Source organism: Eriocheir sinensis, chromosome 54, assembly GCF_024679095.1.
Source record: "Eriocheir sinensis breed Jianghai 21 chromosome 54, ASM2467909v1, whole genome shotgun sequence".
In the NCBI taxonomy this organism is placed as follows: Eukaryota; Metazoa; Arthropoda; class Malacostraca; order Decapoda; family Varunidae; genus Eriocheir; species Eriocheir sinensis.
In genome coordinates, this window is record NC_066562.1 from 1,864,657 (window position 1) to 1,936,745 (window position 72,089).

Consider the following 72,089-nt stretch of genomic DNA (forward strand, 5'->3'; position numbering starts at 1 on the left):
GCTTTACGCAGTAAAAGTATGCTATTTTAGGTATCTGACACCCGCAATATGGCAGGCTGCTGCTGCCTCGGCCACAGATTATTGCCAGATTGTCATACTCAGCCGATTATATTTCCCGACTTCCTGCCCCAAAACTATCTTTTGGGCTCCAAAAACGAAACTAATTAATAGTTATCGTTAAAAGAGTAAGATCCTGATGTTTCTTGGCAATAGTTAGGCGTCAGAAACCGGTAAATAGTGTATTCTGAGTACGACAATCTGGCAACGGTAGCTATACGTATTTTCATATTATTGTTCTGTTGTTTAATGAATGTTGTGTTCAAGAAAAAGAATACTCATAATTTTAGTTAGTTTTTGGTTATAAGGATTCTTTACGAAATACAAGTATAACATTACCTTCTTTAACTTAGGAAACGTCCTGAATCCTGGATCGGCTATGATATTGTTAGGTGCGCCTATTCACCACGGCCTGATCACGAGTTGGACCCGCAATCGCCAGCAAGTACCCTTCCGACATGAGCAACCTCATGCTCATTATAGTCGATCTATGGGTACTGCCAGGACCTCACACACCACACACCCCATCCCCTTTGCTCAAGGGGGGACAGTATAACCACTCCTTGTCAGCGGGAAGATTACGGCCAGAGCGGGGCTCGAACCGCTGCCTGCCAGTCCGTGAAGCCTGGAAACGCAGCTCTCTAACCGATTGAGCAACGGAATGGTGTGTGTGTGTGTGTGTGTGTGTGTGTGTGTGTGTGTGTGTGTATTTAGCGGCCTACTATAATTATTATTATCATTACTATTATTTTTTGAGTCCGTCCGTCTGTACACCCACTCGTGTATCCCTCCCATTAGGCTGCCTGTCACAACTGTTCAAATGAGAATGGCATAGCTACAGCGTCACCTTTCAACAGATATTGACAACTCTCTCGCACTTGTTGTGAATTATATCAACACGGCGAACGAGCTGAACGCTACGCTGAGGGCAGGGGCGTGGAACAGTGTGTGTGTGGGCGTGTCCGTCACCCACGCCACTCACACACAGGAGGAAGACCAGCAGGATTTATGGATATATAAGGTAAATGCTCGTTGTTGTTGTTGCTTTTATTATTATTACTATTAACATCGTGACCAGTGGCGTACCGAGGGGGGGGGTCCATGGGGCCATGCCCCCCCCCTTTTAGCAAAGAAAAAAATAATAATGAATAAATAAATATTACAGGAAAATAATAGGAATATGTACTATATAAGTATTACGATTACGAATGTGTGTGTGTGTGTGTGTGTGTGTGTGTGTGTGGAGTTGAGAGCTCAGTGACACCGACTGACCGAGTTATTTCCCCTTTGGTTATGTTTTGAGTTGATGGTAGGATATAAGGTGTGCTCTGAGTGAAAAAAATAAGGTGTTCAATGATGGGTTCATAAAATTGCGTGTAGAGTGCGATGTCAAGCTGCCAATTGAAAGCGGCGGAGGGATGTTTGTAGCGCGAGCGGGGAGACAGGAAGAAGAGGAATACGAGATTGGAATGGCTTTGGCAGAGAGAGCACGAAAGTCGTAAGTGTGCCTTCTCTCCTTCTTGCCTCTCATATTTACTTGATTTTAGGTGTAAGGTGCTGTCAAAGTGATTGGAGGACTATATAATTATACCATAGAGGCAGCAAGCGAGCTTGTCTGGTGACAGTGGTGAGTATGTAATGTGATTCTGTATTATGACGGGGGGAGTGGCAGGCGACGCAAGACGCGTATGGGACCTGTAAGGTCGACCTTTGCCGCTTTATTACCACCTTTAATGACCGTTTTGTGCTTGACAGTGGACAGTGTAGAGTGGCTGAGTAACTATTGTATGCTCAGCACTTGATCAATGGAGCTGCTGAGTTGAATAAGAGCAGGTGATCTATTTTGAGAAACATTCATTGACGACGTAGGCTCACGTGGCCGTAGCCGATTCCGTGGTCCCGTGGTAGAGTCTCTGCCTTGCGCTTCGGCGGGGTGTTGGAGCGTGGGTTCGAGACCTATCAGTTACCATGGGGGTGGAAAGGTGGACTCTTTCAGACACCTTCAGCCCCGTTGTTGGGCCTCCTCCTTAAAAGAATTGGGAATCTCTCTACCAGCCGTCTGGGGGGTTGCGTGGCATGCACCGCCTTCCTCCAATGGGGTATATCCCCAACGGAAAAAAAAAAAAAAAAAAAAAAAAATTCTGAAAATTATGATTGCTAGACTTAATTTTCTGTTTATGTAGTACTTTTTTCTATAGCGTGTGTCATTTCTTGAATTCACGCAGGCTTGGGATTTGTGCCTTTCCATTCTTTACATATTTCCTCTTTGGTCACAAAACGCCAGAAAACGCTGCACGTACGTACTCTATCTGGTGTAGGAAAGTCACCACTGACTCGGCTGATGGCCCGGATAATTCAGTTAATGAGGTAGGTAAATAATGAAATAATGATTAAGAATAATTACTATAAAACACGTTAGGTCAAGAATCAGCAGCTAAGCCTAATCTAAAGCAATAAGTGACCCAGGTTTTCTCATGAGTTTGGAAGTGCTCGCCTCAGTTCTAAGTGTCACTAAACCCTTGCCAGAAAAGCTGCAGGGGTCACAACAAGAAGTGATGGGTGTTCTTAGAAGTGTAGCTACACAGAGCTGCATAGATGCATTTCAGTCCTATCGTGATGGAAATAAGTTGAACCAACTTTTTGCCCAAGCTGAGGAAAGGTACGGAGATATCATCCAGAAGCCTTGAACAATCAGTGGTCATCAGAAACATAATTAAGGCTAACACTCCAACAGCAACTCCATAGGAGTAGGGGAGAGCGGTGATGATTCGGACAGTGGGATGGTCCAGACATAGCACTTATTGTAAAGTGTATGGGACTGAGTGCCGCGAGATTTTGTGTGAATGTGCAAGTTTTTGCCTTGGCCCACAAAGGGACAACCACGCCCTCGGAGCTGTTATTTTCGAGGCAAGTCCTATTTTGCTTTTTTGCATCTCGTATGTAATATTTTCAGGGTGTATCGTAAGCTCTCGCTTCAAAAACGTGCCAATTAGCGAGATGTAAATTATTTCGGTGACGCAGCGATGCACGACGAAGGTGTTGGGCCTCTAGAAGGCTCCGGGAGAAGCGAGCAGGGGGGTGGGGAGCAAGGCGAGCCGTCCGGGGCGCGGCCAGACGCCAGGCTGGAAGTTTTGCCAACTCGCATATATTTTTGCTACATGTTCTTGTATGATCTAAAATATACTGTAACATTCTAGACTGTACTGTTCTGGATATATATAGGAGAAGAGGGCGAGAGAGACAGTCCTAGTCATAGTAAGCTAGTGGTAAGTGAAGAGTCAGAGTGAAGTGTGCTACTAAGGAAGAATATTAAACTACAGAAGCTGTGTAAAGTGTTTACATATCTCCCTCCCACGGAGTCTCCTGACGGCGACACGGAACCCAAGTAACACGTCCGGCATAACAATATTATGGCGAGTATTATGAGTGTCCGTACCATCCCACCTCCCTGGCCAAACCATCACTACAGGTGGGAATGGTTCAGATAATTAAGAAACTTGTCTTTCACCACCTACATCTGAAAACTGGAAATAGCTACGAGTGTCATATTAGCAGCCTAAAGAGCCAAATGATGGAGGAACATTTTGAGATCAACAAAATTACACTACTTCTTAAACTTCTTTTTCTAAAAATATTTTTCTAAAAAGTCCGAATGATACCGGCTCTCCCCTACTATCGAAGAGCTATTTTTCTCCCATTTTCGGACACTGCTATAGCACAACTCAGGGAAAGGTTTGCATCTAAACACATTAGGAGTTTTTTGTTGGGAAATCTTGTTCCCTCTCTTTCAGTTGATACTGATTTTAGTGAACTGAAGGAGGCAGTTGAATTTTATGGAAAATTTCTTGGTGGAGATGCAGATCTCGTTGAAGCTGAATATCTACGGGGGCAAAGTTATTGGAAGAGTCGTGAATCTCATGAGAGGTCAAAGCAAGTTGTTGAGACATTGGCATGTGCCAAAAAATTGGGCACATATCCAAAATTTTCCACCTTATTGCAATTTTTTCAACCCTACCTGTTAGCACTTCCACCAATGAGCGATCCTTTAGTGCCCTTAAATTGCTTAAAACATACCTTAGGAACGCAATGAGTGAACGTCGTTTAAATGGACTGGTCTTACTTTGTCTATTGTGACATAAATCTTGATCATGAAGTCCTTGATGAATTTGCACGTAAGAACAGACGCCCAAATTTGAGGTAAACCAGTTTCAATGTATTGTTGTTAACAGTAACTAATCTAATTCATCTTGTTAATTTTAATTTTATATTCACAAAATACCTGACCCTGTTTCCATTTATCTTGTACGTAAAAATATGTATTACAGCAGCAGCCTGTATAAAATAAAATTATACATGTTATATGAAGATAACATTTTTTTCCTTGCCAGTATGTTACTTTTTTATTAGAACGTGTAGTTCTTAAGTAAGTACGTAGTGTTGTTTCGAGGATGAATATTTGCAGTCCAAATTACAGAAATGAACAAGATTATAAAAGTAATGTTCGCTCAAGTAACATAAAATTAGTACTTTAAAGATTATTTAAATCTCCCCGATTTATGTTGTACTTATATGCTACCAACAAACTTCTAAAATGTACAATGTATGTATATGTATGTATCAATGCATGTATGTATAAAAAATAATAACTTTACCCTAGCGATCTAACCCGAATCCTCAAGCTGTATGGGATCCTAAACAATAATAATAGAAAAATTATATATATATATATATATATATATATATATATATATATATATATATATATATATATATATATATATATATATATATATATATATATATATATATATATATATATATATATATATATATATATATATTTTTTTTTTTTACGTTGTTGCCTATTGCTGGTAGGCATCTTTCCGGTGGGGCCTGATGGTCGGCCCAAGGCTTCTTCCAGGTGGGGCCTGATGGTCGGCCCAGCCTGTCTGGCGCAGGCGTAGTGTTTATAGTGGCGCCATCTTGCATTGGCTCATGCTGCCCCCGAACTCGTATTTGATTCGCTGGACGACTTCCTCTAGAGTCCGGGTTGATGGGTGGTCTTCACGACAGCATGTGGGTAGTTTTAAGCCACTGGCGGTGACCAAAAATTTGAGTGGTAGCGTGAGGATTCGAACTCGTCGTCCATCACGCGTGAATGTGGGTCCAGTACGCTATCACTTCAGCCACTGCCTATATATATATATATATATATATATATATATATATATATATATATATATATATATATATATATATATATATATATATATATATATATATATATTGGCCCCCTTTTCAATTTTCTGGGTACGCTACTGATCGTGACTATCGTATACAAGGGCACAGGTGATGGGGGGTGAGAGACAGGCGAGTAATGGGTTCCATCTCTCTCCTCAGGTGTGGGTGTCCCTACATGGCCGCCGCCATGACACCACTGCCGGTGGCTTCATGAGTGGGTGGCAGGGGTGGCAGAACGGCATGGTGGTATGTTTCAGTAACAACTTTACCGGCATGGTCACCGGGCTCACCCTGCTGAAGGGGAAGGAGGTGGAGGAGGAAGAGGAAGGTGGAAGGATGCGAATTCCTGCTGACTGTTCTGCTTTAGTGGCTCGGAATGTCCTCACTCACCCCCTGGACGATTCTTGGTTTTTGAAAAACTATTCCCTGACCCTGGAGGAGGAGCTGCCGGAGGACCCCTGTTTGAGGACTCCCCCCCAGACGGTGAGGCTCCAGGGGCCTGGAGGCTACCAGGCATTTCTATGGCTGTGTCGCAGCCTTGGAGGAGACCTTCCGACTAGGGTTGATGATATGATGATGGAGCACAACTGCTCCACAGGGAAGTATTTGACCTGGGCGAGTAGAAGTGTAGAAATGGGTGCTGGCTCCGATGCCCTCTGCCCCGTGCTGCTGGCGGGGGGCGGGGCGGGACAGCTGCCCTGCCTCAATGAGCTGGACTGTGCGTTTTGCCTGGTTCCTGAAGGCCTGACATACACCCTCTTCGGTCAGGCCAAAGGCTTTGACCGCCATTACACCCTCAGGACACTGCTGGATGGGACCTTTGACTTCCAAGGGATGGGGACGAGCGTCATCTACCAGGGGGCGTTGGGGTGGACGCTGGGCTCAAGACACCACAACGAAGAATTCCACCAGAGGTTGTGGGTGATGGGCCGCCGCCGCTGGTACCGCACAGGTTTGGGTCACCTGACAAACGCCCACACATGCACAGACAACTCCAAAAACTCGGATACACACACTGCCTCAAAGCTCCTCACCTTCACAGTCTGTAACGCCCTCTATTTCTCCTCTGACGACGGTGAGTGTCTGTTACGCAGAGAAATGTGTGACCTAGGGACAAACTCCTCAGGTTGGAGTGATCAAAGGAACTGCAAAACCCGAATAATAACTGACGCTGAAGACTACGATACACAATACGGGCCTTTCACCCGGGTGGACCAACAGAGCTTTTCCTACGAGATAAAGGTTCGTAGGATTTTCAAGATAAGCACTGTGGAAGGGAAGGCCACCTTGCAGCTTCATATACTATTTACGTGGCAAGATTTACATCTTAAACACAACAGTTTGGATGAAGCAAGGCTTATCCCGTGTGGGTTCTGAACACCTATCCTTTTCATGTACGCAGGGCGCTTCTCTGGACCATTCATACACCCTCACCGCAATGTCACAGTTTGTTTTCTAGAACCAACTAAGGGCAGGCTGGAGCTGCAACTTGAAGATCCACTGATGGGTGCGTGTGGGTGTGCATGTTGGGTGATGAGGAATAATGGCATACTGATATATACTTATTTCCTTCAATATATTGAGGAAACAGAAAATACCAAGTACTAATGTCATTTTTTTCTTTTCCCAAATTTCACTTTCCCTGTCTCTGTCTTTGAAATCTTTTCCTCTTTCTACCTCTCACTGTCCATTCATGCATTTCCTTTGCAAACAAACAATTATGTGTTGTACCCTTTCATCATCACATTCCTCTTCCCATCTTCACTTCCCTCCAATCTTCTCTTCAATTTCCATGTTCTTTCATTCATTCTTCCTTTCCCTTTACTTTCTACTCCTTTCCACCTCTCCTGTCCCTATCATTTATCTCCTTCCCCTTATAGGCCAGTCAATAGGGGAGGAAAAAAGGCCGAATAAGGAAAAAATTCATGGAAAGCTGGAACAAGCTTCATTATCTTTGTAATAGGGTACTTAATAACATATTAATTTTGCACCCCTCTACCGCCACGGATTTGGCCGCCATCTTGGAAAAATGGCGGCGAAAAACAGTTTTTTGCAAATATCTCGCTTAGGACTGAATTTAGTTGAAAGTTTACTGATACAAAAAATAATCTTCATAAAATTTCCTATAAAATCTCCTTTATTCATTTTTTCTATTTATTGCACCGTTTTGGTGCTAGGAGTACGATAATATTTGAATAGAGTCAAACCCATAGGAGCTGCCATGACAGGAGTAAAAATACGAAATGTTGTATGTCCAGTTGAAAGTGAGATGTTATTTAGAAGAATTTCATTCACCAAGAACTCACATGAACTATTCAAACTTAACTTTGAGTATGAACTAGCTCCATATCCCTTGTCCATCTTTGATGAGATAGGAATGTGCAAAACCAAGAAATCCGTGATGTTTGAACTATTTGCACCTCTTAGTGACACAGGAATTGTTGGAGATACGGTTTTTGTTATTGATGGAGGATTTCTGATGCATCGAGTTGTTTGGCTAAAAGGAGAGATGATTTCAGCCATTCTAAAGAGGTACACTGAATATGTAAAGAACCACTACAAGAGAAATGCCATTGTTATATTTGATGGATATCCAGAAAATCTAGCAGACAAAAGTACAAAATGTGCTGAGCGTGCTCGGCGAATGATTTGTTCTACCACAGACACAATGTTTGATGAAACAATGCCCGTAACAACAAGTCAAACCAGGTTTCTTTCAAATGAGAGAAATAAGAGCCGGCTTATTACAATGCTCACCACTAGACTGATCAATGAGGGTTATACAGTAAAACAGGCTACTGAAGATGCAGACAGATTGATTGTTGCTACTGCTATTGAAGAATCTACCATGGCTGAATCAGTAACAATCGTAGGAGAAGATGTAGACCTCTTAATCATCCTTACAGCCTTGGTTGGATCAAGGACAAATATATACATCTTAAAACCAGGCAGAGGAAATACAGAAAGCAAGCTGTACACACCAACCTCCATGAAATATGGATCAGTCATCAAGGACAACATTCTCTTCTTACATGCATTTAGTGGGTCCGACACTACTTCTGCCTTTTTTAGACAGGGAAAACTTAAGTTCATAAGGCTTATGGAAAAACATGAAGAATTAAAAGATCTTGTTGCTGTCTTTAAAGAACCATCTGCTGAATCTGCAAAGATTGCTGAAGCAGGAAAGAATTTCATTCTTCACTTATATGGGCATAATGAATGTGAATCCCTTTCTGATTTGAGATATGTGTGCTATGCTCAGTCACTCATTAAGAGTAAATTCACTTTGGCTTCTCTGCCTCCTACAGATGCAGCTGCTCGATTTCATTCCTTACGTACATATCACCAAGTGCAGAAGTGGTTGGGAAATGACTTGTCTCCAACAAATTGGGGTTGGAATGCAACTACAAAAGGACTGGTTCCAGTCACTACAGATAAAGACCCAGCTCCACCAGACCTACTCAACATTGTGTCATGCAAATGTGCTAAAGGTTGCATGACTGCCACCTGCAGCTGTAGAAAGGCAGGATTAAAATGCTCTGTGATATGTGTTTCTTGCAAGGGGCTGTCATGTTCAAACTCTGATGTAATTGATGATGAAGAGGACTGTGACGATCCCCTTGATGCCACATTAGAAAACTTCTTGATGTCAGAGAGTGAAGAAACTCATGGAATAGAATAATCAGAATATATTATAGGAGGGCCAGCGACCCACTCCTAATAAAAAGCAAATACAGTTAAAAAAAACAGTGAACAAACCTCCCTGGGGAGGTTGGTTCATGGCCACCCTGCAAGGGATGAAGGTGTCAGACAAGAGATAGATAGATAGATACATGCCAGGCTGTTATCTTATCTTACAGCCATTCTACAAAAGAACCAAACTACTTGTCATTACTTTCCTATGAAGAAAAATGTGGTTCGCTATACTACCCATGACGAGAAAACCAATGCTATCCTGGAAATCAATACTTCTAATTGTGCAGCAAGAACTGGTAAAGCATTGTTTAAATGGATAACTTCATAATTTGGGTGGATGGTTGGGTGCAAGGGTTGTAACTCTGCCAGTGAGCATTCACGGTCTGTCCTAAGCCAGAAACAAAAAGAGGAAATACACCCTTGAAACAAATTTTGGAGATTGGGGGTATAGGCAAAACAAGCCGCAAACTTTTTCATAGGCTTGGCACGAAAACGGTGTGACATATCAAAAATATGCATAGAAGAGTAATTATAGGAAATTTTGCGTAGATTATTTTATGTATTGACATATTTTCTGGTAAAGTGAGTCCCAAGCGAGATATTTGCAAGAAACTATTTTTCGCCACCATTTTTCCAAGATGGCGGCCAAATCCGGGACGGTAGAGGGGTGCAAAATTAATATGTTATTAAGTACCCTATTACAAAGATAATGAAGCTTGTTCCAGCTTTCCATGAATTTTTTCCTTATTCAATCCCCTATTGACTGGCCTATTAAACTATTCCTTCCCTCCAATCTTCCCTTCACAGACATAACAGTCACCAAGCCAAACATCGAACAAAATACGTTACTTGAGGTGGAGTTTCCGTGCTATTTTCGGCTGTCCAGGTACCCATTTGGCAGCTACATGTGTAGCCTAGGCTTTCAAAATACACATGCAACATGGAAAACCCCTGTGGACAGTGATTACCAGGATATCGAGTACCAAAAGGACAAGGACCTCAATGAATTCCGTCTAGAGAAGGTAACAATAGAGAAGGATTTTGCTTGGAAAATCTTAACCCTTCACCTGGTGGCCCAACCTAGTTACCACGTCACAAATAGCTTCTTACCAAGCTCCCTCATGTTTCTGATCTGCTACTTGTCTCTTTTCTTCCCCACCGCGTGTTTCAACGAGCGAATAATGGTTTCCCTGACAGCCCTCCTTGTCCTCGTCACCCTCTTCTCTCAGGCGACGAACACCTATGTCAGAACACCGTACTATAAGTTAATTGACGTGTGGTACGTCGTGTTGATGGTCCTCTGCTTTATTGTTGTGGTTGCTAATGCGGTTGTCAATTCTCTGAGGGTCGCAAAGGTACGCTCACAAACTGACCTCATGAAAAAGGTGTTGGCTGCCAAAAGGTGCAACACTACCTTCCAGGTGTTCCTCGCCGCCTGTTTTGTGGCACTGTTAATGACATTTGTCTTGTTCAGCCAAGACATCCTGTAAGTGTGTGTGTGTGTGTGTGTGTGTGTGTGTGTGTGTGTGTGTGTGTGTGTGTGTGTGTGTGTGTGTGTGTGCCAATGTAGCATTAAGGCCACCAAACTACCACACTGTTAGCATTAAGGCCACCAAACTACCACACTGTTAGAGTTAAGGCCACCAAACTACCACACTGTTAGAGTTAAGGCCACCAAACTACCACACTGTTAGAGTTAAGGCCACCAAACTACCACACTGTTAGAGTTAAGGCCACCAAACTACCACACTGTTAGCATTAAGGCCACCAAACTACCACACTGTTAGCATTAAGGCCACCAAACTACCACACTGTTAGCATTAAGGCCACCAAACTACCACACTGTTAGCATTAAGGCCACCAAACTACCACACTGTTAGCATTAAGGCCACCAAACTACCACACTGTTAGCATTAAGGCCACCAAACTACCACACTGTTAGCATTAAGGCCACCAAACTACCACACTGTTAGCATTAAGGCCACCAAACTACCACACTGTTAGCATTAAGGTCACCAAACTACCACACTACTAGGAGCTTAGTACCAATGCCACAGGGGGACACAGGAGGGACCTAAACACTCCAACATTCTCGTCAGATGAGAACACAAAGGAAGAGTCTGCCATCCACCTTTCCCTGCCTGAATTCAGTGAGCAGGTGAAGGTTCTCCCCGATACCTTGTGCCTCACCTTCCGTGCCCGTCTGTTTACTAGCATGATAATTGTTACGTAAGATCACTATAGTTAGTATGTAGCTGTTGTCTTACTCCCTTTCCTCATGCTGGCTCTACTGCCCTGATGATGTAATATTATCTACGAATAAAGAATTAAGACGTGTTCATCAGGCTGTTCATTATTCCCGTGATGCAGTTAAGTAACACAAGCCTTGCCCTTGGATGCAAGTCCATGAAAATGGTGATGTAGGCAAACAGCAAAAGGCAACTCCCCCCCCCCTCTCTCTCTAGTAAGTTTAACCCCTTGATGCGGATTTCCTACCAGAAGACATCACCAAGCTACAGGAATGAACAAAATGTGGCTGCTACAATTCAATGAAGAAAAATGTAAAGTCCTGCACCTTGGAAGGGGATATCCAGCATACCAATACCACATGGGAAACACTACACTATCCACCACAGAGGCAGAGAAAGACCTGGAAGTGCATGTTATCAAGCTACCAGTGAAAGCCAAATCTGTGCCAATTGCAGCGAACGGGTTAAAGGCGTTGTTTAAGTTAAAATTGTATCGTACGTATACTGTTACGCCACCCCCTCAACCCACCAACAACACCAGGCAGGCAGGCAGCATAGTAACCGCAGGGTAGTGACCCGGAACAGCGGTAGACACTCTCTGACACAGGACGCCACACTTGTGGGCCGTGGACCAAGGAGGGGAGGCAAGAGGCTTGGGCACAAGAGAAACACAGCACAGGGTTCCTCGCTTTAATAGCAGGCTCCAACCACCATACACTAGTCCACTGGGCACAGTACAGTTATCCAAGCGCAAGGGGCACGGCACAGGCAGGCAATACGAGCACACAACGAGCACGTGTCTCCCTCTAGCCCAGTGGTTCTCAACTGGTGGTCGATGGTGACTTTTGAGTGGTCCACAGGATGTCCACTGTATTTGGTAATAAACTGGAAAATGGATGTACTAAATTTCAAATTATATTGAAAGTTCAGTGCGAATGATTTAATCAAGATAAATAATTGACCATTCATTTTATTAAATTATTATTTAAGAAATGTATTGGCAACCTTTAAGTTGTAGCTGCTAACTGCTAAGTAGCACTTCGAGTCACTTTCAGTTTCTAAATTTAATCTATTATAAAACGAATATCCATGACTTCCTGTACGAGTAGAAGTAACGAGCCATCTCGCTGATTCCTTTCAGCTGCCGCGCGGCTACACGTCACACTGTCGCAAAGTGCTGCAGCTAGTAGTCACCAAGCTGCTGAGCTGATTGGCTGTATTATTCGTCCTGTGTCCCAACGCTGACAAGCTTGGCAGTGAGAAGAGAATCCAAAAGTCTGCTTGCAAGGAAAATAATTCATCAAATTTGGAAGGATAGTATTGATTACTTGTATATTCCTCCATAATTTCAAAATCCTGCTTATTATAAATAAATTTCACGTCAAAATGATAGATACAAATGCATAAATTTCCAGGAAATTATGTTTGTAAGAAATATATTTCAGATTAAAATGTTATTTGGCCATTATTTTATATAATTTCTTGAAATTGTTTTGAAGAAATATATTTCAAACTAAAATCATGGTCCACGACATGTCTTTTATTGGGTTGGTGGTCCGTGACCTGAAAAGAGTTGAGAACCACTGCTCTAGCCACTCTGTCTTCCGTGGAGTCTCTCTCCCCTCCGCAACACACACCTGCGCTGCCCTCGCCCCTCAACCCTTCGCTCACAATACTGCGTCCCCCCACATACACACACACACACACACACAATAACACCCCTGGCGTAACAATATTATTTTACACTTAACAGAGTTCAGAGTGACTAGGGGAAATTACGTGAGAAGTCGCCACAGCCCCGAGCACCTCAGCACATTTCTCAAAAAGTTCAGTCAGCTCACAACATCCAGATCTAACCTAAGCATTGTTCCAGCACTGAGCAGCACACTGCCACACACACTGTTATACTTGTGAAGACGTGCCTTCTTGACACTCTAACACGTGGGAAAAAACACCATCATCATCATCATCAGGTTTTTCCATAATCTCTCATGAGGTTAGATGGTCGATGATGCACTTCTAGCTATATCTGTCCATTGCCTCAGCTTCTCCAATGCCCAGTGCCCAATGTGAAGCGAGCCTAAGGGACCATTGTCGGTGTGAGGGCCCTTTAGCCTTTGTGTAATCACCCAGAGGTTCTCACTCATGACAACAGCTGCAGGAGCTTATGGTATTGTAGGGGACCAGTGTCGGTGTGACGGCCCTTTAAGCCTCAGTACACTCGCCCCCAGGTTCCCTCACCCACGACAGCAACTGCAGGAGCTTCTGGGTGTTGCATTTCATGACGTTTTCCATACCATAGCGAAAACAAGTGACCAGTGTTGGTGTGAGGGCCCTTTAACCCAGTAACAGCGACGGGCCAAATTTGTGGCTTTACTGTGTAGCAGAGACGGGCCAAATTTGTGGCTTTACCGTGTAGCAGAGACGGGCCAAATTTGTGGCTTTACCGTGTAGCAGAGACGGGCCAAATTTGTGGCTTTACCGTGTAGCAGAGACGGGCCAAATTTGTGGCTTTACCATGTAGCAGCACGGGCCAAATTTGTGGCTTTACCGTGTAGCAGCGACGGGCCAAATTTGTGGCTTTACCGTGTAGCAGTGATGGGCCAAATTTGTGCCATGATTTAACCCCCCAAAATAGATGATACATAAACTGATCACAAATGCTTTGATATATATTATGAAATGGTTTGTGTGAGTGATGATTTTTTTCTCATTTTTCTCGCTTAGAGAGACCATTAAGAAACATGATCCCCGCTGCTACCGGGTTAAGCCTCTGTACACTCAGCCCCAGGTTCCCTCACCCACGACAGGGACTGCAGGAGCTTATGGTAATTATACTTCACGTCATACTCCATATCGTACCAGAAATTCACCGCTAGGCAACCATGGGACTGCCGCACGTGATGGTACCAAAGCGACGGCAGGTACAGCGCCTCCCCAGCATGGACCCTACAGTGCACCGGTGACGCATGACCATACTGGGGGTAGGTCGCTAGGTCAGGGGTCACGGGGTCGATGCAAACCCAGGGCACCTCCTCGCCGTGGGTTGGCTCGATGGTGAAGGTTCCCGGGTGTGTCTCGCGGTAGGCGGCTGGTGGGTAGAGGCGGTAGGGGACCCAGGGAGCGTCAGAGGGCGGGAGAAGGATGAAGTCTTTGTACCCGGAGATGACGCAGTAGATGTTCTCGTAGTGGTCCTTGTGCACTGTTTGGGGGGAGGGGGGGGGGGGGGAGGAAAGAGAGAAGGAAGAGGAGAGAAGAAAGGGTGGAGAAGGAAGAACGGAGGAAGAGGAAGTGAGGGAAAGAAAGAGACGAGAGGGTGGTAGTGGAGGAGGAGAAGGAAGAAGAGAGGAGAAGGAAGAAGAGAGGAAGAAGGAAATGAAGGAAGAGAGGAAAACAAAGATAAAAGGAAAAAGAGAGAGAAGGAAGAAGGGAAGAAGAGGAGGAAGAGAGAAGGAAGGTGTGGTAGAGGAAGAGGAGGAGGAGGGGGAGGAAGAAAAAGTAAGACAACAAGGAATTATGAGAATGAATATATTGACTGAAAACAAGAGAAGGAAGAAATACAAATGAGAATAAGATGATGGAAAGAACACAGCAACACAATCCACATCACACTCCTTAAATCAGTTTATTTCTACTCATCTCTATTTCTATTTGTTACCCGAGCACCGCCTTCCCGACAGACTGTACTCGCCCTAGTGAACTTTTTCTTTTGGAGGGAGACAGAGAGAAGTTAGTGTGTTAGTGTTAGTGTGTGTGTGTATCTGCTGTTTCGTAAGTGAGCAATGTGAATTTGTGAGGAATATGGAGGAGAATGCCTAACAATCTATCTATATGAGTTTGTGTACATTGTCAAGAGCAGAGAAGGAAACGTAGACCCATAGGTTGGTATTGTCAAATGGTCAACCCCCCCTCACCAACTATTTCCAGAGGCCAAAAAGGAGGTTCATCGAGTTCTAATGAGTGTTCTTTTAGGTTCACGGTACAGAAGAAGGCTCAGACTACCACCAGGGTCATAAAAGTACCCCTGGATATGCCCCAAACTCCCACGAAAGACAAGTAAATTACGTGTTCTCGGGCACAGAAATGTTTAAAAATATGGCCCATGTTCTCCACGTCATGACCTACAAACCAACATCAGATAAGGCTTTGGCAGAGGTTGCATTAGTAGCATTCTTATCTAAGCTCAGGAGAGGGAGGAGAAGAGAAAAGGGAGAAAGAGAAGGGTGAGGAGAAGAGAAGAAAACAGAGGAAGAGGAGCAGGAGGAGAGAAAGGGAGAGGGGATGAGGAGAAGAGGAGAAAATAAGACAGGAAGAAGAGAGGGAGAGGAGAGAAAAGGGAGAAAGAGAAGGGTGAGGAGAAGAGAAGAAAACAGAGGAAGAGGAGCAGGAGGAGAGAAAGGGAGAGGGGAGGAGGAGAAAAGGAGAAAATAAGACAGGAAGAAGAGAGGGAGAGGAGAGAAAAGGGAGAAAGAGAAGGGTGAGGAGAAGAGAAGAAAACAGAGGAAGAGGAGCAGGAGGAGAGAAAGGGAGAGGGGAGGAGGAGAAGAGGAGAAAATAAGACAGGAAGAAGAGAGGGAGAGGAGAAAAGAATGGACAGAGAGGAAAAGGAAGGTGAGGAGAGAAAAAAAAAAGGGGGGGAGGGGAAGGAGAATTGAAAAGTCACAGTTTGAAGTGAAATGTCCAAACCCGGTGCCTCCTGGTCGATAAAAGCATGTCACCCATTGCCCGTAGGTTGTTTACAGGTATAAGGTGCAAAACTGAAGAATAATTGACTATATTTTCATTTACTTTTCATTCCTTTCCTCTCATCTTCTTTCCTTTCCTTCCCTTTCTCTTCGTTTTCCTTCCCTTCCTTTCCTTTCTTCTCCTCTCTCTTCCTTTCTCTTCCTTTCCTTCCCATCCCTTCCCTTTCTGACCAGTGAGTGACGAATGTAAGCAGGTTTGTGGCTGTGTTTTCATTTCTAGTGTCTTCAGCATAATTCAATTTGATGTTAGATGGGTAGTATTTCCGATGGTGTGGTTATTTCGACTTCTGGTCTCATAATAACTGTTTTACATACACGGTGCTATGGTAGGCACCACATACTGTAGAATGTTGGTAAGGAAATGGTAAAGCATCCCCATTGCCTTGGAAATACTGTAATACCTTGGTTAACGAGTGCCTTACTTTACGAGTGTTTTGATTTACGAGCAAAAAAAAATTCAATGAAAATGCCTTCGTTTATGAGCAGTGACTTACTGTATGAGCCTTCTGTTTGTACAGGTCGAAGGCATGAGCGTGGGTTCCTTTTGTTCGCCGCAAAACGATAGCGCTCAGAGTGGAAAACAATGGGGATGGGGTCTCAGTCCACATTATACACTCGCAGAGGTACCACCTGCGCGCTCGTGTCCGCTTACATTTGTGCTCTAGTGTGTGATCTTTGTGCTTCAGTTTTGGTTTACGAGTTTTTTGGTTTGTGAGCGAAATGCTGGAATGAGTTAAGCTCGTTCACCAAGGTATGACTGTACATGCGAGGGGCCTCAAGCAGCGAAGACGTGAACTAATAGCCAATATGGTCTATTCCCTACTTCCTCCCCCTCCCCTCCGCCACTTACTTGAAGTCACCGCCCGGCCGTCGCCCATCCAGAAGTTCACAGCGTCGGGCGTCTTGCCGAGCGCCTCCGAGAACCAGGGAACCTCTGTCGCAGCATCACCGAGGATCTCAGAAAACTCCTCTGTGAAGTTTGAGTTTTGCTTCTGGATGTAGAAAACCTGAAGGGAAGGAGGGAGACAGAGAGAAGTTAGTGTGTTAGTGTTAATGTTAGAACCGAGTCACACATACGCAGTTCAGCGAAACGCTTCATTGCGGATAGCTATCCGCAATGAACCATATATCCATCTGCTATAATCCGCCACTATCCGTAACATTCCGCACGGAACCGTGGAGGGGCTGCAGTTGGTCTGAAATGTTAAAAAATGCCGCAGCATGGCGCCACGGCTGAGCATCCGCAATCGAAATGCAGTGGCGCCGCAAGAGATACGCAATAAATCCGCGTTGTGTGCAATCAATCCGTATTGTACGTAGTCGATCCATATTGAACGTATTTGATCCACAATGATCCACAATGAACCGCAACTAATTTTAAGCTGGGATCACACGTATGCAGTTCAGCGATACAGTTCACCGTGGATAGCTATCCGCAATGAAACATATAGCCATCCGCCATAATCCACCACTATCTGTAGCATTCCGCACGGAACCGCCAAAATTCAACCTGTAGTGAAACGTATCGCTGAACCGCGTATGTGTGACCCGAGCCTTAGTGCTAGTGTGTGTGTGTTTGTGTACCTGCGGTTTCATAAATAAGCAATGTGAATGTACCATATTGGCTGTCAGTTCGCCTCTTCACCGCCAGAGGCCCTTGGCGTGCGATCAGGTCTAAAGAAGAAGAAGCGGCGACGAATGTAAACAAACATTGGGTGGAGGGGCTGTGGAGGCCGTGGCCCCACAGCATAACTGGCCCTCTATAAAACACTTCCAAGGGAAAAAGAATGTCACACACGTGGAAGCATCGCCCACAGCATCTTGCACGTACCTATGGATCATATTTATTCCCAGTATTCGGTCCCAGAACTCAAACTGTACCTTGAGAACAGGGAAGTTCAGGTGACGGCGTACTTAATATACCATACGAGCACACGAAAGACAAGCTTGTATCAAACTGTATTGTCAGATCATACACGAACGATTTACAACCTTTCAAGCAACTATAATTCATCTCATAATAGGTAAATAAACTGACGTCTGGCTCTGTCAGTATTTGTATGCAAGTTTAGATGATTTATTTATAACACGGGTCATATTCACAGCAGCCTATAGGTATAATCACAATCAACAAACAGTATTGGCTATTTCATGTTACTTTGAATACTAATTGTTATTTACATGCAGGAAATTATTAAAATACCCTTGATTTGCACTTGCACAGCCAGATCATTTAATGTACCTGAACTGATATGAATTATAGGCATTTGAGGAGCCATAGATCCTTCGGGTATGATCTGACTACTCTGTTTGACACAAGCTTGTCTTTTGTGTGCTTGTTGTGGTATATTATTATCAGTGCCAAGCGGTTTGTTAGGGATTTTGAAGGATTTTTTTTTTGTCGTGGCCTATTGCACCGTTAGGCTTTTTCACTGGTGGGGCCGGGTTGATCGGTGGTCTTCAATGGTTAATGATACACTTCCCACTGCTCCCTTACCCTGAGATAGATTCCTCCTACTACTACTATTACTACTACTACTACTATTACCACTACTACTACTATGGTCAATATGGTACCCACTGCCCTCTTACCCCAGGCTGGCTTTCGGGATTTTCCATAATGTCGAGGAACTGTCCGAACTTCATCGTGCGCTCTTCGGGCATGACAAAGAATCCATCACATGGCGCATCGGCGTAACCATTGGGGGTGACGGCTACCGAGACCTCCTTGTGGCCGAGTCTGTCCCTGCCGAAGAAGAGGATGATGATGATGATGATTATTGGGGCGCCGCAACTGCAGGGTCATATGGCACCGAACGTAAACTAAATAAACTATAATATAAAACTATTAATAAAAATAATGGTAAATAATTAAAAACATGATCAAGGAGGTCTAAAGAAGAGGAGGAAGAAAAATGTAGCAAAGAGTAAAAGGAATGTAGCAATGAAAGTAAAACGAGAAAAGAGAAGAGAGAAGAAGAATCAGGAAAACTCGATTAGAAAAACACTGAGAAGGAGAAAAGGAGGTGAGAAGGAGGAGGAGGAATAAAAATGAAGCAAAGAAAGTAAAAAGAATGTGACGGTAAAATTAGTAAAAGGAATGAGTGAAAGAAATATAGCATTAAAAGTAAGAGGGGAAAAGAGAAGAGAGAAGGAGAAGCAGGAAAATTTGATTAAGAAAACAGCAAAAAGGAGAAAAAAGAGAATGAAAAACAGGAAAATTCGATTAGGAAAACACTGAAAAGGAGAAAAAAGAGAATGAAAAACAGGAAAATTCAATTAGGAAAACACTGAAAAGGAGAATAAAGAGAATGAAAAACAGGAAAATTTGATTAGGAAAACACTGAGGAGAAAAAAGAGAATGAAAAACAGGAAAATTTGATTAGGAAAACACTGAGGAGAAAAAAGAGAAGGAAAGAGGAAAATTTGATTAGGAAAACACTAACAAGGAGAAAAGAGAAGAGAGAGGAGAAGAAATAGGAAAACTCAACAAGGAAAAAAGGAGGTGAGGAGGAGGAGGAGGAGGAGGAGGAGGAAGAAAAATGCAGAAAAAAAGAGTACAAGGAATGTGACAATGCAGGTAAAAGGAGAAAAATAAAAGAGAGGACGAGGAGGAGGAGGAGGAGGAAGATGAATGCAGGAAAGAGTATAGAACGACAACTATATAGAAGGAAATGATAGAGAAGAGAAATGGGAAGATAAGAAAAAAAAACTGAGAAGGAGGAGAAGGTAGGGAGAAGGAGGAAGAGGAGAGGGAAAGAAAGGAGATGAAAGAGGACAGATGAGGAAATGAGAAGGGGAATGAAAGACTGACTAAGGGAAAGGAGGGATATGAAAGAAGGTGAAGAAATGAGAGACCAGAGAAAATAAAAGGAGCGAATGAAAGAAAATACAGCAATAAAAGGAAGAGTAAGTATCAATAGGTAAACAGGTATATGGTGAAGAACTCAAGATTAATTAACTATATTTTCCTTTACTTTCCTCTCCTCTCCTCTTCTTTCCTTTCCTTCCTCTTCTTTTTCCTTCCCATCCTTTCCTTTCTTCCCCTCTCTTCCTTTCCTTCCCTTTCTTCTCCTCTCCCATCCTTTCCTCTCCTTTCCTCTCCTCTTCTCTCCTTTCCTTCCCATTTCTTTTCCTTCCCTTCCTCTCCCATTCTTTTCTTTCCTTTCCTCTCCTCTTCTCTCCTTTCCTTCCCATTCCTTTTCCTTCCCTTCCTCTCCCATTCTTTCCTTTCCTTTCCTCTCCTCTTCTCTCCTTTCCTTCCCTTTCTCTTCCTTCCCATTCCTTTCTCTTCCTTTTCCTTCCCTTCCTTTCCTATCCTTTCCTCTCCTCTCCCTTCCCATCCTTTCCCTTTCTGTCCCTCTCTTTCTCTTTTCCTTCCCTTCCTTTTCTTTCCTCTCCCTTCCCTCCCTTCCCTTTCCTTTGTCTCCCTTCCCTTCCATTTCATTCCCTTCCCTTTCCTTTCCTTTCCCATCTTATCCCTTATCCTACCCAATCCTATCCCTTCCCTGCCCTTTTCTATCCTTTCCTTCACCTTAGACAGCTATGTGGAAAGAGAGGAGATAATAGAGGAGTTGAGGGAGGGAGAGCAAGTGTATATCAGAGGACAATAGCTCACTACTTTCCTTCCCTTCCCTTCCGTCCCCCTCCCTGTACCTGAGATAGTCGTGTGTCCACCTGGTGAGGGCCGGCCAGCGCTTCGTCACGCCCTGCACCACCACGGGCTTGTTGGCGGCCACCCACTCACGGAAGAAGGGGAGTGGCAAGGGAGCAGCAGCCAGCACGGGGACGCGGCTGTTTAGGTATAACTCTGAGTGAACGGAGAATAATAATGATAGCGACTGTTTTGTCTCGCCCTGAAGTATAGAGAAAAAATACAGAAACATGCAGAAAATTAATGGTATAGAAGGAAAAGAGTGCAAATAAACAGGAGATTGAAGGGAGAAATAAGTGTGGATATTAAAGTAACCTGTCTTCATCATAACATTGCATCTGTAAAGGTAAATAAGTAAATAAAGAAAGAAAGAAAAAAGTAATATATGCAGTTCTTTGGACATCTGAGTGAATTGAAAATGGTGAAGCTTGAGAGTGAAGGTAGGAGGAGGTGAACATAACCCTTTCTTTATCGTGCAACCACCAGTATGTATAAACAGATAAATTGATAGAGTAATATGCAGGTTCAAAGTACTTTATGTAACTCTTGGTCAATGAAAAATAAAGATTAAGAGAAGGCGATGGACGTTATCAATCTGTCTTTGTTGTGAAATTCAGAGATATTCACAGAAAAACAGATAAATAAGTAAACAGAGTAATATAAAAGTTATTTAGGTAGATTTCAGAGTGAATGGAAAATAATAATAATGATAATAACAGTAATAGCTTTTTTCACCCTGAAGTATATAGAAAAAAACACAAAATCACAGAAAATAATAGTAACGATGAGAGGAGGGCAGATATGCAGGAGATTGGAGGCAGGAATAAGGGGAGGACATTAAACTAACCTATAATATATGCAGTTATTTAGATATATTTCTGACTGAGTGGAAAGTACAGCCCAATATTGATAAATAGATAAATAAATAAGTAGGTATAATTGTGAGTGAACAGAGAGTATGGTTTGGGGGATGGAAGGCAGGAGAAGGTGGAGGATATCAACCTGTCTTCTTTTTAACATTGGCCCATAAAATAAAAATAAAAAAACTAGGTCCCCACACTCACCCTGCGCCTCGGTGGACAGCCTGAGCAGCGCCTCCTTCACCCTTCCCTCCGGCATGGGGTTGAGGTGGTCTTGGTCTCCTGCAAACAATATGAATGGCTTAACTTAACGGATTAACTTAACCCTTGACTGCGGATTTCCTACAAGAAGACATCACCAAGCTACAGGAGTGGAACAAAAAGTGGCTGCTACAATTCAATGAAGAAAAATGTAAAGTTATATGCACCTTGGGAGGGGATATCCAGCATACCAATACCACATGAGAAACACTCCACTATCCACCACTGAGGCAGAGAAAAACCTGGGAGAATTTACCAGGGCTACCAGCAAAGGCCAAACCCGTGCCAATTGCAGCGGGCGGATTAATTGACCTCTCTTTTGGTCACTCTTTTGAACTCATTTTTATAGGGGCAGTGTTTAGTGGGCTTTTTTTTCTCATTAATACATTTTTTTTTCCCCTTGAGCTGCTTCCTTTACTGAAAAAAAAAAAAAGGAAATGCTGGGAAATGATGATGTTTGCAGCCATATCTAAGACAGGTCAGCGGATGTCATGTCAAACAACCAGGCCAAGCAAAAAATGTAGCCTTTGTGTAAGTTTTGGATATAAGTCTTTGTTTATTTCATTTAGCATTTATTAATCTATTTTTAGTTTTATTACTGATGGAATGTTAAAATGAAGACAGGTTAATTCAATGTCCCTCACCTTTACCTGCCCTTTAATCTCTCAAGCCTCACCGTTTTTCATTCCCTAAGAGAATTGATTCATTTATTAACTTACTTCTTAATTTTTACTAATGAAATGTTATAATAAAGACAGGGTAACCTTCTTCACCTTCTCTCTGAACTTCAATTTCTTAAGTCTTATTTTCCATTGACTCCAAAAAATAACTAAACAACTTCATATATTACTTTTTGTTCATTAGATATGTATAATATTAAGAACTAATGACTTTGATTGGTATTATAAAAAACCCTTCGGTTCTCACATCACCTATTTCTAAAGGTCAAAGAGGGGTCAGTTGCGTTCTAATGAGTGTTTCTTCAGGTTCATGGTACAGAAGAAGGGTCAGAATACCACCAAGGTCATAAAACTACTCCTGGAAATGCCCACAACTCCTACTAAGGCCTTGTCAAATATGTGTTTCTAGGTTCATGGTACAGAGGAAGGGTCACACTACCACCAGGGTCATAAAACTACTCCTGGAAATGCCCAAAACTCCTACGAAAGCCTTGTCAAATATGTGTTTCTAGGCTCATGGTACAGAAGAAGGGTCACACTACCACCAGGGCCATAAAACTACCCCTGGAAATGCCCAAAACTCCTACTAAAGCCTTGTCAAATATGTGTTTCTAGGCTCATGGTACAGAAGAAGGGTCACACTACCACCAGGGCCATAAAACTACCCCTGGAAATGCCCAAAACTCCTACTAAAGCCTTGTCAAATATGTGTTTCTAGGCTCATGGTACAGAGGAAGGGTCACACTACCACCAGGCCATAAAACTACCCCTGGAAATGCCCACAACTCCTACTAAAGCCTTGTCAAATATGTGTTTCTAGGTTCATGGTACAGAGGAAGGGTCACACTACCACCAGGGTCATAAAACTACCCCTGGAAATGCCCACAACTCCTACTAAAGCCTTGTCAAATATGTGTTTCTAGGTTCATGGTACAGAGGAAGGGTCACACTACCACCAGGGTCATAAAACTACTCCTGCAAATGCCCACAACTACTACTAAAGCCTTGTCAAATATGTGTTTCTAGGTTCATGGTACAGAGGAAAGGTCACACTACCACCAGGGCCATAAAACTACTCTTGGAAATGCCCACAACTACTAAAGCCTTGTCAAATATGTGTTCTTGGGAAATGTCTTGAAATACGACCCTTTGAGATGCACAAGAACCGCTCCAGCAAGGATGATTTTACTAACGTGCTGATATCTTAGTAATTAGACCCACACAGCCACCGAAACCCATATAAATTAAACCCGTAATCTTCCTCGTCCTCCCTTACGTACCTTTACCGCCTGAAGAATCCGCCATCGTGTGAAAAAAGGTGAAAATAAGGAAATTTGTGCGGCCTGAAGAAGGTAAACAAGCCCTCCTCTTCTTCTTCTTGTGACCTTTGAGCCTCTGAGGTGGATTTTTTTTTTAATACAACTACTACTATTACTACTATATACTACTACATAACCTCCTTTGTTGTATATCTGCAACAATAAACTAACTATCAATCAATCAATCCCATAATGTAAACAAAACCACGTGTTGACGCCGCTGCCAGACGGCGAGATGGCGGTCCGTGGCGCAGTGGTTAGCGTCCCTGCTGGTTGGTTATAAGATAATAAGACACTTTCCCTTCGCATATCAGCTATTTCCAGAGGCCAAAATGGAGACCAGTCGAGTTCTAATGTGTGTTCTTTTCGGTTCACGGTACAGAAGGGTCAAACTACCACCAGGGCCATTAACCTATCCCTTGAAATGCGTCAAACTCGATCCTATACTATACGAAAGCCTTGTCAAATATGTGTTTCTAGGTTCATGGTACAGAAGAAGGGTCAAACTACCACCAGGGCCATAAAACTATCCCAAGAAATGCCCCAAACTCCAATACGAAACCTTGTCAAATATTTGTTTCTAGGTTCATGGTACAGAAGAAGGGTCAAACTACCACCAGGACCATAAAACTATCCCTAGAAATGCCCTAAACTCCTATACGAAAGCCTTGTCAAATATGTATTTCTAGGTTCATGGTACAGAAGAAGGGTCAAACAACCACCAGGGCTATCCCAAGAAATGCCCCAAACTCCTATACAAAAGCCTTGTCAAAAGTGTTTCTAGGTTCATGGTACAGAAGAAGGGTTAAACTACCACCAGGGCCATAAGCCTACCCCTAGAAATGCCCCAATTAACTCCTATACGAAAGCCTTGTCATATATGTGTTTCTAGGTTCATGGTACAGAAGAAGGGTCAAACAACCACCAGGGCCATAAAACTATCCCAAGAAATGCCCCAAACTCCTATACGAAAGCCTTGTCAAAAGTGTTTCTAGGTTCATGGTACAGAAGAAGGGTTAAACTACCACCAGGGCCATAAACCTACCCCTAGAAATGCCCCAATTAACTCCTATATGAAAGCCTTGTCATATATGTGTTTCTAGGTTCATGGTACAGAAGAAGGGTCAAACTACCACCAGGGCCATAAACCTACTCGTAGAAATACCCCAATTAACTCCTATACTACGATCAAGCCTTGTCCAATATGTGTTTCTAGGTTCATGGTACAGAAGAAGGGTCAAACTACCACCAGGGCCATAACCCTACCCCTAGAAATGCCCGAATTAACTCCTATACGAAAGCCTTGTCAAATATGTGTTTCTAGGTTCATGGTACAGAAGAAGGGTCAAACTACCACCAGGGCCATAAAACTATCCCTAGAAATGCCCCAAACTCCTATACGAAACCTTGTCAAATATGTATTTCTAGATTCATGGTACAGAAGAAGGGGCATACTACCACCAGGGCCATAAACCTACCCCTAGAAATGCCCGAATTAACTCCTATACGAAAGCCTTGTCAAATATGTGTTTCTAGGTTCATGGTACAGAAGAAGGGTCAAACTACCACCAGGGCCATAAAACTATCCCTAGAAATGCCCCAAACTCCTATACGAAAACCTTGTCAAATATGTGTTTCTAGGTTCATGTTACAGAAGGGTCAAACTACCACCAGGGCCATAAACCTATCCCTAGAAATACCTCAAACTCCTATGAAAGCCTTGTCAAATATGTGTTTCTAGGTTCATGGTACAGAAGAACTAGAAATGCCCCAAACTCCGATACGAAACCTTGTAAAATATGTGTTTCTAGGTTCATGGTACAGAAGAAGGGTCAAACTACCACCAGGGCCATAAAACTATATCCCTAGAAATACCCCAAACTCCTATACGAAAGCCTGGTCAAACATGTGTTCTTGGGAGGCAAAATGTCTTATAATTGACGCCGAATCTGCGAGCACGGGTTCGAATCCTGGCGTGCTTCAATTTTTACTTTACTGTCTCGTGAAGAAAGACGTACGGCACATTATTTATATTATTTTGTGCTCTTCATTACATTACGGTGAAGACAATTAATGAGTTTCTTTTTCTTATAATTTATTGCGTGTTTGAGTTACGAGTTTAATTGCTTTGCTTTGCTCTAGTGATTATTTCTATCTTCATTTATTTGATGTTATTTTTTATTTTAGTTTTGTTCTAGCTTTTCCTTTTTATCTATCTCTTCTTTGTCCACTGAGAGAGAGAGAGAGAGAGAGAGAGAGAGAGAGAGAGAGAGAGAGAGAGAGAGAGAGAGAGAATTTCATGCTATATTTTTTTCTTTCCTTCCTTTTTTTTCCTGCAATTTGTTCAGATTTACATAGAACATCAGACCACACAGACCCCATGGTCCAGACTAGGTGGTCAGTCCTTAAACCTAAGTGATTTTACATTAATCAGATGGCTCCAAAACGTTGCTTTTCTACTCTAGTTAATATTAAGTTCAAGGAAGTGACGGTCGAGCTTGTTTTTAAAGGAGTCAATCGTGTTACACTGGACCACTGATGGTGGGAGCTTATTCCATTCTCGCACTACAATGTTGGTGAAGAAAAATTTGGTGCAGTCTGAATTTACTTGTCTACATTTGAGTTTTGTGCCATTGTTCCTCGTTCGCAAAGTGTCATCGATCATAAACAATTTTGTTCTATCTACATTCGTGCAACCATTAAGTATTTTAAAGCATTTGATCAGTTTTCCTCGGAGGCGACGTTTCTCAAGAGAGAACATGTTAAGGGTGGAAAGCCTTTCTTCGTAGGATTTGTTGCGCAAGGAAGGGATCATTTTTGTTGCTCGACGCTGAACACCTTCTAGTTTAGCAATGTCCTTTGCATGGTGGGGAGACCAAAACTGTACTGCATATTCCAAGTGGGGTCTAACTGAACTATTGTAGAGTGGAAGTATTACATCTTTATTCTTGAATAAAAAGTTTCTTTTAATGAAGCCCAACATTCTGTTCGCTTTATTTGCTGCATCGATGCATTGATGTGAGAATTTGAGGTTTGACACGATTTTAATCCCCAGGTCCTTAACGCATTGAACGCTTTTGAGTTTAACGCCGCGCATTTCGTAATCGAACTTCTTATTTTTTGTTCCAACTTGAAGGACCTGGCACTTGTCTACATTAAAGGGCATCTCCCATTTATCCGACCAAGCTGAAATTTTGTACAAATCCTCTTGGAGGCTTTGCCTGTCTTCGTCAGTGAGAACCGAGTTACCAACCTTTGTGTCGTCTGCAAATTTACTAATGCGGTTATTGAGTCCAACATCCACATCGTTGATGTAAATAATGAAGAGCACTGGGCCAAGAACCGAGCCCTGAGGGACGCCACTAGTGACCGGCGCCCACTCTGAGTTAAATCCGTCAATCACAACTCTTTGTTGTCTGTTGCTCAACCAATTCGCGATCCATTGGTTAACTTGACCGTCAATGCCTATTTGCTTTAATTTATAAAGTAATTTATGATGTGGGACTTTATCAAACGCTTTCTGGAAATCTAGACAGACTACGTCCACTGATTTGGTTACGTCATAAATTGAGAAGAGATCGTTATAAAAGGTCAGTAGGTTTGACAGGCAGGATCTTTTGTTACGGAAGCCATGTTGTGAATCCCCAATTAATGAGTGGCTTTCGAGGTAACTCACAATTTTGTCTCTAATTATGCTCTTGAGTAGCTTACCTACAATTGAAGTTAGACTAATGGGTCGGTAGTTACCTGGTATTTTTTTGTCTCCTTTCTTAAAAATCGGTCACATTAGCCTTTTTCCAATCCGAAGGGACGATGCCTTGAGAGAGAGAGAGAGAGAGAGAGAGAGAGAGAGAGAGAGAGAGAGAGAGAGAGAGAGAGAGAGAGAAAACTAAACCATTAAGTCCCATAAACATAATACATCACAAAATAGATATAGATAGATAGATAAATAGCAAGAGGGAGAATATAGATAACTAAACCTTATTATGTCCCACCAAACACACACACACACACACACACACACACTCAATAATACAGGGTGAAGGAAAAATTACATACACACAATCTTCTGGCATCGATACTTCATTGCAGGTACTGAAGAGGCAAATAGAACGTCATAATCTTTTTTTTTAGTCTTTACAGCTATACAACAGAGGGCGGCCAACGCAGGGCCCGCCGTACTGGTAGTGGTAGTAGTAGTAGTGATAGTGGTAGTAGTAGTAGTCATAGTAGCAGTAGTAGTACAATAATAAGACTTAAAATACACAAGAGCACTGGCTTCAGGTACTCAATCAAGACTGTCACGACTGCCCCTGCGATGTTCCTGGTTGGGCGATGGGTGAAGGGTGTGATGGCCCAGGTTAAGAAGGTGTGTGTGTGGGTGTTATTCCAGCTGATTTCAATGCACCTTCCCATCAGCATTTGCACCAGGGAAATAACTCCTCCCGAAAGCTGAGACGAGGCATGAAAATACTGACAAAATGAAAAGGGAAAGGCCACATTTTTTTACAGTGAAGTTTTAGCTTAATAATGCCTTCCCAAAATAGAGATTAGACCAAAAAATAAAATAAATATGAAAAAGGGACAGGCTATTATTCCTTACAGTGCACTTTTAGCTCAGTAACACCTTCCCAAAATAAAGATTAGCCCCAAAATAAAGTAAAAATGAAAAGGAGAAAGGCAGCCATTCTTAACAGTGAAGTTTTAGCTCAATAACACCTTCCCCCAAAAAAGATTAGGCCCAAAAATAAAGTAAAAATGAAAAAGAGAAAGGCAGCCATTCTTAACAGTGAAGTTTTAGCTCAATAACACCTTCCCCCAAAAAAGATTAGGCCCAAAAATAAAGTAAAAATGAAAAAGAGAAAGGCAGCCATTCTTAACAGTGAAGTTTTAGCTCAATAACACCTTCCCCCAAAAAAGATTAGGCCCAAAAATAAAGTAAAAATGAAAAGGAGAAAGGCAGCCATTCTTAACAGTGAAGTTTTAGCTCAATAACACCTTCCCCCAAAAAAGATTAGGCCCAAAAATAAAGTAAAAATGAAAATGAGAAAGGCAGCCATTCTTAACAGTGAAGTTTTAGCTCAATAACACCTTCCCCCAAAAAAGATTAGGCCCAAAAATAAAGTAAAAATGAAAAAGAGAAAGGCAGCCATTCTTAACAGTGAAGTTTTAGCTCAATAACACCTTCCCAAAATAGAGATTAGGCCCAAAAATAAAGTAAAAATGAAAAAGAGAAAGGCAGCCATTCTTTACTGTGAAGTTTTAGCTCAATAACACCTTCCCAAAATAGAGATTAGGCCCAAAAATAAAGTAAAAATGAAAAAGAGAAAGGCAGCCATTCTTTACAGTGAAGTTTTAGCTCAATAACACCTTCCCCCCAAAAAAATTAGGCCCAAAAATAAAGCAAAAATAAGAGAAAGGCAACTTTTTTTTACAATATTACCTCCCAAAAATTTATTAGACAAATAAACTGACAAAATGAGAAAGTGAACCAGTTATATTTGCATCAGGAAAAATTTGAGATGAGGAAAAAAAATCAACACGCTGAGAACGGTAAATATTATCACTAACATCAGGAAAATATAGGTGTTGCTTCTGCTTACATTAGATAACTTAAACTATGATAAATGAAGACTAAAAGACACTGTACAGGCTTTCTGGGTTTTGGTTCGCCTCCTTCAGTTACGTTTGTACTGTGTTGTATCTGGTTTAAGTAACACTTTTTCAACTTTTACAAGGTTTTCCTGTACCAATTTCTTTCTGTAGTCACTTGTTATCAGCTGTGTATCTCTTCTTTATCTCCATCACTTATGCACTGTGTTTTTTTTGGTTTTCATGAGATAACTTTACGGCTATTTTCAACATTTACCAGATTTTTGTCCTTTCATATAGTTTGTGTATTTACATGATATAGTTGTGTTTACTTTCAATCACTTCACTTGCCACAGTTGAACAAGTATGGCACTAGTCCAAAGATATGTACAGTTCATTTTTTTGCCTTGTCTCAAAAATGTACAGTTCATTTTTTTGCCTTGTCTCAAAAATCCCAGGTCGATCTTTTCCTGATACGAACCTCAACAGATACAGTACAGAGGAATCAGCAGAAACACCCTACACAAGAACATTTCCCATTCTCTCTCCACCCATTACTAAGCCCGAGTTGCAGGATAACGATATCTGTGCCGGGTGGCCTGACTATCATCTTTACTCTCCCTTCCTTTCACTCCTCCATTGCAAAGGAATAGACTATTACTCAACACAAATCAAAAGTGGTGTAGATAATCTTTACACCAATGTTCCAACAGTAGTTTCTTATCCCCAACTGCTTGGAATGGCCGGTGCAGGTCATTCAACATACCCAGACCGCCTCAATACTCAGAGAAGCTAAGAAAGGAAGAGTGGCACTGGGAACACATATTTACAGTGTTTGCATGACGTTGCCGCCCCCGGGACCAACAGACAGCCGGACGTGTGTGGCCGGGCGAAGGGAGGGCATGATGGGGTCTGGGGTCTGGGGTCTGTTATGTACACATGGGGTGGGTTGGTGGGGGTGTAGTGGGGGGTGTTCGCCATTCTGCACACACCGTTCCATTTAGTACGCATGTCTAAGGGAAAAGACCGATGAGTTTGTGATTCTAATTCGTTGATTTTAATAATTTTTGCATTTGAATTAGTACGTGTATTTAGGGAAGAAGTGATGGGTGGTGTTGGTGGTTTTGATGATTTTTTCTCGCCTAGTTGAAGGAGTCCTCTCACTTAGGGGAAAAAATTCATGGGTGGAGTTAGTGATTTTAATGATTTTGAAAGAACGTTTTTAAGAAGTATTCACAGTTAGGGAAGAAAATGAAGGACTGAGTTGGTGATTTTAACAATTTTTGGAAAGCCAACTTTAAAGGGGAAAAAAATGACATGGAGTTAACGATTTTAATTCTTTGAAAGTCTAGATTAAGAAAAAACTGCTGGAAAAAATTGGCGATTTCAACATTTTTTTCTTGCTAGGTAAAAAAAATAAGTAAAAAAATAAATAAATAAATAAAAATAAATAAATAAATTGAAGCAGTTTGTGAGATTTAAACTTCTTTCGTGGATTAGATTAAGGAATCTATGGTGATTTCAACAATTTTATGGAAGGCAAGTTTAAGAAAAAAAATAAAGAAATAAAATAAATGAAATAAACTGAATGATGGAGATTTGAAGTTCTTTAAAGGGATGGCTCAAGGAGATAACTCATATATGGATACTACTTTAATTATGGCTTGATTTATTATATAATCGGACATATCAATTAATTATTCACTGTCTTCTGGGGGCCGGGCAGGGCATTTTGACGGGAGTATTTATCTTAACTTGAGTGTGTGGGAGTTGGAAGGAAGGAATGGATGGTGTGTGCAATGTGGCAATCATCTTGTGTGTGTGTGTGTGTGTGTGTGTGTGTGTGTGTGTAGCATTCAATATCCTCCGTGTGGTGCCCAAACATAATAATAATAATAACAATAATAATAATAAAGCAAGAACAATCAGTCAGTCAATCAACACATGGAACTCATCTCCTTTTATTTCTCCTGACATGAAAAAATTACATCTATGGTTTCGTGTTTTGTTTTTCACCGACGACGAACGACCTTGACTAAACCGCTGGGCATGGATGAAAACATGAAAAAAAGCAAAAAGTAAAATAAAAAAATAAAAAAATAAATAAATAAAAAATAAATAAATGAAATGAACAAGAGAATAAATTTAATAATAAGTGTATGTGTGTGTAGATGGAGTGGCTGCCCGGCCCCACCACCGCCGCAGCCACTCCTGGGATCACTAAGAGGTACGTACAAACCAACTTATCATCAACAACAAGACTATGTACACAATGGCGAGACCGAGACCGAGACCGAGCGTGCGGGAGGAGGAGGAGGAGGAGGAGGATAGGGAACGGGGAGGCAGAGAGAACACTAAAAAAAAAAAAAAAAAAACAAAAAAAAAAAGTGTGTGTGTTTGAGTGTGTGTTTGATTACATGATTTGTGTGTGGTATCATGATTTAAGACTCGTACCAGAGAAAAAAGAGAAGAAATGAGAGAAGAACTGATTACCAAGTATGTTCTCCAGTTGACAGATAAGATATAGTTAAAAGGGATAAAAAAAGGGGATAAGTGGAAAGGATATCAATTTGTACTATCATCCCAAATTAAGACTAGTATCAGGGAAAAGAAAAAAATGAAGAAAAAAATACCAGGTATGTTTTTCAGATTACATATTTTTTTAGTTAACAGATACAAGAACACAAGAACTTAAGGAGTCTGCAAGAGGCCGGAAGGCTATACAAGGCTGCTCCTGTGAACCTAACCCAACCTAACATCAACATCCACGAATTTATGTACTTTCATTTTTATTGTCTCACACCGGCACTCACTAGATGACTGACAAGCCTGCTCTACTCACCCACCACTCTGTTAGTAAACCAATTCTTGCTAATGTCTTTGCTGAATCTGACGGTATCTAATTCAAGGGGTGAGAAGTGAATGGTGACTCACAGAAGGCATGAACCTAAACTCTGGAAATGCGACAGTGAAAATTCAAGGATTCATTCTTCTCCTTGCAATCTGAATGCCAATTGGAGCATCACATACAAGCTGTCAAACACACAACCAAAAAAATTATAATAGTAGTAGATGTAACAAATGCCGAGCGGAAAGGAGCATACAAACACACACACACACACACACACTGCTACGAAAAACACCAAGAAAAAATAAAATAAAAATAAAAACGGTAATAACAGTAACAGCAGTAACAAACACGGGGATAATACGGGGCATTAATACGGCATGTTCGGTCTGTCGTCACACTACCTACGTCCTCGCTCTCACAGTCCAAGCCCAGGTCAACACTTCCGGCTGGGATGCGCGTAAAAAAATATGATCCTCCTTTTATTTACATTTTTTTTTCTCTCTCAAACCAGCGAGACATTTCTGTTGAGCTTAGGCCTACTGTGTACAATGGAGGCAGAGGAGGAGGAGGGGGAAAAAAAAGGACAAAGAAAGTGATACGTGGCAAAGAGGAGAAGGAAGATAAGAAGGGAAAGAGGAATGAGGGAGGGACAAAGAAGGAAGAGAGAATAGGAGGAGGAGGAGGAAGAGGAGAGAAGGAAAGCGATTATGAACTGAAGGGATGATAGAGAAGTGATGGAAGAGGAGGAGGAGGAAGATAAGAAGGGAAAGATAAATGATGAAGAAAAAAGGAAGAAGAGAGGGAAGAAAGACGAAGAAAATAATGAAAAGGAGAAAGGTAGAGAAAAGAGGAAAGAAAAAGGAAGGAAGGAAGGAAAGCAAGGCAACAAGCAAGCAAAGAGAATGAACAAGTGAGTGAGTCTTGTGCAGTGAATCAAAAAGGAGGCCTTGCAATATATTACCGCCATTAGTATTAACATCATTATTATTGTTTCTTGATAGTGTGCACAGAGGAAATAGCTGGGTTGTTAGTGTGTCTTTAAGGGGGAAGAAGAGGGGAAGAGAAGGGAACAGAGGGTCAAGGGTTAAGCTCTCAATGTTAATGGTGAGATATGAAGAGAAAGGGAGAGGGAGAAAGGGAGAGAAGGGAGAGGTATGTGGTGTGATATAAGAAGAGGGAGAAAGGGAGAGAAGGGAGAGGTATGTGGTGTGATATAAGAAGATTCGATAGAGATCAGAGAAAGAAAAGTAGGAAGAGGAGGAGGAGGGGAAGGAGAAATAAGGGAACAAGTTAGAAGAGAAGGAAAAGAAATGGAAAACAAACAAGAAGGAACAGGAGTAGGAGGAAGAGGAGGAAAAAGAATGCATTAGAAAAGGAAAAGAAAAACAAATGAGATGAGAAAGAGGATTAAGAAGATCAACAAGAAGGAAGGAACAGAAAGGGAGAAACAGGGACAGAGAGAGAGGATAAAGAGGAGGAGGAGGAGAAAAAAAGGAATGCATTAGAAGAGAAGGAAGAGAAACGGAGAACGAATAAGTTGAGGAGGAGGAAAAAGAAAACTGACAAAAAGAAAGGAACAAGAGAGACAGAGGAAGAGAGAGAGAGTCAGCAGTAATCAGCAAGTGCTCTAGTCAGCAGTGGCAATCGCAGTGTTGGTCAGGACACACAGCTGCTGGAAGATGGTGACCTGCTCGGAGGGCAGAATCTGAGATCACATTCTGTGCGAGAAGGCCTCCCCATCGCCCTTCTCTTGCGCTGTCAACTCCGAGGTCATGAGACGCAGCCGCAGCACCTCAAACAGCTTGGTCCACTCGTCCTCATCCGCCGGCAGCACATACTCCTCCGTGGCCCCGTCCCCACGCTGCTCCACCTCCTCCCCATCCTCAGCCTCCTGCACCACATATGTCCCTGGTTCTCCACCCTCCACCAGCACCGCCTGTCCACCCCCCTCCCCAAACACAGCCTCCTCCCCAAGTAACACCTCCCCCTGCTGCTGTGCCTGCTCCTGCTGTGGCGGCTGCTGTGGTGGTTGTCGGTGAGCAGGGCCAGCGGAGGATGACACAACTAAGGCCGAACCGTCGACCTCGGACACCCCGGCCAACTGTGTCTGGCAGAACTCCTTCATGTACTGGTCCATGGCTAAGGCTCCCTCCTCCTGTGGTATCTCCTCCTCTTCCATGTCTTCTTCCTCCTCCTCCTCATTGTCATCTGCCTCGCCCGGCCCTCCTGCGGCACTGGCTGGCGTGCGGCGCCCTGGGCTCGGGTGTGTCGGGAGGCGTTTCCGATTGCCGTTACGAGAGAGGTAGTTGGAACGAGAGTGCCGCTCCATGATGCGGTTCATGAGGTCCTGCGGGTGGTCGCCGTCCGTGTGGGTGTGCTGGGGGTAGTAGACCATGTGCGTCTCCCCGTCGTAGTCCTGCGTCAAGGGGTTGTATTGTACCTTGAGGTGGATCCGCGCGTGGCAGTTGCTCGACCGCTGGATACGGACGAACCAGCGACGCTTCTTGCTGGGGGAATCAGCGTCGCCCTCACCCTCCTTCTTCTCCTTGGACTGGTCAATCTGGGGAGGCACACGCAGGGGGGGTGTCAGCACACACTTAGATGGGGACATGATGAAGAAAATAATAACAACACTGATTAGACCAAGGTTAGAGTATGCAGCGGTTGTTTGGTCACCACACAAGAAAAAGGATAGAAAAAAACTCATAAGGATTCAAAGGATTGCAACTAAGATGGTACCAGAACGATCAAGCCTGTCACATGAGACTAGATTAGAGGAATTAGGCCTACCACCACTGGAAGAAGGAAGAGAAAGAGGAGACCTGATAGCATTGTACAGGAATACAAGTGGAATGGATTTAACCACTTTTTTACCGAATGTGTTTTGATGTACGAGCGTACGTCACATGAAAACAGCCATGCCACACTGGAACTGCTGGTGATGTACACTCATACACCACGTAATGAATGGCAGAATCTGGGCCTCAGGGGAGGTTTTTGTGGTCTTCGTGATGGCAACTCCTCTGTGTTTTGCCAACAAAGCCGTGAGTGATGTGTGACGTCATAATACGTCATAACAGTAACGCAAATGGCTTGCTCCCTGTCTGTGACGTAACCTCTTTATTATTATTTCAAATATATAGCATGACAACCTCCGAAGACATATGGCAATAATTACACGCCTGTTGCATTTAGTTGTCTAAGAGAGGAAGTGCCTAGGATATTTTCCTCTCCATCATGGCGTCGCCTGCAGAGTCTTACCATGCAGACTATTTCATTCCTCATGACACTGATTTAGAAATGTCAGACGATGATGAGACATACAGTCACCTCTCGATTAACGCAAGAGTTATGTTCCTGGAGATGTCGCGTTATTTAAAATCACGTTATTTAAACATAATTTCCCCATAGGAAACAATGGTAATAGGGGGGGTTACATTCCTGGAAACTGGGAAAGTCTGCCTATTTTTGGGATTTTGTTACTCTAACCTTAGGAAAAAACATTATTAATACATTAGTGGGTCACGGTAACAGCAAGGGCGCACGTTCTCATTTTATTTGAATTTGTTCCTCACCCGCATCGGCCACCGCCCCTGCCCACCCCGCGCCCCTGCCACCGGCCGCTCCCCTCACCCCCGCCACCCCACCTCGCCTGCCTCCCTCCTCATCCTTTGACTGCCCATGCTGTTGGTGACAAGGATGACTCCTTTGAGTTGGAGTTTTCTGAAGAAAGAATTGCTGCATTGCATTTGTGAGTCGCTGACACAACAAAGACAGGTCCTCACACTCACCGTCACTGCCCTGTTGATGCATCGCTGGTCGCTGCCGCCGTCCGCAGGGTCCCCGCCCCGCTCTCCCTCCCCCCTCCCCATCCCGTCCTTCCACCACCTGTGAGGAGGGGGCAGGACAGGTGAGGGAGAGGCAAGGCGGCGGGGTTCAGCGGACGGCGTGACAGCGATCATCAACAGGGTGTGACGAATTGTTGTGTCACTGATTTGCAAGTGTGGTGTAGCAATTCTTTCTTTAGAAAACTTTAACTTGGGGGAGTTGTCTTTGTCATCAATAGCATGGGTGGTCGGGGGAAGAGGAGGGAGGCAGGCAAGGCGGAAGTGAGGCGGCCGATGGTGGCAGGCGGGGAGGCGTGACCAGCGGTGAGCAAATTTGAGTAGAGGGGGAGCGTGTGTTTTTGTTGTTTCCGTGACCCACCAATGTATTAATAATGTTTCATCAATGACGACACTGATGAAACTCATGTTAAATCGAACATATCGCGTTAGTTAAACGTGTCTCCTTAAATATCAACTTGTGTTTAATCAAAAACGCATTATTTAAACTCGTGTTAATCGAGAGGTGACTGTATCTGATTGACGGTGCTGACACGAGCGATGACGGAGAGGCAGAGGGAGTGGATAGCGAAGCTATGCTTTCAACAAATGGTTCTCGTTTGCCATCCCTGTCATAGGCTTCCACACATTTCCAGCTGTCGTCAGATCCATTTGCTGATGCTCGCCCTAGCGTTCTGCCTAGTGTGAAAGAGGATTTTGTTGATGTGCACCCAGGAATTGTTGCACATCATGAATCACATCCAATGACTGCACTTGACTGTTTTCAGTTGTTTATTACAAAGGATGTAGTGAACTCGCTGTGTGCATGGACAAACACTCATGCAGCTAGAGAGAACCCCACAGTATATAAAAAGATCGCAAGAAGCGAATAGTTTGGTCACTACAATAAAATATTCACAACCCCCCACACTGCGGGAAGTGTAGCTGTCAGGTCAGTATGTTGGGGGAATGCAATGTTTACATACACGGCAGAGCTCGGTAAAGAAAGGGTTAATTGAGATGGAAGGGAGGGGACAACTAAGAGGACACAGCAAGAAATTATGAAAGGGGACTTGTTTGAAAGACCTAAAGAAGTGCAGTTTTCCACAATGGACTGTAGATACATGGTGGACTTAGCAAAGACATTGTTGAAGTGAGCAGTGTCCATAAAATGAAGGAAAAGTAAGTACACACGTGCACGCACACAGACACATGTCTCATCACATTCACGGATCCATCAGTGCTACATGTCAATTAAAACCAAATAAAACAGAGAAAGTTCGGTACTCTCTCTCTCTCTCTCTCACACACCCACACCCACTAGCACATACACAAGCATCGTCAAACTCCTCAATTCCTGCGTCAGATGTTGATTCAAACAAAACAAAACACAAAGAAGAAAAATTTTATATGGAGAAAGGAGGAAAGAGGAGGGAGGGAGGAAGGGAGAAAAGTTGAGGAAGAAGATGAAGAAACAAAAACGAAAAAGAAGAAACAGAAGAATAAGAATGAGAAAGAAGAAGAATCAGAATAAGAAGAAAAGAAAAACAAAAAACAAGAAAAAGGAAGACAAATAAAAATAAGAGAAGAATCAGAATAAGAAGAAAACAAAATAAAAAAGAAGAAAAAAAAGACAAAGAAAAAGAATACAAATAAGAAAGAGAAGAAGAATCAGAAGCAAAGAAGAAAAACAAAAAAAGGAGAAGAAAAAGAAGACAAAGAAAAAGAATAAAAATAAGAAAAGAAGAAGAATCAGAAGAAGAAAAAAAAAAAAAAAAAGAAGAAAAAAGAAGACAAAGAAAAAGAATAAAAATAAGAGAAGAAGAAAAGAAGAAAAAGAAAGAAGACGGAGGAGAGGAAAAAGAAGACACAGAAGAACACACCACCCACTCCGTCCCCATCCCTCCGCCTCACCTTGGCCGTGTGGAAGCGGTGGCAGACCATTTGGATGAGCTTCATGTCGTTCTTCTCGATGCGTGTGGTGTCGCGGATGTAGCGGACGTTGTACTTCTGCTCCTCTCCCGTCAGCCACTTGTAGAAGAGGGAGAGGCTGCGGAAGGTCTTGAACTCCCTCGGCACCACGATCTTGTGCACCTCCTCCATGTGTTTGAACAGCAGCTTGACCTACGACACACAGGGAGAGGTAAGGTTAGGGGGGCATATGAAGGGATGTAAGGTAAAAAAAGTGAAGGTAAGAGATGCTGAAAGGTAAGGTTTGGGTACTTGCTGGGGTGTAGAAACCTCCCCTATGTGTTTGGACAGCAGACTGACCTACGACACACAGGGAGAGGTAAGGTTAGGGGGGCATATGAAGGGATGTAAGGTAAAAAAGTGAAGGTAAGGTTTGGGTACTTGCTGGGGTGTAGGAACCTCCCCCATGTGTTTGAACAGCAGACTGACCTACGACACACAGGGAGAGGTAAGGTTAGGGGGGATATGAAGGGCTGTAAAAAGTGCTGAAAGGTGAGGTTAGGGTACGTGCTGGGGTGTAGGAACCTCCTCCATGTGTTTGAACAGCAGACTGACCTACGACACACAGGGAGAGGTAAGGTTAGGGGGGATATGAAGGGCTGTAAAAAGTGCTGAAAGGTGAGGTTAGGGTACGTGCTGGGGTGTAGGAACCTCCCCCATGTGTTTGAACAGCAGCTTGACCTGGGTGACACAAGGGAAAGGAAAGGTTATGGGGGCACATGAAGGGCTGTAAAAGGTAAAATGTGAAGGTAAAAGGAGGTGATAGGTAAGGTTGGGGTACATGAATCTGCCCCATGTGTTTGAACAGCAGCTTGACCTGGACGACACAAGGGAGTGGAAAGGTTGGGGAAGGGAGGGTAGGGTAGGTTAGGTTGGGGGGGCATATTGAGGGATGTGTAAGGTAAAAGGTGGTCAAAGGTAAGGCTGGGACACTTATAAGGGTGTGGAGTTGGACATGAAAGAAGGTATATAGTGAAGTTATAAGGTAAGATTTGGGGCATATGCAGGATGGATGTGAAAAAGATGAAAGAGAAAGGTGGGGACATACTGTAGTGGTCCATGTTGAGGGCAGAGAATGAGAGAAAAAGAGGAATTATATCTTATGGACCTACTTCAGCGGCCTGACCTCGGCGACACAAGGGGAAAGGATGGGAAAGAAATTGGAAGCTTATAGAGTAAGAGACAAATATTAGTGGCAGTGAGAGATAGGGGAGTAAAAATCAGTAAAAGAGACAGATGGCTAAGTGTCACCAAGAAAGAGAAGCAGAACATAACTAAAGGAAAAGAGAAAACACCAAAACAAGAATTATATGTGTGGTTAACTATGTGGATGTATGAGACGCAAGGGAACAGTAATTTTTGTTGTTAAAGGAGATGGATGAGGTGCAAAAAAGTAAACAGAAAAAAAGTCTACTGTGTGAAAAGAGGGTCAAGGTCAGAGGGCAGACAAAATGACTCGAGGGGAAATGAAAAATAGAAAAAATAATAAACAAAGGCGCTATATAAATACAGTGCATGAGAGGACAACGACAGAAGAGTATATTTTTTACAGTTAAGGAGACAGGCCAAGAAAACTAAAACTAGAATAAAATAAGCAAAAATTAATAGATAAATAAAACTAAGATACAGAAAACCCCCCTGCTATATAAAGGAAAATAAAGCCCACACTGGAGGAAGGAGTTAAGCCTGTAACACTGCAACAAGGTGAGAAGAATGCAGGTAAGGACACACACACACACACACACTGGACAAATAGATAGATACACTAATAGGTATACATGGAGAAGTAGCGAAGCTTGACACACACACACACACACACACACACACACACACACACACACACACACACACACTGGACAAATAGATACACTAATAGGTATACATGGAGAAGTAGCGAAGCTTGACACACACACACACACACACACTGGACAAATAGATAGATACACTAATAGGTATACATGGAGAAGTAGCGAAGCTTGACACACACACACACACACACACACACACACACACACACACACACACTGGACAAATAGATAGATACACTAATAGGTATACATGGAGAAGTAGTGAAGCTTGACACACACACACACACACACACACACACACACACACACACACACACTGGACAAATAGATAGATACACTAATAGGTATACATGGAGAAGTAGTGAAGCTTGACACACACACACACACACAACACCTCCCCCTGCCACCACACCACACCTAATAGAAGAAAAAGAAGAAACAAAAGCGGAAAGAAAAAGAAGACAAAGAAACGAAAACAAAAGAAAAGAATATGAAAAACTGAAAATGGAAATAAGAAGGGGAAGAACACTACACCCACCTGGTAGAAGGAGAGGTGGCTGCACCCCGGCTCCTGGCACTTGAAGTTCCCCCCGCGCGAGACGGTGGGCTTGTTGCTTTGGCTGACCTCTGTGCAGACCTCCCGAGTGTGCCGCAGGAAGTCAAAGTGCTTCGAGAACACCTGTTGGCACTCCTGAAGGGGGGGGAAGAAGGGGCAGGGTAAGGAACGAGAAGATAGAGTTTTCTTGATCATTATTTGCTGACCTATCAATTTGTGAGAAGAGATGAGAAATACATGACCAGAAGAGAAGATTCTGTTTTATGGTGAAGGAAACAGCTCAAGGGTGATAAACAAGGAAAAACAAACAACAATAAAAAATGCTAATCACTGCTCCTGCAAAAGCTGTCAGGAGTGGCCATATGAGAGGTCAATTTTGAAGGGAGAGAAAGAGTCCAAGTCATAGGCAGGAAGACATACAAAGAAAGGCTGTTCCAGAGTTAACCAGTGAGAGGAATGAAGATGCTGGTTAACTCTTGCATAGGGGATTTGGATGGCATAGGGATGAACAGGAATATAAAGTGAGTCTGTAGAGAAAGGCTGTTCTAGAGTTAACCAGTGAAAGGAATGAAGATGCTGGTTAACTCTTGCATAGGGGATTTGGATGGCATTGGGATGAGCAGTCATATGAGGTGAGTCTGTATTTAACTAATGCTTCACCTGCCCATGGGAACACCAGATATTTCACTCACCTCACACCTTGAAAATACTTGAGAGAATACAGGCCTTACTTTTTTCCCTTTCATCATGTGGTTGTATTCTTTATGACCCCCCTCACCTCACCCACTCCCCTCTGCTTCACCCACCAGCCCTGCCTCCCTCCCCCCCTCTCACTCACCTTGCACTGCCAGCTCTGCCTTGGTTTCTTCCGCAGCAGCACGGTCTTGGCGGGCACTGTGTCGTTCATCCGGCCATCCGCCAGCTGCAGCAGCCCCTTGGTGTCTTTCACCCGCACATCCACATCGATTCCCAGGTCCAGCAGGCACCCGTCCTCATCCGTCTCCACCCCGTGACTCTCGATGTAGTGCTCCACCTGCAGATCATGATGGTGGTGGTGTGGTGATGAGTGGTAAAGAGGATGCATGATTATGATGATGTGGTAATGGTGGTGGTGAAGATGATGATGATGGTGATACAAGTGATGGTGAAGAGGATGGGTGAAGATGATGGTGGTGATAATAATACTCAAGATAATGTTAGATGGTGATAATGATGAAAATAAAGGTGAAATATGACAGCATTTCTTTTCCCTTATGATCAAAAACACATCGAGAGACCCTCCCAAAACACAATCTCGAGGAAGCACAATGAAAGTTCTGTATAGTGAATAATGAATAATAAACACGGTATTGATGGTGTCATAGGCCACACACAAAAAAAGGAGGTTAATAGTGCAGGATAGTGAAGTGAGGCAACACGTCACTCACCATCTCCTCCTGGTTGGCGAGCTCCTCCCCACAGAAGCCACACTCCAGGGAGGACTCTTCACCCGGCTCCATCTTCACCTCCTGCTCCCTTTTTACCTCTTTCGCGCCTGTGGAGGGAGAGCAGTGATAGTAAGCTACGGTATCTTCACTTTTATTCTCTTAACCCGGTAGCAGCGACAGGCCAAATTTGTGGCTTTACCGTGTACGAGCGACGGGCAAAATTTGTGCCATGATATAAACCCCTCAAAATAGATGATACATAATCTGATCACAAATGCTTTGATATATATTATGAAATGGTTGTGTGAGGGGTGATTTTTTCTCATTTTTCTCGCTTGGAGGGACCATTAAGAAACATGATCCCCGATGCTACCGGGTTAATATATCTTCTATCATATGGTAAGGTACTGGCAGACCTTTCATAAGAGTGCAATGTCTCCTATGGACTTTTTGTGTCAGACCTTTCAATCCATCCACTAGAGGTCATCAATATAATACAGCACATGTTAGAGATCAGTTGGATGTGAGGATGAGGTTTTTCAGTGTAAGAGGAATATCCTTGTGGAACTCCCTCCCAGATTCACTAGTTGCTCTACAGTGTCTACATTCAAATCAGCACTTGATAAGCATTTTGGGGGATAAACTCCTTAACCTTTTCCATCTGTGACGCCGACGTCGGCATCACAGTATGGGAAGGGTTAAGAGGAAATGGAAGAGGATTAATCCTCTTCTAAACCTCTCAATCCTCCTCTAAATTCGTCTTACATTTCCTCTTAAAAGGTTTAGAAGAGGATTAAGAGGAAATGGAAGAGGATTACGAGGTTTAGAAGAGGACTAATCCTTTCCATACAGTGACGCAGTCGGACGCCCATCGGCGTCGCCGGAGTGAAGGGGTTAAATATCACTGATTAGACTATAGCTTAGCTCTCATCTATTTAATTTTGTAAGCTCACCAGGTAAGAATATCATTAATCAGTCAGCTTCCCATCCTCCACCACAGAATTTCTCAGCCTACGTATAACATGGTGAAAAATATAGGAATAGCATTCCACTACATGGATAAGGAAATGATGAAAAAATTAATTACCACTATGATCAGACCAAAGTTGGAATATGTGGAGGCAGTGTGGTCTCCACATAAAAAGAAACAAAATGAAACTAGAAAGAATACAAAGGATGGCAACAAAAATGGTTCCAGAGCTGGAGGGATTGACACACAAGGAAAGACTAAAGGAAATGACTTACCAACACTAGAACAAAGAAGAGAAAGAGGAGACCTAATACAAATCTACAAATTATTGAGCAAAATGGAAGAAGTAGACAATGAGGAGTTACTACTAAAAGAAGAAATTACCAGCAGGAACACAAGAGGACATAGTAAAAAATTGAGGAAGGGAAGATGCTAAAGAGACAAAGAAATATAGAGGTTTGGAACAGACTAAGTGAGGATGTAGTATCGGCAAGGAGTGTGCAAAGCTTTAAGGAAAAGTTGGATAAATGTAGATACGGAGACGGGACCACACGAGCGTAAAGCCCGGGCCCTGTAAAACGACAACTAGGTAAATACAGGAAGACCCGAGCAGCACAGGACACACCCACACCCTCACCTTCCCCTTCGGTGGCAGCAGCGGTGGTGGCACTCCTGTCCCGGAGGGTGGGCGCTGGCTGCACCTTGGGGCGGCCGGGCACCTTGGAGGCTATCTCGACGTGGGTGTCCCCGCGCGCCTGGGCCTCCAGCTCCTCCAGGTGCACCAGGCTCATGTGTTCCACTAGCAGGTTCTTGGTGAGCAGGACCAGCGAGCACAGCGAACACACGTAGGTGGAGGTCTGGGGGGGAAAGGAAGGGGTGAGGGGTTTCTCAGACTGGTGGTTGTTTTTTTACTTTATTTATGGTGAGTTTGAGGATTACTATTTTTTTTCACTGTTTCCTATTGTCCATTATTAGTATATACAAAGAGTTGGAGGGGGTAATGGTGGGTCCTTCGACTGGTGGTTGTTTTCTTTTCTTTTTTCGTGTTGTTGTTGTTGTTTCTTTATAGTGAACTCTAGGATTGATTGATTAGTCATTAGTGTGTTTTATTCTTTTCTTCTCCTGTCATGTTTATTTAGAAAGTCGTCACAGGGCGTACGGGGAAGTTCTCGGACTAGTGATCATTTAGTTTTTTTCCTGTTATCTATTTAATACAGTGAATTCTGGGATTACTGTATTTTTTATTATTTTTTTATCTTCTATCTTATTTTGGACACATCTGTTTACAGTGAGTGTTCAGATTAATGTATTTTTCACTCTTTTCAATCTATCTTATTTATTTACAGCAAGTTCTGGGAATGATGCACTTTTCATCACTTTATTTTTTCATTTATCAACAGCAGTGACTTCTTGTACCTGCACCCCCATCTCTGCAACTTAACCCACATTTATGTAAACAAAACTTAATCTGGCATGTGATAACCTCTCCCTCTCTCTCTCTCTTAATCTATCTATGAGTATGTATCAATTTATTTACCTAACTTCTTACCTATCTGACCTATATAATCTATCCCATTTTCTCTCTCTCTCTCTCTCTCTCTCTCTCTCTCTCTCTCTCTCTCTCTCTCTCTCTTTCTATTTTTTGTAACTGCACCACCATCTTTTCTGTAAACAAACCTAAGTCTGGCATAAAATAATAATCTCACTCTCTCTCATACCCCATCTTAGGTGACATTTCTATCAAGGAAGATGAAGCTGGCTGAAGACATGATGCAAAAATGTCTGAGAAATCTACTTAGCTTTTGATAATTCTCTCTCTTACTCGCACTCTCTTTCTTTCACCCCTCTCTCACCTCCCCCTGCAGGCGCGTGAAGGTCTCCTGAAGGCGGGCAGTGTGCTGCAGGACCATGTGCTCCACAAACTGGTCCTCTGACTGGTAGTTGAGGCTGCACACTGGACACCTGAGGGACAAAGGGGGTGAGTCAGGTGGTTGGGGGAAAGGTTGGCTGCTAATGAGTATATGGAGTATATGTTATGAACCTTTTGTGTCACAGGTGGAAGAATAAGGGTGATCAAGGGAGAGGTTGGATACTAATTGAATTTTATCATCTAGTACCTTTCATGTCACTCTTGTAGCTTACTCGGCCCCCTTCCCAAAGAATTAGAACTCTCTCTTTATGACCGGACACTTTCAGGGCCAAAGGTGGATGAGTAAGGTGGCCAGGGAAAGGTAGGAAAGATGTTAACGAGTTTTCGTCATCCTCTTATTCTTGCCCGTTACACACACACACATACACACACAAGCACTGAGTGAATGTGTGTGTCAGAACTAAACCGCATTGTCGTAAGAAGTTCTGTGATAATATGCAAAAGAATACATGACACTACAAGCCTGACTCAATCCTATTCAAATACACACACACACACACACACACACACACACACACAAGTTGACCCTCTTCTTAAGAATTCTTTGACAGTACACTTTTTGTTTCCTATTGTTTTCTGCCTTTGAGCGGACTCCTTTTCTGTAAACATACACACACACAATTCTGACCCTCTCTCATGTAATTCTCTTCCTGTTTGCAATTTATAAGAAGGCTATTTTTGTTTCTTCTTTTATATTTTTTTTACCAATGAGCTCCCTCCTGTAGACATACACTCATACAGTCATACACTCTCTCTCTCCCACACACCTTGAGAGCGGCTGGCTGTTCTTTATCTTGCCCTCCAGGATGCTGCGTGAGTGTATGAGGTCGGCCCCGTGCTCCGCCATGACGTGGTGTGCCAGCGCCGCCTTGGTGATGAACATCTTTTGGCACAGGGCACACACCAGCGACCAGGCCTGGGGGGGGCGCTCCCTACCTCTCACACCCTGGGGGAAGGAATGGAAGGAGGGTTAGGTGGGTCATACAGGTGAGTGTATGGGTCTCCCCTACTTTATGAATTACATAATAGTGTAAATAAATTAATAGATAAATAAAGACTGATCATAAAAGCAAGTCAGATGGATTATGGAGACAGCAAAGGCAGTCAGAGGATGACAATCGCACTTTTTTTATTGTCCAGCTCTCCCTTGCCTTACAAATCGCATAACAGAATAAATAAATAAATACATAAATAGAACCTAAAAGCAGGCCAGATGGATCATAAAGAGAGCAAAGGCAATTAAAAGAGTGATGATCGCATCCTTTCTGACTACATCTCTCACCCACCTTATAAACTGCATAACAGCACAATAAATAAACACTTAAATAGACTCAAGCAGATTGTAGAGAGCAAAGGTAATTAAAGGACGACGGCCATGAAAGCCAAACATCTCATTTAATGTTCTTATCGAAAAACAAACAATAATAAAGTAAATTTGTATACTAAGTGACCTAAAGCCCTTAATACGTAATGCGTGATATTAATGAAGTTTTGTAGACTCCACCGCATCAAAAGAATTACCAAAGCGAACAGGAGCACATAATATTACCTGAACATTTGTCACCCCCTGTCTGCCCCCCCGTCTCTTTCTCTTTTTCTACTTTCCTTCATCTCTCTTCCTCACCTGTTATATTTTTCCCTTCTTTCATTCCATCGCATATTCTCTCTCTCTCTCTCTCTCTCTCTCTATTTTCCTTCATCTCTCTTCCTCTCCTCCGTTATGTTTTTCCCTTCTTTCATTCCATCGCATATTCTCTCTCTCTCTCTCTCTCTCTCTACTTTCCTTCATCTCTCTAACTCTCTTCTGTCATGTTTTTCCCTTCTTTCTTTCATTCCATCACATCCTCTCTCTCTCCTTCTCTCTCTCTCTCTCCCACCCTCCACCCACCTTTGAGTCAGCCACCAGGGCCGAGGGCTGTGGCTGCCCCTCCTGGCTGGCCGTCTCCAGGGTCAGCTGTACGGTGTGGGCCAGGCCAGTCGTGCTGCGGACCAGACCCTCGTTGTCCGCCACCATCAGGCCGCGTGACGTGCCAACCGGGTACTCTGGGGGGGGGGGTGAGGGGGTGTGTTAGTGTGTGTGTGTGTGTGTGTGTGTGTGTGTGTGTGTGTGTGTGTGTGTGTGTGTCAAAGCTTCTTCATCGTAAATGTAAAAGAAACACTCATGACAAGAGAGAAGAAGAGAACATTGGAATTGGAACATGAGGAAAAGAAGAGCAGATTTGAAGAAGAGAAAAAAGAGAATGGGAGAATTGAAGAAGCGAAAAAACAAGAAAAGCCACAAATGAAGAAGAAAAAATAAAGTAAAATAAAATAAAATCAAGGGTAAAATAGAGAGAAGAAAGGAAACACAAGCAGATCTGAAGAAGAGAAAAAACAAAGACACAAAAGAGAAAAAAGAGAAATGGGAGGATTGAAGATAAGAATAAGCAATAAAGAAAAAGAGAAAAAAAGAGAAATGGGAGAATTGAAGGTGAGAATAAACAAGAAAGAAGAGGAGGCAAAGTTAAAAAAGATAAAATACACGACAGAGAAGAAAAGAAAAAAGGTGGAAATCAAGGTAAAACAAGATGAGAGGAAAAGAAATAGAAGAAATGAAGAAAAAAAAATGGGAAAGATTAAAAAGAAAAGGAAATGAGGCAAAAGAGGAATGGAAAAACTGAAGAGAAAAAGAACAAGAGAAAGCAGAAATGAGGAAAAAATAAATAAAATAAAACAGAGAAAAATAATAAAATAAAGGGTAATAGAGAGAGGAAAGGAAACAGAGGCAGAAGTGGAGAAGAGGAAAAACAGGAGACAGAAGAGGGAAGAAGAAAAAGAAGAAGAAAAAAAAGGTAGAACTAAAGAAAAGGAAACAAAACACCAAAAAAATGGCAGAAAAAAACAAAAAACAAAAAAATAAATAAAGGGAAAAGGAAAGAAACAGCAAAAAAAAAGTATGAAAAAAACAAACAAGTGAAAACAAAGTGGCAGAAATGAAGGAAAAAAAGAACAGAGGAATTAAAGGAAAAAAAAACGTATAGAAAAAGAAAACAAACGCAAGTGGAAAAACGTATATAAAAAAAAAAACAGAAGTGGGAAAAAACGTTAAAAAAGGGGAAAAAAAATCGACGGCAGAATTGAGGAATTAAAAAAAAAAGAATAATATAAAAAAGAACGAGAAAAGTAAAAAAAAAGAAGAAAACATAACACTCCTGCATGCTCACCCCCGTCGAAGAGCTGGTTGGATGGCTTGGTGGGGGTGCGGGGCATGGCGGCATTATTATTCCCCCGCCCCGGAGGCCTGCCCCGACGCCCCGGCCCCCTGCTTCTCCGGGGGGGTGGGGGCAAGGGGTCTGGGTCGGCGAAGGGGTCCTCTTGCGACTCTGGGTCATCGTCATCATCCTCGCCCTTGGCCTCGGTGCGCGGGCCGGTCAGGTCATGCACGGAGACTTTGGTGCAACGCTTGATGTGACTGGTGTACTGACGTTCCTTGTTGAATGTGCGGTCACAGTCCTGGAGATGGGGGGGGGGGGATATTGGTAGTAGTAGTAGTAGCAGTAGTAGTACATCGTTAAATACACACACACACACACATGCTTTTAATCTTCTCTCTTCTTTTTTTCTTTTTTTTACTTTTTGTACCTTTCTTTTTCCTATTTCTTTCTTTTTCTCTTACTTTCCATATTTTTCTTTTTTTTATGTTCAACACACACACACACACACACACTTTTAAATCTTCTTTCTTTTTTTCTCACTTTCCATATCTTTCTTTTTCTTAGGTTCAATACACACACACACACACACACACACACACTCACACACACTTTATCAACTTTCCTCTTTCCAATCCCCTCTTTCCTTTACGTCAAACATTCTCCCTCTCTCTCTCTCCGTTCCACTTCATTCTCTTTTTCTTCCTATGTTTTGTTATTTCACACTCCTCTCCTCTTTTTCCTCATATATCCCCCCCCTCCCCCCCCTCTCTCTCTCTCTCTCTCTCTCTCTCTCTCTCTCTCTCTCTCTCTCACCTGACACCTGAACTGCACGGCCTGTTCTAGCAGTGGGTCAATGTCAGGGTCTTCCGATCGTCCCCGCTTGGCTGCGACGGATGATGGCTGGCCGTCGCTCTTCCGCTGTTATGGGGGAAGGGTGACAGGTGACAGAGGGGATGCTGGTAGGGTGGGGTGATGGGGTATTAAGGGGGGCATATGTTAATTTTTATAACTATTGTAATTTTTGAAGGGATGAGGATAGATGGAAGACGGAGAGGGAAGGGAAAGAAAGAAGAAAGGAGAGAAGGGTAGGGAAGGTAAAGAGAGGAGGGAACAAGGAAGGGAAGGGAAGGGAAAGGAAGAAGGAGAGAAGGGAAGGGATGCAGAGGATAGGCAGAAAGTAGGGAAGGGAAAAGAAGGAAGGAACGAAGAAGATGGAAGAAGGAAAAGTACAGGGAAGGAAAGGAGGAGGGAACAAAGGAAATGGGAAGGGAATAGAAGGAGATGGAAGGGAAATAGGGAGGAGAATGAGAGGTAAAATCAAGGGGAATGAAAAAGGAAAGCAAAGAATAATAAAAGAAAGGCGAGATGAGGAAGGGAAGGACAGGAAAATAAAAGGAAAACTGAGGGAAGGAAAAAGCAAAAGGAGGATAGAAAAGGAAAACTGAGAGAGGAGAAAGGAAGGAAAGCAAAAAGTAATGAAAGGAAGGAAGGTAGGGAGGAAAAGAAGGCATAGGAAAATAGACAGAAAATTGAGGGAAAACGGAAAGGTATGAGGGAAAAGAGGAGAGATAAGAAGGAAGACGGGAAGGGAATAAAAAAGGAATAGGGAAACAAAGGGAAAATTGAGGGAATAGTTAGGAAAAGGAAGGATAGAAGAGGAAAACTGAGGGAAGGATAGAAGAGGAAAATCAGGGGAAGAGAAAGGAAAGAGGTAAGAGATGGAAAAGGAAAACTGATAAGAGGAAAGGAAAGGCACAAACCCAGAGCCCATCCCCCCGCCCACCTTGACTCCGGCCTGGGGCTTCTTGGTAGGGCTGTGGAAACACTTGAGGAAATGGTGCGAGATCTGCGGCCGCGTCTTGAAGGTCATCTTGCAGAAGGAGCACATGAAGAGCGGCGACTTCTCCACCTTCACCTCCTCCTTCTTGCAGCCTCTCATGTGCTTCCTGCAGGTACACACACAGGGTTAGATATGTATGTTTGTGGGAGATGGGTCTGACCAAACTTATATGTACACACACACACACACACACACACTTACAGACACACACACACACACCTGCACACACAGGGCCACCCACCTGAGGTACAGCGGGCGCATGAACTTGCTGTTGCAGGTTGGGCACTCGTAGAGTTTCTTGGGGTTGGCGGGTGGTGGCTGTGGCTTGGGCTGGGCGGCGGGGGAGGTCTGAGCAGTGTGGGACACGTAGCGCCGCGGGCGCTTGGCACTGCTGCCGTCGGACAGGTTGATCTGGACGTGCTTCCTGACAGGCTCGTGCTTGTCAGCGGCGGGCGGCGTGGCGGCCTTTGTGTACTTGGTGGTGCCTTCAGGGATGATCACCTTGAAGATACTGCCTGCCGCCCCAGGGCTGCCAGGCTCCTCCTTCGGGGCTGCCACGGGGCTGACGGCCGGGGCTTGGTTGTGCCCTGCCCGGATTACGATGTGGTTCTTGGAGGGCGATGTGGTGGCTGGGGCAATGACGGTGGCGGGGGGGGCCACAGGCACAGCAGCGCCGCCCACTTGGATGAGAAAGTGGCCCGGGCTGGCCTTAGGGGTGGTGCTCTGGTTGGTCTGCACCACAATCCTGGTGGGGCCGGCAGCAGCATGGATAGGTGTGCTCCGCACCAGTGTGGGGGCATGGCCGCCGATGGTGCTGGTGGTGACCACGATGTTGTCCAGGCCGGGCCGCGGTGGGGACTGCATGGCCTCGCTGACCAGGCTGTCCAGCAGCAGCTTGTCCTGGCCCCCTGCCGCCTCCTCCTCCCCCTCCACACCCGGGCCACCCATCAGGCCCAGGATTTGCTGGTTGTGGCCGTAGCGTGTGTCCTGCAGGTCCTCCTGCTTCACCATCACCAGGCCGCCTGAGGGGGACGCACCACCACCACCACTGGCCTCGCCGCCGTTCTTGACGCTCTCCTCCAACATGGCTGTGTCGAAGCTCAACCCCTCCGGCCCCTCCACCAGCACCCCCCCCTCCTCCATGGCCACCGGCGCCTCCTCCATCACCACCTCTGACCCCTCCATCACCAGCTGGCTGCCCTCCATCACCACCTGGGTACCCTCCATCACCACCTGGGTACCCTCCATCACCACCTGGGTGCCCTCCATCACCACCTGAGTGCCCTCCATCACCTCCCTGGCCTCCTCCATCACCACTTGGCCCCCATCCACCACCACCTGGGCCCCGTCCACCACCACCTGCTGGTCGTCCTTCACCACAGGCAGGTCCTCCTCCACCAGCTCCTCCTCCTTCACCTCGGACATGTCTTGTTCCTCTGGTGGCTGGCTGCTTTCCTCCACCTGGCCCCCCTCCTCCTCCTCCTTCACCTGCCCCTCCATCACAGGCACCTCGCTCCCCTCCTCCACATTGGTGCTGGTCTCCACCACTTCCTGCAGCTCATTGGCTGGGGTCTGGTCTTCCTCTCCACCACCACCACCACCACTGCCACCGCTCTCCCCAACTCCCTCCTCTCCACCACCACCACCACCACCACTGCCACAGCTCTCCCCAACTTCCTCCTCTCCTCCCTCACCACCACCGCCGTCGTCTTCGTCGTCAGCTGGCCCTCCAGGTGTCAGGGTAGGGCCGTCATCCACCTGTAAGGCAAGTAAAGGACTGTGCTGGTTACCTGGCCGCGGTGAACACACTCAGAATATGGAACAACACTAAATCTCATCCCTTGCAGCCCAGTTTCCTTTTGCAAGAGTTAGGCCTGGGCTCTCACCAGTACAGCACTTCAGTGGCTCTCAGTAGAGGTAACATGCAGTACTTTAGTATTTGTCAGTAAGTGATTAGACTCGGCTGGATCAAGATGAGGGTTCTGTTACGTTTGGTTTGGTTACCATTGGGGTCGAGGGAGAGAGTCAAAGGCCTTCTATTAGGTGATACAGGTAACTCTCGATTTACACGAGTTTGGTTTGTGCATTTTTTAAATAACGCGGGGTCCAAAATCCAAATAAATGTTTAATTTACACATTTTTTTCACTTATATGCGATATATTATGGAGTGGCCACCAGATATCTCACGCAACTGGACTCACATGGCGCTGTGGCCACACAGCTGAGCTCAGTTCTTCCCGCGCGCAACTTGAACAACTATACAGTACCCACACTGTCATGCTACTCAACAATGCAAGATGGCGCCACTATAAACACTCGCTAGCGCCAGAACGGGCTGGGCCGACCATCAGGCCCCACCTGGAAGAAGCCTTGGACCGACCATCAGGCCCCACCAGGAAGATGCCTACTGGCGCAACGGCGTAAAAAAAAAAAAAAAAACATAAAAAAAAAAGGGGTGGGGGGGTGCCCAGTTACTGGTACTAACGGTACCAGCTATACAGTACGGTACTGGTGCCAGACTGCTCGGTACCGGTACCAATACTAGCCAGTCGCTCATGGTGTCCCTCATTTCTTCCTCACACGAGTGAGGCTGAGGCTGGGTGCCTGAGTGGATATCTCAGTGATATAGATATTCTCTCTCTCCCTCTCCCCACTGAATGAAGTGAATATCTATTTTTCGATAGAAACCTACCTCTTGTTTGATTTACATTGTTTTTGATTTACGTGACCTCTTCAAGGACACAATACTGGCGTAAATTGAGTTACCTGTATTGTAGGTTAGGTTTAATATAATGATTCATTGGGTACTTACTTACTTTATTGATGCTTTTTATTTTTTGGTGTTTGTGGCACTGTTTGTTGTGTAAATAAGAAATAACCATAACATGACCATGGCACTCTTGGCCCCAGCCCTTCGCCTCTACAGCCAGCCATCATGCCGTTACACACACATTCACCACTCTTAGTACCCTTGTCTCTTATGGGGGGCTGAGGGCACTCACCCCCTCATCAGCAGCATAAACACTCTTTAGGCTAGTGTAATGGTGGTGAGCCGCTGCTTTGGGCTACTTTGGTGGCTGCCGCACTGTGCCGGCACAGATATTCATAACACTTTCTTTTAGGAATAAAATCTTTCCTATGATTCCCCAAGAGGTTTTAGGGTTAGCACAAGACACTGTCTATTCATTTCTGTGTAATACATGGTGACTTAGGTCATGGATAATCATTTTCACTGTGAAATGCCTGAATGTGATTCTGAGACAAACTCAATCAGGTGCCTGTGTAGACATTTGTGGTGAGAATAAATATTTCCCATTATAGAGCATCATGTTTTACAATAAAAATGAATAGCCAGTGTCACAGAATTAGATCACATGAGCCTCTAATATATTTAGGCTGGGGTCACACAGTCACATTCTTGACTCCCAGCGCCTCCCGACGTTGGGTCACAAGCCGACAGTTTTGGAAATTTCAAAACAATGGTAGCCTTCCCCGACATCTGTCACTCGTCGTCAAAAAGCTACAACCATCAGATGTCCATCTCAACAATGTCTCAACAACGTTGGCAGTGGTTGGCATTCAAGATCTACTTACGATGGTCGTAACGTACGTCTGGCAGTGCGACATTTCCAACGCCAGGAGTCAGGATCATGAATGTGTCCCGGCTTTACCATTATGACAACCACCTTCATGTTATGTCTCAAGGACATGCATTCAGTTCAACAACACTACAATACAGAGGTGGGGGCAGGCCTCACCCCACCCCCAAGCTCCCCTGCCCTCCTTCCCTCCCAGCAGGCCCTACTACACCCCAGCTCCCCTGCCAGGCCTCACCCCAGCTCCCCTGCCTCCTTCTCTCCCCGACAGGCCCCACTACACCCCAGCTCCCCTGCCCACATAATCTCCCTGCCTCCTTCCCTCCCTGACAGGCCCCACTACACCCTGGCACCCCTGCCAGGCCTCACCCCACCCCTCAGCACCCCTGTCTGGCCTCAACCCCCCCCCCCGCCCCCCTCCCAGGCCCCAACCCCCCCCCCCCCCCCCCCAGCCCTTATAAACTCACAGCCTCCTTCCCTGGGGGATTGTTGAGCAAAGGGTAGTCTACTTTTTGAGATGGATGGTTTATTTCTGGACAAAATATGCTTTTTAATTTTGGAGATGTTAAGGTATGTTACGTTAGGGTGATTTAGGTGAAGTTAATTTGAATAGGCTATATTAGATATGGCGTGTGAGCCGGTGGAAATGTGCAGCGAGGGACAGGACGTGGCGGCGGCGTGGGTGGGTTCATTGCCCTTCTCTCCCAAAACAAGCTTGGGTACCTGGGGGAATGCATGGTTTCCATATTGGGAACACTAAATTTGGCGCAAACATATAATTTAGTGGTGGCTGGGGGGATATCCCTATATGTGGAGAATTTCCCGACATCTAGAGTATTCTTCCTACCCCCCATAATTTAAAAAATGTGATTGCAACACTTTTTGTCCCCTCTACCTGAAGCCCCTCATTCCCACAGGTCCCCAAGCTTGTTTTGGGGGATTTACTAAGAAAATCAGACCACACAGACCCCATGGTCCAGACTAGGTGATCTGTCCTTAAACCCAAGTGATTTTACATTAATCAGATGGGTCCAAAATTTAGCATTTCTACTCGAGGGAACATTAAGTTCAAGGAAGTGTTGGTCGAGCTTGTTTTTAAAGAAGTCAATCGTGTTACACTGGACCACTAAAGGTGGGAGCTTATTCCATTCTCACACTACAACGTTGGTGAAGAAATATTTGGTGCAGTCTGAATTTACTTCTCTACATTTAAGTTTTGTGCCATTGTTCCTCGTTCGCAGTGTCACTGATCATAAACAATTTTGACTTGTCCACATTCGTGAAACCATTAAGTATAGCCCTTGAGAGAGCTGCATCAGCGGCGGAGCAGGGCCTGAAACTTCATCAACGGTAAACGGTAAACGGTATTTTAAACATTTGGTCAGTTTTGCTCGGAGGCGACGTTTCTCAAGAGAGAGCATGTTAAGGGTGGAAAGCCTTTCTTCGTAGGGTTTGTTGCGCAAGGAAGGGATAATTTTTGTTGCTCGATGTTGAACACCTAATTTAGCAATGTCCTTTGCATGGTGGGGAGACCAAAACTGTACCGCATAGTCCATGTGGGGTCTGACTAAACTATTGTAGAGTGGAAGTATTACTTCTTTATTTTTAATAAAAAGTTTCTTTTAATGAAGCCCAACATTCTGTTCGCTTTATTTGCTGCATCAATGCATTGCTGTGAGAAGTCGAGGTTTGACGTGATTTTGACACTCGGGTCCTTGACGCATTCTCTCACCTGGTGGGCTTACCAGAACCCGGTAGACACAGGGCCCAAAAGGAAGCCACACTGCTGATTCGCCAGCCTGACTAATTCACTGAATGCTTTTGAGTTTGACAACGCGCATTTCGTAATCGAACTTCTTACTTTTTGTTCCAACAAGGACCTGGCACTTGTCTACGTTAAAGGGCATCTCCCATCTATCAGCCCAAGCTGAAATTTGCTAATGCGATTATTGAGTCCAACATCCACATTGTTGATGTAAATAATGAGGGGCACTGGGCCTAGAGGGGGCAAACACTAGATTTTTACCCATCGTCCCCCCAACCCACCCAACAGGGGTCTTCACCCCCTCGATCTCCCTAACAGAAGGGCTTCGCCCTCTTGACCCCCCTATCAGAGCACCTTCACCCCCTGTGTTGTCCAGCCCTCCTCGCCCCTGCCCCCACAGCCTCCCCGGCGGCCCCTCCACATCCAGGCTCCCCTGCCACTCCCTCCCCCTGCCGGCCCCAGCCCTTCTCCCGGCGTGTGCCCCGGGGCCCGCAGCACCCCGGGGCGGCGGGCGCCGTGGCCTGGGGGGCGGCAGCGGTAAATAAGGCGACGTGTTCAAAGCTGGCGCCATGGCCCCCACGGACGCCACCTGCAGCCCACCGTGATATTTCCCCTCGTGCCGGCCGCCCCCCGGCCCCCCGTGCCCCCCAGCCTGTCAGCGGAATCTACATTGCCTGTAGATTATTGTGGTGGAGTAGTGATGTCCTCACCTCAGTAGGATCGCGGAGAGAGTCCATTGTTTAGGTATTTCTCGTCCTGTTCCCGCGTCATGGCGAGGAAAACAAGCCGCCGTGCGGGGCGGGACGAGGCGGCCGCCGGAAAATATTTACCCCACGCACGGCACCTTTTGGGCCATTAACAGCATAAAACGCCATAAAATAACGAATAAGTTATTTGATTTTATTTGTTGGATAGGTCTTCACCTTCACTTTGACTAGATAGTAGTGACACCTAATGGCAGAAGTACCCACGGCATATATTTACCCCAAGCACGGGCCATTTTACGCCATTAACAGTCTGAAACGCATTAAATATTGCATAGATTATTTAATTGTGCTTATTGGATGAGTTTTCGCCTTCATATTGACGGGATGGTAAAAAAGTACCCACAGCACCTATATTTACCCCAAACACGACCCATTTTACGCCATTAACAGCCCAAAACACCATTAAATATTGCAGAGATTATTTAATTGTGGTTTTAGATGAGTCTTTACCTTTATATCGACGAGATAAGGCAGCAGAAACCATGGCATATATATCCCCCAAGCAATCACTCATTCACATTGACAAAAGATTTATATATTAGCTTACACACACAAAAAACGTAAACCATATTTATTTTTTGTATTTTCCACGACTTGCTTGTCCTACATGACTGATACTAATTAGGAATAATGATCAGAATAGTAAAGATAGAAAACGATTTAATGGCAGACTATGCTAAGTTGTGTGTTCACGGGAAAAGGTTTATTGCGAATTTATACTTTAGCAACACACTTGTGAGGCCAAAATCTTACATACACCGACTCACCTGCGCCGTACCAGGACCTTCCTCCCAAGCACCACCTTAAATAATCTTCCCATGGGCCCAAAGGTACTAGATTTAAGGTATACTTATGTTTGGAGGGGCTTCAAGTAAGGTCGACTCACTCGACTGAAGTGTGGTGAGAGTGGTCGACTGGTCGTGGTACTGAGCGGATGTGTGTTGCGTCTAGCTCCACACAGAATGTGTCGACATGGCTGTCAGGGCCAAGGGACTGGGGATTTGCGCTGTTTGTGTGGAATTCTCAGGCGAGAAGTGGATTGGATGTTGTTTGTGTCCTAGGTGGTGTCATGTGAAGTGTGCTAAACTGAGTGGGATCAAGCAGGATAATATACCCAAAATAAACTAGATATGCACCCCATGCCTCCATAAAGCGTCTCTGGCTAACAGCATTGTGGAAAAATTGGATGAATTCAAGCAAGAATTATCTAAAGAAATATCTGTGGTTAAAAATGAGGTTGAATCAAGGGCTGAGAAGGTACATATAATTACATAGAATTACATAGAAAATCAGACCACACAGACCCCATGGTCCAGACTAGGTGGTCTGTCCTTAAACCTAAGTGATTCTACATTAATCAGATGGCTCCAAAACGTTGCTTTTCTACTCTAGTTAATATTAAGTTCAAGGAAGTGACGGTTGAGCTTGTTTTTAAAGGAGTCAGTCGTGTTACACTGGGCCACTGACGGTGGAAGCTTATTCCATTCTCGCACTACAACGTTGGTGAAGAAAAATTTGGTGCAGTCTGAATTTACTTGTCTACATTTGAGTTTTATGCCATTGTTCCTCGTTCGCAAAGTGTCATCGATCATAAACAATTTTGTTCTGTCTAAATTCGTGAAACCATTAAGTATTTTAAAACATTCGATCAGTTTTCCTCGGAGGCGACGTTTCTCAAGAGAGAACATGTTAAGGGTGGAAAGCCTTTCTTCGTAGGATTTGTTGCGCAAGGAAGGGATCATTTTTGTTGCCCGACGCTGAACACCTTCTAGTTTAGCAATGTCCTTTGCATGGTGGGGAGACCAAAACTGTACCGCATATTCCAAGTGGGGTCTGACAAAACTGTTGTAGAGCGGAAGTATTACATCTTTATTCTTGAATAAAAAGTTTCTTTTAATGAAGCCCATCATTCTGTTCGCTTTATTTGCTGCATCGATGCATTGCTGTGAGAATTTGAGGTTTGACGCGATTTTGACCCCCAGGTCCTTAACGCATTGAACGCTTGTGAGTTTTACGCCGCGCATTTCGTAATCGAACTTCTTATTTTTTGTTCCAACTTGAAGTACCTGGCACTTGTCTACGTTAAAGGGCATCTCCCATTTATCCGACCAAGCTGAAATTTTGTGCAAATCCTCTTGGAGGCTTTGCCTGTCTTCGTCAGTGAGAACCGAGTTACCAATCTTTGTGTCGTCTGCAAATTTACTAATGCGATTATTGAGTCCAACATCCACATCGTTGATGTAAATAATGAAGAGCACTGGGCCAAGAACCGAGCCCTGAGGAACGCCGCTAGTGACCGGCGCCCACTCTGAGTTAAATCCACCAATCACCACTCTTTGTTGTTTGTTGCTCAACCAATTCGCGATCCATTGGTTTACTTGACCGTCAATACCTATTTGCTTTAATTTATAAAGTAATTTATGATGTGGGACTTTATCAAACGCTTTCTGGAAATCAAGGTAGACTACGTCCACTGATTTGGTTACGTCATAAACTGAGAAGAGGTCGTTATAAAAGGTCAGTAGGTTTGACAGGCAGGATCTTTTGTTACGGAAGCCATGTTGTGAATCCCCAATTAATGAGTGGCTTTCGAGGTAACTCACAATTTTGTCTCTAATTATGCTCTCGAGTAGCTTACCTACAATTGAAGTTAGACTAATGGGTCGGTGGTTACCTGGTATTTTTTTTTTTTTTGTCTCCTCTCTTAAAAAATGGTGTCACGTTAGCCTTTTTCCAATCCGAAGGGACGATGCCTTGTCGCAAGAACATATTGAATACGGTAGTGAGAGAGGAGAGTATTTCGATCTTTGTTTCTTTAAGCAGTATAGGAAATACTTTGTCGGGTCCGGGACTTTTATTTGTTTTAAGTGAATGGAGAGCTTTAAGGACTTCATCGGTTGTTATTTCAAAATTAGGCAATGCATGCTCGAAATTTACAATAGTACTGGTGTTGGTGGTAGCGAGAGGAAGACTGTTAGTATTAAACACCGAGGAAAAGTAATTGTTTAAGAGGTTTGCAATGTGTTGGCTGTCAGTCACTAGTGCACCGTCGTTGTTTGTTAAAGGTCCAATACCACTTTTGATCGCCTTTCTGTTGTTTATGTAACTGAAGAAAGATTTCGGATTATTTTTACAGTTGGCTGCAATATTTTCTTCATATCTACGCTTTGCCTGACCTACTAGTCTTTTTACTCGTCGCCTGGCATCATTATAAAGTCTAATGTTTTCGGGCGTGCTTTGTTCTTTCTTTAACCTGTAAAACAATTTTCTCTCATTGACTGATTGTTTAATTTCGCTATTAAACCACGGTGGGCTTTTATTAGTGTTAATTCGCTTCTCGCACAAGGGGACGAATGTGTTCTGCTGAGTGAGTAAGTGATTTTTAAAGCTTAGCCAGGCTTCCTCTACGTTGCCGTCATCTGATGGTTGTATTTCTGTTAGTTTTTGTCGGATTTCTACGAAGTTAGCTCTTTTGAAATTGGGCACCTTTACTTTATTTTAAGTCACTGATGATTGAGCTCTAATGTCGACGCGCACTAATTTATGATCGCAAGAACCGAGGTGTTCTCCTACCGTGACATTACTGACTAGGTTATCTTGGGTCGTTATAACAAGGTCGAGTATATTATTTTGTCGAGTTGGTTCAGAAACCATTTGGCTTAGATAATTTTCTTCTAGAAATTCGATCATTCTATGTGACTCGACTTCTGTACCTGACAGTGTTGCCCAGTCGATATGGGGGAGGTTAAAGTCTCCTAATGTCAGTGAGTTATTGTTATTAAGTGACTGCCTTAAGACGCTGTACATTTCAAGGTTGTCATCGAGTGATTGCCCGGGAGGCCTGTAGGTGACAGATATATTTGAATTGACTTTTGCAATGTTTACTCGCACGCACAAATGCTCAACGTTACTGTTTCTTGGTGTTTTGTCAGTGGGTTGCAAATAGTTTTTGACAAAAAGGGCGACGCCACCGCCTCTACGGTTTACACGATCTTTGTTGAAGAATCTGTAGCCATCTATGTTGTATTCGGAACTTAAATCAATATTTGTGGTGTCGATAAATGTTTCGGTTATAGCAATTAAGTAGTAACAAATGTACGGAAGTGGGGGCTGCCTCAGCGGGGGGGTGTCGGAAGTGGGGGTTGGGGGGTCAGCGGGGGGGGGGGTTACGGAAGAGGGGGTAGCTGGACCCCCCCTTACCCTCACCCTCCCCCCGTACCCCCCCAAATCTTTAACTTTTTCACATGCCCCCCCCCCTACCCCCACCCACCACCCCCCTCTCGGGCTAGCGTACGGAAGCGGAGGGGTGACGGGAGTGAGGGTGCCCAGCGGGGGTGACGGATGAGAGGGTACTTGAAGGGTTAAGATAAGATCGCGGGCTCGAATGACCACAAGATTATAATCACGGAAAAAGGTTAAAGACATTAGGTTAATGACCAGGCTGGAATATGTCCCGCGCACCTGTTCCCGGCGTCTTATCTTTCTTTCCCTCCCTCTTCCCATAGGCGCGCATACACACACACACACACACACACACACACACACACACACACACACACACACACACACACACACACACGCACACACACAAAATCGCTGAAGAATTATTATGATTCCGAAAATAAAATAAAAAATCGCCATTGAACGTAAGACTCGATAAATTATGTAAGTTTTTGCTAGGTGTATTGTATCATTATCTTCTTATTTCTCATTTCTAAACTTGTTTCTTCTTATTTCTTTCCTCAACTTATATATATGTATATATATATATATATATATATATATATATATATATATATATATATATGTATATTTATATATATATATATATATATATATATATATATATATATATATATATATATATATATATATATATATATATATATATATATATATATATATATATATATATATATATATATATATATATATATATATATATATATATATATATATATATATATATATATATATATATATATATATATATATATATATATATATATATATATATATATATATATATATATATATATATATATATATATATATATATATATATATATATATATATATATATATATATATATATATATATATATATATATATATATATATATATATATATATATATATATATATATATATATATATATATATATATATATATATATATATATATATATATTTTTTTTACTCCGGTTATTTGGTGCCATCTGACCCTAAACACTGCAACACCAAGTCTTTTTTTTTCTGATTTTGCATTAATTAATCTCATATCTCATTTCTTAACTTCTTTCTTCTTATTTCTTTTCTCAACTTACATTTCTTTATATTTTCTGCCTGCTCTTCGGTGCCATATGACCTTAGACGTTCCCGCATCGAGTTTACCTTTTTCCCTAGATCAAGATAGCGCTCAAAACGAAGGCAACCCAGAAATACCTCAGTGAGCCAGCGAAGGGAAGGGAGAGAGAGAGCGATGTGAGAGGGAAAGTGGTACGGAAGAGACGGGGGAAAGGCATAAAGTGAAAAAGGATCATGCGCGTGTGTGTGTGTGTGTGTGTGGGTGGGTGGGTGCGTGTGCGTGTGTGTGTGTATGTGTATGTGTGTGTGTGTGTGTGTGTGTGTTCCATTCCCCTCTGATTCTTGAGAAATCTGCGGTGAGCTCTGGAAATAAAAGACAGGACCAAGGGGGTCTTCTTATTTCTCGCTTGTCTGTCTCTTTCAAACATGGTAAGGTTGTATTCAGTGTAATTTTCCGTCTTCGCTGTGTTGAGTTTCACTGTATTGTTTTTTGCTATATGACATTACTTGATTATTTTCCTATTGGTTATTTTTTTTCTTATTATTTTTCGGATGTCTATGTCTCTGTCAAGCATGGTAAGGTTGTATTCAGTGTAATTTTCCGTTTTTTATTACAGTGCGTTTCGTTGTATTTATTTCTGTATATGTCATTTTTAATTTCTTTTTCCACTTGTTTGTTTTTCTTATTTGCTGTTCGTCTACTTTTTCAAGCTTATTACGACGTGTTTATTTATTTGTTTTGTCTATGTCTCTTCAAGCTTGCTATCTACGTCACCAGCGAGAGGTATTAAAGATGAAAGTTTAAAAGACACTCATGTAACGCTAGAGGTAATATTATAATTTAACCTTTATTTTTATTTTTATTTTGGGGTCACGAATTATCATTATATATATTATGTTATCGCCTAATTGTATATTATTGTTACGGCCCCTGCTACAACTACTACTACTCCTGCAATTCCTCCTTCTAGTTACTACTACCATTCCTGCTGCTTCTATTACTGCTGCTGCTACTACTACTGCTATTACTACTACTACTACTACTACTACTACTACTACTACTACGACTACGACTACTACTACTACTACTACTGATACTGATACTTCTTATACTTCTACTACGACTAAGGCTACGGTTCCATATAAAAGTACTACCACTACCACCAACACCATCACCACCACCAGCACCCTTATCAACAGGCCGTCTATATCCCCGCAGGCGTTCACCTCTCGGCAATACCTCCAATCAGGATCGCCAGGTAATATACCACAGCCCGCGCCGCGCACCCTCACACGCGCCACCTCTTACTGGGACCTGATATCAACAAGAGCACGTTTTATATATAGAAGGAAGTCATACTGAAAGAACTCGCACTGCTTTGAATATAGAACGAACTTACATTAGCTGAACTCACACTGTTTTGTATATAGAATGAACTTACATTAGCTGAACTCACACTGTTTTCAATATAGAACGAGCTTACATTAGCTGAACCCACACTGTTTTGTATATAGAACGAACTTACATTAGCTGAACTCACAGTTTTGAATATAGAACGAACTTACATTAGCTGAACTCACACTGTTTTATATATAGAACGAACTTACATTAGCTGAACTCACACTGCTTTGTATATAGAACGAACTTACATTAGCTGAACTCACACTGTTTTGTATATAGAACGAACTTACATTAGCTGAACCCACACTGTTTTGTATATAGAACGAACTTACATTAGCTGAACTCACACTGTTTTGTATGTAGAACGATCTTACATTAGCTGAACTCACACTGTTTTGTATATAGAACGAACTTACATTAGCTGAACTCACACTGTTTTGAATATAGAACGAACTTACGTTAGCTGAGCCCGCACTGTTTTGTATATAGAACGAACTTACATTAGCTGAACTCACACTGTTTTGTATATAGAACGAACTTACATTAGCTGAACTCACACTGTTTTGATTATAGAACGGACTTACATTAGCTGAACTCACACTGTTTTGTATATAGAACGAACTTACATTAGCTGAACTCAAACTGCTTTGAATATAGAACGAACTTACATTAGCTGAACTCACACTGTTTTGTATATAGAACGAACTTACATTAGCTGAACCCACACTGTTTTGTATATAGAACGAACTTACATTAGCTGAACTCGCACTGCTTTGAATATAGAACGAACTTACATTAGCTGAACTCACACTGTTTTGTATATAGAACGAACTTACATTAGCTGAACTCACACTGTTTTGTATATAGAACGAACTTACATTAGCTGAACTCGCACTGCTTTGAATATAGAACGAACTTACATTAGCTGAACCCACACTGTTTTGTATATAGAACGAACTTACATTAGCTGAACCCACACTGTTTTGTATATAGAATGAACTTACATTAGCTGAACTCACACTGTTTTGTATATAGAACGAACTTACATTAGCTGAACTCACACTGTTTTGTATATAGAACGAACTTACATTAGCTGAACTCACACTGCTTTGAATATAGAACGAACTTACATTAGCTGAACTCACACTGTTTTGTATATAGAACGAACTTACATTAGCTGAACCCACACTGTTTTGTATATAGAACGAACTTACATTAGCTGAACCCACACTGTTTTGTATATAGAACGAACTTACATTAGCTGAACTCACACTGTTTTGTATATAGAACGAACTTACATTAGCTGAACTCACACTGCTTTGAATATAGAACGAACTTACATTAGCTGAACTCACACTGTTTTGTATAAAGAACGAACTTACATTAGCTGAACTCACACTGTTTTGTATATAGAACGAACTTACATTAGCTGAACTCACACTGTTTTGTATAAAGAACGAACTTACATTAGCTGAACTCACACTGTTTTGTATATAGAACGAACTTACATTAGTTGAGCTCACACTGTTTTGTATATAGAACGAGCTTACATTAGCTGAACTCACACTGTTTTGTATATAGAACGAACTTACATTAGCTGAACTCACACTGTTTTGTATAAAGAACGAACTTACATTAGCTGAACTCACACTGTTTTGTATATAGAACGAACTTACATTAGCTGAACTCACACTGTTTTATATATAGAACGAGCTTACATTAGCTGAACTCACACTGTTTTGTATATAGAACGAACTTACATTAGCTGAACTCACACTGTTTTGTATGTAGAACGAACTTACATTAGCTGAACTCACACTGTTTTGTATAAAGAACGAACTTACATTAGCTGAACTCACACTGTTTTGTATATAGAACGAACTTACATTAGCTGAACTCACACTGTTTTGTATATAGAACGAACTTACATTAGCTGAACTCACACTGTTTTGTATATAGAACGAACTTACATTAGCTGAACTCACACTGTTTTGTATAAAGAACGAACGTACATTAGCTGAACTCACACTGTTTTGTATATAGAACGAACTTACATTAGTTGAGCTCACACTGTTTTGAATATAGAACGAGCTTACATTAGCTGAACTCACACTGTTTTGTATATAGAACGAACTTACATTAGCTGAACTCACACTGTTTTGTATATAGAACGAGCTTACATTAGCTGAACTCACACTGTTTTGTATATAGAACGAACTTACATTAGCTGAACTCACAGTTTTGAATATAGAACGAACTTACATTAGCTGAACCCACACTGTTTTGTATATAGAACGAACTTACATTAGCTGAACTCACACTGTTTTGTATATAGAACGAGCTTACATTAGCTGAACTCACACTGTTTTGTATATAGAACGAACTTACATTAGCTGAACTCACACTGTTTTGTATATAGAACGAACTTACATTAGCTGAACTCACACTGTTTTGTATATAGAACGAACTTACATTAGCTGAACTCACACTGTTTTGTATATAGAACGAACTTACATTAGCTGAACTCACACTGTTTTGTATATAGAACGAACTTACATTAGCTGAACTCACACTGTTTTGTATATAGAACGAACTTACATTAGCTGAACTCACACTGTTTTGTATATAGAACGAACTTACATTAGCTGAACTCACACTGTTTTGTATATAGAACGAACTTACATTAGCTGAACTCACACTGTTTTGTATATAGAACGAACTTACATTAGCTGATCTCACACTGTTTTGTATATAGAACGAACTTACATTAGCTGATCTCACACTGTTTTGTATATAGAACGAATTTACATTAGCTGAACTCACACTGTTTTGAATATTGAACGAACTTACATTAGCTGAACCCACACTGTTTTGTATATAGAACGAACTTACATTAGCTGAACTCACACTGTTTTGATTATAGAACGAACTTACATTAGCTGAACTCACACTGTTTTGTATATAGAATGAACTTACATTAGCTGAACTCACACTGTTTTGTATATAGAACGAACTTACATTAGCTGAACTCACACTGTTTTGTATATAGAACGAACTTACATTAGCTGAACTCACACTGTTTTGTATATAGAACGAACTTACATTAGCTGAACTCACACTGTTTTATATATAGAACGAACTTACATTAGCTGAACTCACACTGTTTTATATATAGAACGAACTTACATTAGCTGAACTCACACTGTTTTGTATATAGAACGAACTTACATTAGCTGAACTCACACTGTTTTGTATATATAGAACTTACATTAACTGAACTCACACTGTCTTATATATATATATATATATATATATATATATATATATATATATATATATATATATATATATATATATATATATATATATATATATATACAGAGAGAGAGAGAGAGAGAGAGAGAGAGAGAGAGAGAGAGAGAGAGAGAGAGAGAGAGAGAGAGAGAGAGAGAGAGAGAGAGAGAGAGAGAGAGAGAGAGAGAGAGAGAGAGAGAGAGAGAGAGAGAGAGAGAGAGAGAGAGAGAGAGAGAGAGAGAGAGAGAGAGAGAGAGAGAGAGAGAGAGAGAGAGAGAGAGAGAGAGAGAGAGAGAGAGAGAGAGAGAGAGAGAGAGAGAGAGAGAGAGAGAGAGAGAGAGAGAGAGAGAGAGAGAGAGAGAGAGAGAGAGAGAGAGAGAGAGAGAGAGAGAGAGAGAGAGAGAGAGAGATTTACATAGATAGATTTACATAGAAAATCAGACCACACAGACCCCATGGTCCAGACTTGGTGGTCTGTCCTTAAACCTAAGTGATTTTACATTAATCAGAAGACTGCAAAACGTTGCATTTCTACTCTAGTTGATATTAAGTTGAAGGAAGTGACGGTCGAGCTTATTTTTGAAGGAGTCAATCGTGTTACACTGGACCACTGAGTGTTGGAGCTTATTCCATTCTCGCACTACAACGTTGGTGAAGAAAAATTTGGTGCAGTCTGAATTTACTTGTCTACATCTGAGTTTTACGCCATTGTTCCTCGTGCGCAAAGTGTCATCGATCATAAACAATGTTGATCTGTCTACATTCGTGAAACCATTAAGTATTTTAAAACATTCGATCAGTTTTCCTCGGAGGCGACGTTTCTCAAGAGAGAACATGTTAAGGGTAGAAAGTCTTTCTTCGTAGGATTTGTTGCGCAAGGAAGGGATAATTTTCGTTGCCCGACGCTGAACACCTTCTAATTTAGCAATATCCTTTGCATGGTGGGGAGACCAAAACTGTACCGCATATTCCAAGTGGGGTCTGACTAAACTGTTGTAGAGCGAGTATTACATCTTATTCTTAAATAAAAGTTTCTTTTAATGAAGCCCAACATTCTGTTCGCTTTATTTGCTGCATCGATGCATTGCTGTGAGAATTTGAGGTTTGACGCGATTTTGACCCCCAATTCCTTGACGCATTGAACGCTTTTGAGTTTAACGCCGCGCATTTCGTAATCAAACTTTTTATTCCTCGTTCCAAATTGAAGGACCTGGCACTTGTATACGTTAAAGGGCATCTCACATCTATCCGACCAAGTTGAAATTTTGTGCAAATCCTCTTGAGGCTTTGCCTGTCTTCGTCAGTGAGAACCGAGTTACCAATCTTTGTGTCGTCTGCAAATTTACTAATGCGGTTATTGAGTCCAACATCCACGTCGTTGATGTAAATAATGAAGAGCACTGGGCCAAGAACCGAGCCCTGAGGGACGCCACTAGTGACAGGCGCCCACTCTGAGTTAAATCCGTCAATCACTACTCTTTGTTGTCTGTTGCTCAACCAATTCGCGATCCATTGGTTTACCTGACCGTCAATACCTATTTGTTTTAATTTGTAAAGTAATTTACGATGCGGGACTTTATCAAACGCTTTCGAAATCAAGATAGACTACGTCCAGTGATTTGGTTACGTCATAAACAGTGAAGAGGTCGTTATAAAAGGTTAATAGATTTGATAGGCAGGATCTTTGTTTCGGAAGCCATGTTGTGAGTCCCCAATTAATGAGTGGCTTTCAAGGTAACTCACAATTTTGTCTCTAATTATGCCTCAAGTAGCTTACCTACAACCGAAGTTAGACTAATGGGCCTGTAATTACCTGGTACTTTTTGTCTCCTTTCTTAAAAATCGGTGTCACGTTAGCCTTTTTCCAATCTGAAGGGACAATGCCTTGTCGCAAGGACATATTGAATACGGTTGTGAGGGAGGAGAGTATTTCGCTCTTTGTTTCTTTCAGCAGAGTTGGATATACTTTATCAGGTCCAGGACTTTATTTGTTTTAAGTGATTTGAGGGCTTTAAGGACTTCATGGGTTTTATTTCAAAGTTAGACAATGCATGCTCGGGATTTACATTAGTACTGGTGTTGGTGGTGGTGGTGGGAGGACTGTTATTATTAAACACTGAGGAAAAGTAATTATTTAATAGGTTTGCAACGTGTTGGCTGTCAGTCACTAGTGCACCGTCGCTGTTTGTTAAAGGTCCAATTCCACTTCTGATCGCCTTTCTGTTGTTTATGTAACTGAAGAAGGATTTCGGATTATTTTACAGTTGGCTGCAATATTTACTTCATATCTACGCTTTGCCTGATGCACTAATCTTTTTACTCGTCGCCTTGCATCATTGTAAAGTCTAATGTTTTCGGGCGTGCTTTGGTCTTTCTTTAACCTGTAAGACAATTTTCTCCTTGACTGAGTGTTTAATTTCGCTATTAAACCAAGGTGGACTTTTATTAGTGTTAATTCGCTTCTCGCACAAGGGGACAAATGTGTCCTGCTGAGTGAGTAAGTGATTTTAAAGTTTAGCCAGGCGTCCTCTGCATTGCCGTCATCTGATAGTTGCATATCTATTAGTTTTCGTCGGATTTCTACGAAGTTGGCTCTTTGAAATTGGGCACCTTAACTTTATTTTCAGTCACCGATGTTTGAGCTCTAATGTCAACGCGCACTAGTTTATGATCGCAGGAACCGAGGTGTTCTCCTACCGTGACATTACTGACTAGGTTATCTTGGGTCGCTATAACAAGGTCAAGTATGTTATTTTGTCGAGTTGGTTCAGAAACCATTTGGCTTAGATAATTTTCCTCTAGAAATTCGATCATTCTATGGGACTCACCTTCTGTACCGACAGTGTCGCCCAGTCGATATGGGGGAGGTTAAAGTCTCCAGTATCAGTGAGTCGCTGTTATTAAGTGACTGCCTTAAGACGCTGTACATTTCAAGATCGCCATCAAGTGATTGCCCCGGAGGCCTGTAAGTGACAGATATATTTAAATTGACTTTTGCAATGTTTACTCGCACGCACAAATGTTCAACGTTACTGTTTCTTGGTGTTTTGTCAGTAGGTTGCAAGAAGCTTTTTTGACAAAAAGGGCGACACAAACCCCTCTACGGTTTAAACGATCATTGTTGAAGAATCTGTCGCCATAGATGTTATATTCGGAACTTAAATCAATATTAGTGGTGTCGATAAATGTTTCGGTTATAGCAATTACGTCAAAGTTTTCTGTCAGAGCAAGACATCGCAGTTCATCAAATTTGTTTCTTAGGCTACGCGCATTGAAACTAAGGACTCTTAGGTTATCTTGAAGCTTGGTAATAGAGGTACTGGAGGGTTCAATGTTACGAGTCTGTTGCGGTGTGAGGTGTCTATTACACGGGCGGGATGGAAGGACGTGGCTGAGAGTCGTTTTTTGTTGTTCGGGCGTTACGTACGGCGTTGTTGAGGAGCCTTCCAAATCTGGCTGCCCCGATGGGGACAGGTGTATGCCGTCCCTTTGGAAAAGTCTACTCTGGCCGTAGAAATCGTTCCAGGCGTTAAAGAATTCGACGTCAAGCTCTCCGCAGAGAGTCTGCAGGCGGTTGTTGAGGCTGAAGGCCTTACTGTAGAAGTCGCCCTCATCCCATGTCCGTGGTAGAATTCTGAAATCAAAATATTAGGGATTTAGTCTTATACTGCTGGATGAGCCTACGGTACCTGTCCAGCAGTTCCTCAGACCGGGTCGTGGTGACGTCGTTTGTACCTGTGTGGAGAACAAAGAGTGAGTCATTAGAGGCCTCAGCGGAGACCTCGTCCAGTGCAGCTGTGATGTCGTCAACACCAGCTCCAGGATAACAGTAGTTACGCCTACGACGGGGGACTCTGCCACAGAATTCAACCACCTGATGGCGAATCATAGAGTCACCGACCAAGAAGGTGCTCTGTTCTCGTCCTCCTCCTCCAGTATGGCAAATCTGTTGTAGCAATGAGTAGGATAAATGGCTCTAGGGGCGGGTCTGGCTCCTCCTCACGGGGTGAAGCATTCAGCGTCAGCTCTACCGGTTCCCTGTGACGCCTTCTTCGGAAGGTGGCTGGGCATCGAGTGCAGGTGAGGAGGGTGATGAGGCGTCAATTGCAGGAGGGCGACGATGTTGGCCTGATAAACTCCTGCAAGGTATCAACAGTACTTGTTAGTTCGGTGATCTTCTTCGCCAGCCGTCAGCCTTTCGTCCTGTTGAAGGAGTCTCGTTTCCATCTGCTGAGTCAACAGGCAGATCTTGCAGACGGTCGATCGTCCTGAGAAGAAATGACCAGAGAAGTTTCCTGTGCAAGTCGAACATTTCTTTAACGCCATCTTGGTAAGGAGAGAGGTATCTATATATTTGCTTTGCTTTTTTCGTAGGGCAGAGGACGCGTGAATAAGCGAGAATAAGTGAGAGAGAGAGAGAGAGAGAGAGAGAGAGAGAGAGAGAGAGAGAGAGAGAGAGAGAGAGAGAGAGAGAGAGAGAGAGAGAGAGAGAGAGAGAGAGAGAGAGAGAGAGAGAGAGAGAGAGAGAGAGAGAGAGAGAGAGAGAGAGAGAGAGAGAGAGAGAGAGAGAGAGAGAGAGAGAGAGAGAGAGAGAGAGAGAGAGAGAGAGAGAGAGAGAGAGAGAGAGAGAGAGAGAGAGAGAGAGAGAGAGAGAGAGAGAGAGAGAGAGAGAGAGAGAGAGAGAGAGAGAGAGAGAGAGAGAGAGAGAGAGAGAGAGAGAGAGAGAGAGAGAGAGAGAGAGAGAGAGAGAGAGAGAGAGAGAGAGAGAGAGAGAGAGAGAGAGAGAGAGAGAGAGAGAGAGAGAGAGAGAGAGAGAGAGAGAGAGAGAGAGAGAGAGAGAGAGAGAGAGAGAGAGAGAGAGAGAGAGAGAGAGAGAGAGAGAGAGAGAGAGAGAGAGAGAGAGAGAGAGAGAGAGAGAGAGAGAGAGAGAGAGAGAGAGAGAGAGAGAGAGAGAGAGAGAGAGAGAGAGAGAGAGAGAGAGAGAGAGAGAGAGAGAGAGAGAGAGAGAGAGAGAGAGAGAGAGAGAGAGAGAGAGAGAGAGAGAGAGAGAGAGAGAGAGAGAGAGAGAGAGAGAGAGAGAGAGAGAGAGAGAGAGAGAGAGAGAGAGAGAGAGAGAGAGAGAGAGAGAGAGAGAGAGAGAGAGAGAGAGAGAGAGAGAGAGAGAGAGAGAGAGAGAGAGAGAGAGAGAGAGAGAGAGAGAGAGAGAGAGAGAGAGAGAGAGAGAGAGAGAGAGAGAGAGAGAGAGAGAGAGAGAGAGAGAGAGAGAGAGAGAGAGAGAGAGAGAGAGAGAGAGAGAGAGAGAGAGAGAGAGAGAGAGAGAGAGAGAGAGAGAGAGAGAGAGAGAGAGAGAGAGAGAGAGAGAGAGAGAGAGAGAGAGAGAGAGAGAGAGAGAGAGAGAGAGAGAGAGAGAGAGAGAGAGAGAGAGAGAGAGAGAGAGAGAGAGAGAGAGAGAGAGAGAGAGAGAGAGAGAGAGAGAGAGAGAGAGAGAGAGAGAGAGAGAGAGAGAGAGAGAGAGAGAGAGAGAGAGAGAGAGAGAGAGAGAGAGAGAGAGAGAGAGAGAGAGAGAGAGAGAGAGAGAGAGAGAGAGAGAGAGAGAGAGAGAGAGAGAGAGAGAGAGAGAGAGAGAGAGAGAGAGAGAGAGAGAGAGAGAGAGAGAGAGAGAGAGAGAGAGAGAGAGAGAGAGAGAGAGAGAGAGAGAGAGAGAGAGAGAGAGAGAGAGAGAGAGAGAGAGAGAGAGAGAGAGAGAGAGAGAGAGAGAGAGAGAGAGAGAGAGAGAGAGAGAGAGAGAGATTGCCTTTTGCCGTTCGCCTACGTCGCCAATTTTACGGACTTGCATCTGAGGGCAAGGCTTGTGTTATCTGCATCACGGGAACATTAAACAGCCTAGTAAACACGTCTTAATTCTTTATTCGTAGATAATATTACATCACCAGGGCAGTAGAGCCAGCATGAGGAAAGGGAGTAAGACAACAGCTACATACTAACTATAGTGATCTTACGTAACAATTATCATGCTAGTAAACAGACGGGCACGGAAGGTGAGGCACAAGGTATCGGGGAGAACCTTCACCTGCTCACTGAATTCAGGCAGGGAAAGGTGGACGGCAGACTCTTCCTTTGTGTTCTCATCTGACGAGAATGTTGGAGTGTTTAGGTCCCTCCTGTGTCCCCCTGTGGCATTGGTACTAAGCTCCTAGTAGTGTGGTAGTTTGGTGGCCTTAATGCTAACAGT

General features: G+C 43.2%; 3 protein-coding genes and 1 long non-coding RNA gene across 12 annotated transcripts in view; 1 reads left to right on the forward strand and 3 right to left on the reverse strand.

Moving 5' to 3' along the window:
* The window catches only part of LOC126983435 (uncharacterized), a 7,838-nt gene extending 682 nt beyond the window's left edge, over nt 1–7,156 (forward strand). The window contains exons 2-3 of the mRNA XM_050836143.1: nt 915–1,078; nt 5,458–7,156. Of these exons, the coding sequence (XP_050692100.1) occupies nt 915–1,078; nt 5,458–6,675 (1,382 nt within the window). The 3' untranslated portion in view covers nt 6,676–7,156. The remainder of the gene's footprint in view (nt 1–914; nt 1,079–5,457) is intronic.
* A 4,763-nt stretch (nt 7,157–11,919) lies between these two features.
* LOC126983519 (bifunctional peptidase and (3S)-lysyl hydroxylase Jmjd7-like) lies at nt 11,920–23,926 on the reverse strand. The gene is made up of 6 exons (XM_050836277.1): nt 23,724–23,926; nt 21,707–21,784; nt 20,645–20,798; nt 18,581–18,734; nt 16,839–16,995; nt 11,920–14,445 (listed from the first exon to the last, which is right to left on the reverse strand). Exons 1-6 carry the CDS (start codon nt 23,746–23,748, stop codon nt 14,009–14,011), a joined length of 1,005 nt encoding a protein of 334 aa, XP_050692234.1. The 5' UTR covers nt 23,749–23,926; the 3' UTR covers nt 11,920–14,008.
* Nucleotides 23,927–27,827: 3,901 nt separating this feature from the next.
* On the reverse strand, nt 27,828–55,890 carry LOC126983520 (uncharacterized). Its single transcript, XM_050836278.1, is given in 15 exon segments — nt 27,828–28,667; nt 28,854–34,765; nt 37,944–38,153; nt 40,347–40,499; nt 41,203–41,397; nt 41,792–41,898; nt 43,399–43,618; nt 44,615–44,723; nt 45,459–45,637; nt 46,580–46,734; nt 47,895–48,183; nt 48,699–48,803; nt 49,669–49,831; nt 49,967–51,483; nt 55,798–55,890. Coding segments are annotated over 14 exon segments (4,362 nt in total). The 5' UTR covers nt 55,825–55,890; the 3' UTR covers nt 27,828–28,667; nt 28,854–33,832.
* A 15,856-nt stretch (nt 55,891–71,746) lies between these two features.
* LOC126983436 (uncharacterized) overlaps nt 71,747–72,089 on the reverse strand; it is a 2,486-nt gene continuing 2,143 nt past the window's right edge. For 8 of the 9 annotated variants that reach the window (XR_007735890.1, XR_007735897.1, XR_007735895.1 and 5 more), the window contains exon 4: nt 71,747–72,089. This exon is cut by the window's right edge. This is a non-coding gene — a long non-coding RNA (uncharacterized LOC126983436). The other variant, XR_007735892.1, reaches the window with a different exon arrangement.

Coding starts and splice junctions, on each gene's coding strand:
- LOC126983519 (XM_050836277.1), bottom strand. CDS start 23,748: ATGGCGGATTCTTCAGGCGGTAAAG. Junction 21,785..23,723: donor GGATTCTTCAGGCGGTAAAG/GTACGTAAGGGA, acceptor TATTGTTTGCAG/GAGACCAAGACCACCTCAAC. Junction 16,996..18,580: donor ATCCCGAAAGCCAGCCTGGG/GTAAGAGGGCAG, acceptor CCTTCCCTTCAG/GTTTTCTACATCCAGAAGCA.